We start from the raw sequence: 72,089 nt of genomic DNA on the forward strand, positions 1-72,089 counted from the left end.
GTGCTAATCCACATTTTGTAGATTTGATTCTCTTAACCATAACAAGACTCCTTGTTGGTATGAGTAGCTTAGTCTGTAAAAAGCATGGTAAAAAGCTATACCAGGAATTATACTCCCAAACTAACCATCATTATGCAAAACTGTGCAAAATGATCTATAGGTGTTTCACTGCACAATGTATGTTGTTCATACTTGATCTGCTGTGTGTACACGTGTCCATATACTTAACTACTATGTTTTTTTCCAAAGGAGCAAAACAGCCAGTATTAAGCAGTTTCTATTTATAAACTGACATTTTGATTTTTTAAAAATCAGTCTTTTAGGATTTCATTGTTCTGTTTCATTTCTTTTAGTTCAGTTATCTTTATATGATGCACCTTGTTAATTGTTGTTTTCTTCTTAAGATAAATTACAGCTTTGTGAAATGGTCAGTGATACTCACAAAATGCTCTCAAACTGTGAATTACAGAAGCCTTTGATGAAGATAATAAAGATCAAATAACATGCCTTTCCTTTTCCAGACTGCATTTCTTTCCAAGGTTTCGTTTCAATCAATACCATTATCGCTACCCATGCATTTTTGTCATTCTGACAAAAAATAAAATTCTTCGTCTTTTCCTAACTTGTTAGATAACTGTGTTAGCCATTAGAATCTTTTTCAATTTATACTTTTTAATGGAAAGATATTAATTTTATAACCACTATGCTTTGCCCAACAGAGTCATTGTCCTTGGGCATAAAGATCATGGGTTGTTTGCAGCATTACTGAGATAGGACCAAAACTTTGAAAAAGAATTAGTTATTCTACTTCTTTAGCACATTTTCCCTTGTACACAGCACCTTAGTAGCATAAACAATTTTAGAAACAATCTGTGATAAGCTATAAGCCCTGAGTCATGTCCCTGGGCCAACTGTAGGCAATCCTGGGGAGACCCAGATAATCAGCTCACATTTATTCAGGAAACTTCCATCATGTCTCATCAGGTTGGCTCAGCAGATTCAGAGTCCCAGATATTCAGCTTTTCTCCAGCATGCTACTCTACATCATATCATATCATAGCATAGCATAGCATAGCATATATCATACACACTTACCATTATTTACACGATGTCTGTCTTTCCCTTTAGATTGTAAGCCCCATGAGAGCAATGACTGCAACTTATTCAGGTCTGTCTCCCTAGGACTTAGCAGAGTAGCTGGTGGCTCTACTCGTTGTTTAATTGATATGTGTTGGGTGGATACATGAGCTGAAACAGAGTATGCCTTCCCAGTTTAGGTCACTGTTTTCATTTTTCTCATTCTAGTCTAGAACAAGCCTACTTGGTTACAAACGTCGAGGTGCAGAGGGCATGGAACAAACTGAATTTTCCAAAATGTCCAGATAGGGCTAGATGGAGAGGTCCGTGGTGAGTCCTGACAAGAGTTCTACTCAGTCCAGCCTGTTGTAGCCATGGGGCAATGCCCTATTTTTTTTTTTTTTAAGAAGCCAGATCTTATTTTTTTACATGAAAAAGCATTTTCTGATTTTTTAAAAAATACACATTAGGTCAGAAGACTGTCGGCTCCCCATCTTCAGCATATACAGCAAATTTATAAATCTCTGATCTATGTCTTCTGTTTTTCTCTAGTATATAAATTTGTTAAGAAGTATCTCTTGGTGGTTAAGTAACTCCATTCACTAAGATGTCTAGTATGTATGTTAAAATCAAGGTCATTACCAAATTTTGCTATGTTCCTTTCCAAGCTGTCTGGTTCTTTAGTTCAATTTTAACTTCTGTCTCTCCTTTACCAGTGGAGCAGGGTTCTTCTAATGATAAATGTTGCTACAGTTCAGTCCCAGGGGACTCATAGTTTGAATGTCTTCAATTGTCTTGAGATCAGCCCAAAGTAGCTACTTCCATACTGAAGATGGCCAAAGACAGGCACAAACCTGATTCAACCTTGGGGTCTTCCTCTCCAAGTACATGGTACCGGGCTTCTCCCCATCAGGCACACCAATTTGGCTGGACTTGGGGTCCAGCCCAGCCATTTCTTTGATCATATCCCTGCCCTAGTCAAGGACCCCTGGCCTCATAAGATACTGCCTCACTACTCATAGTTTGAAATTCCCATACCTTACATGCAATTCCTTGCATATCAAGTCTCACCCACATACCCTGGTTATATGAATGCTTCGTGCCTACATCTTAGCTCTTATATTCCTGTCCCTCATAGATTCTGACTCAATCAGCCTACTTGGACCTCACCTGCATCATATACTAACTGTCTAAATTAATGACCCTTTATACTTTTTCTTTCTACACAGTCATGTTAGTCACATGCTTCTCAAACTTCCCCCTCTAGACTGTGAGTTCCTTGAGGACCAATTCCATTACTCACACATCATCTCATCCCCAAAGCCTTCTCTAGGGTCATTGACACACAGTAGTTTGATCAAGACTGTGTGCAGCTAGTGCCTAGCTCTGGTCTGCTGCCAAGATATGCTCCACACCTCTGGATATCTAGACTTTGGACTGTCCTGAACTATGGGGTCCTAGAACCTTTGGTTTATATCTGGTTTTTATGCAGCTGAACCACTGATTTGTTTTTTCAGTCTGCTTCCTATTGACTTGCTCCATATCCCAACCCAATTTTGCTGTCCCTGTTTCTCCACTCTTCCAATCTGAGGGAAGCTCAGATGTGGAAATTAAACTTGTTGTAGATGAAAATAATTGAGGAAGCCAGGTTTGACCTCACATAAAGCCTTACAGCATTGGGATCCCCTGGGAAATGGTTAGAAATGCAGAATCTCAGGCCTCACTCCAGACGTACTGAATCAGCACCTGTATCTTGTTAAGATTCCAGGTAAAATGATTCATATGCAAATTAAAGTGTGAGAGGCACTGACTTAAAGTACATATACAGTGTATAATACAATATATAATGTATAGTAAAGTACCACTGATATGCTTCAAGATTTATACACTATATAAATATTTCATAAAATGAAAATAGTGTATAAAATACTAGCATACCAATTGATTTATTTAATTTTCTTTATGAAACTTATAAATTACACAGAAATTTTTTTAAATGTCTGAAAAGTAGGGGTGACAGGATGGCTCAGTTGGTTGAGCATCTGATCTTTGATCTTGGCTCAGGTCATTACCTCAAGGTCCTGGGATCAAGCCCCATGTGAGGCTTCATTTTCAGTGGGGAGTCTGCTTGAAGATTTTTCTCCCTCTCCCTCTGTCCCTCTGCCTGCTCATGAACACTCTCTCTCTCCCTCTCTCCCCACCTTTTCCTCCCTCTCTCTCAAATAAATAAGTAAATCTTTAAAAAAAAATGTCTGAAAAGTAGAAACAACAAGCTTTAAAGACAGCATGAAGTAGTAAAATATCAGAGAATTCAGTTTTATAAGACCTGGTTTATAGCCTTGCTGTAGGTTAAGTAGTCAACTCTTCTAGGTCTCATTTCTGTGTTAGGAAAAGATATAATGCAAAATTAGGTGAAGCTGAAATTAGGTGAAGCAAAATTAGCTGAAGCTCATCTTAGCAATTTAAACTTTTATCAACCTATTTGTTGGTTCTTGTCTTTCTTCTATAAGTGGATTTACTCTAGTCAGTGTTCTTTGGGTTGCAAGAAATAGAGACTCCAACAGTGACAAACTATCCTAGTTTGCTGGGGATAAAGAGGATTCCTAATAAAACCAGGATGATCACATAAAAATTGGGATGGTTAATCACTCTACTCTGTCCAGATTGTGCCAGAAAAAGGAGTTTATTGGGAGAACATGCTGGCATAGAATGTAGGAAAGCTTAATAAAACCTCAAAGCAACCATCATCACTTAGTTCTATAGCCCAGCTTCCGATCTTCTCTTTGTCTTTCTGTCATGGTGTCTCCTTTTTCCATATATCAACCCCATCCCCCTCTGTCCACTGACTAGCTTCTTTTGTTTAATATTTGTTTCTGTTCCTGCACAACTTTAAACTTTATGAAGATGTAGACTTTGTGATTACATCCTTTCTGTAGAGGTAGGACTCTACAGAAGATTTTTAATTTCAAATGAGCTATAAAAAGGCTGTTTTTGGATTCAAATGGGCCATGGCCAGAGGTGGACAAAGAAGTTAGGTCACGTGTGACTGAATGCTGGGATTTTGGAGAGCAGAGCCAGTGTGTTTGGACTAGCCCTTAGATGGAAACATGAGTAGGGAGTGCTTTAATTCATATCTAGTACACCTAGATATGTCATATCTAGTATTTTCATTACTACTCACTATTGCCTCTATTAGTTCAAGTTTATTCCCTGATGCAAGTTCATGTACAAGTGTGAAATACAAGCATAGCACTTTTGCTCTGTAGCCAAATGCCTTCAAATGATCTCAGCATTTCATAGCACAGCCTATTCTTCTAGTAGTTCATTTTGAAGCCTTCCTTGAACATCCAGCCATCTGGTTCCAAACTTCATGATCTGATCTTAGAGGCTTCCAACTGCCATTTTCAAGGAAAAGCATATCACACACATATCACAATTCTCCAGGTTTTTCTACTTCATTCACAAGGCTTATTCCTTCACCAATAAGGTGACTTGTTTGTAGCATTCCGATTTTATAAAGTACAAAGACTTTTTCTCAAATACTTTGAAAAAAAGTACTGTTTGGAAAAAAAAAGTGTAACATGGCTTTCAACAGTTAAGCTTAAAATCCTACATTACTCAAATTACCTGTAATTACTCAGAAAAAATATATGATTCATAACATAAATTTCTATGGATCAGTGTAAGAAAAATCATCATAACTGAAACTTCTGAGTTGGTAGCTTTTACTGTATTTCAGCTCTACAATAAAACCAAACAACAAGTTCTATTCCTGCCAGAAAACACTCTCTTTTGCTCTTTCTTTGCATAATGTGATTACTGATCCATTTCTGCTTCTCATCTCAGGGCTTTAATTTGCTTTGACTATTATTTAGATTAATAGAGAAGAATCAAATTTTAAGAAATACTATTTCAATAAGGATTCATTTCTATTACATATAGGAAAATAGCCAGAAAAAGGAAAGCTGTAATTATAACTGATGTATTTTATCCTTTATAATTATCAAAACCAATAACATCTGTCTTCCCAAGAAATGTTTCAGATGCATTTTCAATTTCCATTTGTCAAGAAAATCTCCTTTCAAGAATAAGGCATGCATTAAGCATAAGTGATGATTTCTACTGCTATTCTAAAATAGCCATCAATAATAGCCTTAATAAAATGTATGACTTACACTCTGGCATCTAGTTAGAATTTATTAAACTAAAAGAACTGAGGTGACTCATTGATTCACAGAAAATGCCCTCTGAAATACTTATTTTATAATCAGCCAGGTACATTCAACCTTCAGACATACACATCATCAATCACTCAAAAGATATAAATAAATAAGAACTATTCATTTATTGGGTGAATATAAACATTCATCTGTAAGTCTGTGTTGTAGTTTTGTAAGCTCAAGACCACAATTCATGGACAGCTTAGAAATTTTCCTGAACTACTAAATGAAAATCTCCTACTGGTTACATCGACTTTGCCATGTATCAATTTTATTCAGGTAAAAATTGGTTTGCTTTGTAATCAATATATGTTTTTCATTTGTCCTTTGCACAACTACCCTAGATAGGCTTTCATCACTCTCAACTAGACTATTTCCCTCCAAAATACTAAAATTCTCTACAGTTTCTTCCCTCCATAATCCACATAGTATATTCTGCCACACCGGTTTTCTTAAAACCCTGATCTTAAAATGGAACTCCTTTATCAATGGTTCTAATTTTATATCCAAAAAATAATCTTGGAATACTAAAATTATGAAATCATGAACACCTTAGATGGACGTAATCCTCCTTTATTTATAAAGTATTTGCTTTATTTATCCTAGCATATGCTTTCTTTATCCATTCCATAAATATTTATGGGGTATTTACTATGTTTTAGACTTGAGTATAGGCCTAAAGATATAGAGATGAACAGAACAGACTATAGTTGCTTTTTTGGAATTTACATTTGAGAGAGAGAGAAAAAAATCAAGGAAACAGAAAAAAATAATCAAGCAGTAATAAATGCCTTGAAGAAAATAAAATAATGATGGCGAATGCGTGGCTACTTTTTTTTTTTTTAAAGATATTTATTTATTTAATTTATTTTATCTTATTTATTTTAGAGAGAGACTGGGGGGGGAAGGCAGAGGGAGAAAGAGAGAGAGGATCTTCAGCCAGACTCTCCACTGAGTGTGGAGCCTGATGCACAGCTCCATCTCATGATCCTGGTATCAGAACCTGAGTGTAAATCAAGAGTTGGATGCTCGACTGACTGAACCACCTGGGTGTCCCTGCATGGCTACTTTAGATGTTCAGTGAAGATGCATTAGTTTCCTAGGGCTGTCATAATAAATGGCATATATGTGGTGGCTTAAAACAACATAAATTTATTCTCTTATGCTTCTGGAGTCCAGATACCCAAAATCAAGATGTCATCAGGTTTGTGCCCTCTCTGGGGGTTCTAGCAAGGAATTCTTCCTTGCTTCTACCAGGTTCCAAAAATAAGACATTCCTTGACTTTTGATTGCATAACTTCAATCACTCCCTCAGTTTTCACATAGCCTTCTCATCTTTCCATGTCTTTCCTCTGCATGTCTCTTTGAAAACATTTGTCATTTGTTTTAGGTCCACCTGGGTAATATAGTTCATCTTATCTCAAAATCTTTATATACCTCTGCCAAGACCCTTCCTCAAAATAATTCAAATACACACTTTCCAAGAGTATGACATGGACCACCATTCAGTCACTATAGAGGATTTCTCTAAAGAAGTAATATTTCAGTTGAAACCTAGGTCAAGAAGCTATGTGAGGCTTAGGAAAAGAGATCCCAGGAAGCGAGGAGTCAATACAGGGAACCCAAGCGGAGCCAAGTTTGATGTATTTGAGGAAACAAAAGCAAATCAGCATGGTTGAAGCTTCATGGTGGTGAGAAAAAGTCATACAAAATGAGTTCAGAGTTCTAAGCTGATTGTGGATATCATGATAGATATTTAAAGAGTGCCCCTCTTGCCTTGTTGGTGGGAATCCAAACTGGTGCAGCCACTCAGGAGAGCAGTTTGGAGGTTCCTCAAAAAATTAAAAATAGAGGGGCACCTGGGTGGCTCAGTGGGTTAAGCCTCTGCCTTCCGCCCAGGTCATGATCTCAGGGTCCTGGAATTGAGCCCCACATTGGGCTTTCTGCTCAGCAGGGAACCTGCTTCCCTGCCCCCGCCCCCTGCCTGCCTCTTTGCCTACTTGTGCTTTCTCTCTCTGTCAAATAAATAAATAAAATCTTTTTTAAAAAGACATTAAAAAAAGAAATAAAAATAGAACTACCCTATGAACCAGCAATTACATTATGATGTATTTACCCAATGGATACAAAAATACAGATTCAAAGGGGTGCATATACCCTGATATTTATAGCAGCATTACCAACACTAGCCAAAGTAGCCAAACTATGGAAAGAGTCCAAATGTCCATGGACTGATGAATGGATACACACACACACACACACACATACATATAATGTATACACACACACACATACATATTTAATGGAACATTATTGAGCCTTCAAAAAGAATGAAACCTTGCCATTTGCAACAATTTGGGTAGAGCTGGAGTGTATTATTCTAAGTGAAATAAGTTAGTCAGAGAAAGACTAATAAGTTAGTCAGAGAAAGAGTCACTTATGATTTGTTTCCCTCTCACACATATGTGGAATTTAAGAAAGAAAGCAGATGAAATATGGGAAGGGGGAAAAGATAAAAAGGAGAGAAGGAAACAAACCATAAATGACTCTAAATGACAGAGAACGAACTGAGGGGCGATGGAGGGAGGGGGGTGGGGAATGGGCTAGATGGGTGATGGGTATTGTTGTGATGAGCACTGGGTGTTGTATGTAAGTGATGAATCACTGAATTCTACTCCAGAAACCAATATTGCACTATATGTTAATAACAACATTTAAATTAAAAAATTATTTAATTAAAAAAATATAGCTCTACACATAAATAAATAAATAAATAAATAGAGTTCCCCTAAATTGCTGCCCCTATTGGGAATACAACTTTCATGTTTTAGTGAAAAAGAAGTCACTGAAGAATTATATGCAGAACAATGATATGATGGAATTTTAGTTTCAAGAATTATAGTAGTTCCTGTGTGGAGAACAGATTCTAAGGAGCCAGGAGTAAAAGCAAGGAGACAAGTTGGAGAGATGGTTAAGTAAATAATTCAGGTAAGAGACAGATGGGAAAACAGGTAGCTTTAGAAGGGAGAAAAAAATATAGATGCAAGGTATATTTTACAGTTACAGTTCATAGGATTTGCTGGTTGATTGCATACCAGGAGAGTGAGGGTAAGAGACAGATGAAGGATGGCCTGTAGGTTTTTGGTAGATAGTGTTACTATATCATGAAATGAGAAAGACTGAGAGGAGCATGTTTGCAGTGGCAAAATTAGGGGTTTGATTTTGGCCATTATCCACGTGGAAATGTCAAATAGTTGGCTGTAGGAATCTAGCATTAGGCTAAAATGTCAGAGCTGAAAATATAACTCTGGTGGTTATCCTACCTCTCCTTGGACAGTATTGATGATTTCTAAATTTTTAGGAAGTTATATTGTTGACTTGTAATTAGAGCCATTTTATAAACCATACAAGCTCATTGCTCTCTTTAAAGACTACATGCTCTCGGGGCGCCTGGGTGGCTCAGTGGGTTAAGCCTCTGCCTTCGGCTCAGGTCATGATCTCAGGTTCCTGGGATCGAGCCCCGCATGGGGCTCTCTGCTCAGCAGGGAGCCTGCTTCCCCCCCTCTTCCCCCCTCTCTCTCTGCCTGCCTCTCTGCCTACTTGTGATCTCTCTCTCTCTCTCTCTCTCTCTCTGTCAAATAAATAAAAAATAAAAAAAAAATAAAAATAAAAAAAATAAAGACTACATGCTCTCTCTACTGTGCTGTCGCCTGATCAATAAGCACAACAAAAAGAGATTTACCTTTCCTTCGCTTTATCCCCCAAACTCAAGGGCTCTGAAAGAGGATTCCAAAGAAGGAATTGAAAAAATTGAAATTATGGCAATATAGTCATCATGATTTATATGGCTTCCCACAGTATGAAACCACTGTGTAGGAATCTGCACTCATTTAGATATGTAAATTCTGAAGTATTTTTTAAAAGATTCTTTGCATTCAAATCGTACATATATTTATACCTACATATGTGTGTATGCATAAACATATATACATACATATGTAAGACATGACCTAAATATGTGTGTGTGAGTGTTTAAAACAGATAAACAGATACAGGTGGAAGAAAAGAAGAAACACATCACTGCTTTAACTAAGAATGCTATGGTAATTATGTGAAGACCTTATACCCACTGACTTAAAGTTGAGAATAAAATTAAGTTTAGTGATTAAACTGTCCAAGTTATCGGATTTGGTCTAGGACCCCTCAGTTTTACTTCTCTGTTGGCAACCATGAAGCACAGTTGTCTCCATGATAGGGAAACTGACAACATAAAAACGCACAAAAATTTATGAGGCACCAGCGTGGAGAATACTTTGATATAGAAACAAATAAACCTATGTAACTCACCTGTCCCTGGGGCCATCACTGGAGAGTGGCAATTACAATCTCCACAGCTGTTTATCTCTCTGGGAGACCATGTGATATTTGAGCTTTGAAACAAAATACCTGGGTTTGAATCTGGCTCTACCACTTAGGAATGTGTGACTTTATAAAATTCATATAATTTCTCTGAATCTTTTTTTTTTTTTAAAGATTTTATCGAACATTTGACAGAGAGAGGGTGAGAGAGCACAAGCAGGGAGAACAGCAGAGGCAGAGGGAGATGCAGGTTTCCTGCTGAACAGGAGGCTGGATGTGGGGCTTGATCCCAGGACCCCTGAGTTCATGACCTGAGCAGAAGGCAGACTCCCAACTGCTTGAGCTACCCAGGCGCCCCCCTTTTCTCTGAATCTTAATTTTATTTTCATCTGTAAATTTTTCATAATGTCAATTACCTCATAGGGAGATGGCAAAACGATTCGAAATATATCTTTATAATTTTTTGTCAGTTAACATAAAACCCATTTTTGTCAGTTATCAACATAAAACCCAGAAGTGGATTTTCTCCCTTTTGTAAGTTCTCAGAGAATCTGAGTCCACTGACATCAGTTTTAGGAGAATTGGTTAAAATAAAAACTATGGGGAATGACCCAGGGGAAGGTGTTGGATCACAAAAGGAGATTAAAAACCTCTCCACCCCCCACAAGAAAAGATGGGAAGAAAGATATGAATCCTTCGGAAGGGGGGAAAGTACAGACTTTGAAAAGAGAGAGGAAAACTTTAAAATTCCGTGCTGAGGGTGGCTGCTCTCTAGTGAACGGGACACTAAAGATGCAGGGTGTTGCGAAGGGATCAAATACAACCATGGAAGACCGGAGGAAGGTTGTCTGCTTAGAATTCAAAGAACGTCTGTCCACAAAATCAGCTTAGCCTTGGTCTGGTTTGTGTATGGATATGAAAAAGTAAGCTAGTCAAAAAAGAAAGGAAGAAAAAAGTAACATGAATGGTTAACTTGAAAAGTGACAAAATGTGGACTTCTCTAGATTAATACTTTGGACATCGTCCCTCTGTTTGAGGAAGTTGAGATGGATGCTTTACACTTACTTCAAGTATCCCTGATATGTCCCTGGAGATTTTTTCTACTATAAATATAGACTAGTTGTGAATTTTTCACCAGCTAATTGTGTAGCCTATATATTATATATATAATATACCCTATATAATGGGCCAAAGGTACTTCAAGAAAAATAAATAGGAAAATGGTACAAATTAAAAACTTGTTGGAGGAGTCATTGCCCTGAATCAAGGAATGAGCCAAACAAGCAAGAACCTACCTTAGAAGTCTTCTCTTTGGAAGACTACCCAAAGAGGAGTGAGGAAGGTATTTATTCACACAGAGAAAAATAAAGAAAGTGTTTGCAGAGGACATCAAATTTTTTGGCACTCAGAATTTTTATTGGTCCATTGCTCTGTTGTGTAGCATCGCACCATTAGCTAACTTCAGAGCTAAAGGTGGAAAGAGTATCGTGTCTACTTACAATTTTAGTACACCGGCACTCCAAATGCACTAAAGAAGCAGAACCAGTCCTGTCTCAGAGACAGTTCAGTAATCTGAGAAAGGCCGGATGAGGCTCCTAGTGAAACAGTGATCACAGAGGAAGGAGGATGAAACAGACAATAGCCCACAGCTATGTTGGTTTGTGTTTCATATTATCGGTGAATTCACGATGCATCTATATTCAAATTGGGAATCAAGTGCCTCCTTTCCAGCTACTTCCAAACTCTTATAAAAGAAGTAATGGAAGTAATAAGATTGATTCTTCATTCATTGGCCCAAGATCAAATAAATTGTATTGAATGAACATAGGGTAGCAGTCTAATTGTATGAACATTGGGTTATGCCTTTGGTACCAAAAGCTGCAACTTTGATACACCCAAGGCCATGGCTGCTTAAAATGCCTTCATCCTATTCCGTATAAACTTGCCTTCTCTGAGAATGGTTTCTGAAGACTCATTTTCTTCTTCATTCCCTGAATCCCTTTCCTCTGGAGTGAAACAAAGGACACAGATAGTATACATCTCTTTCTGTGGTAGTGTTCAGTGCCCTGACTCATACTTATACTTGGACCCTATATCCCAAAGTAACTTGAAAATCACTGTTCTTCTCATTTTTATTAATTATCATTTACCTTACCTTTGATTATGGGGAAAGAACCTGAGCTATCAAGTAATTTCTAACTGTGCTGGGATACCATTGCTCTCCTCTACTGGCTATGTGGCTTGAGCTGTTTTCCCCTCTCTAGGGTTCAGTGGACCTTTGGTAGGCAGGCTCTATTTCTCTGTTGGTGTGCTCCGTTGTGATTGTTGCTTTTCTGTGTGGGTACCAATGCAGCAAATTAGAAAGAAGATGGACATTGTCTCTGAGGGGAAACAATGAGTTAATGTTTGAACACGCTGGACTTGAATAGATAAGAATGTAAGGACCAGGTGAGCCCATCGTTGTTTTCAGTCTTACCTGAGGCTTAGTTGAAAATCTAAAGCCAAATAGCCCTGGGGAGTTAGGTACATTATCTGAACTTGTTCAGTACAGAGAGCTGTAAAACCTTCCATGGCTCCTAGCTTTCGTCAGGCCCAACCCCAAATACGGCATGGAGTTTAACGCTGTCTGTGCAACCCACCTCCTCTCTCCAGGTATGATACTGTGTATACAGGGTTTGGAATGACTCTGCCTTGCTGGAGATCACAGTGTAAAGCAAATAACATTCACCTGGGTACCGACGCATAGACCAGAGATTAAAGGTCCAAAGGCATCAAGGAAAGCAACCTGAGGGGTGACCCAATCGTTCCTTTTGCAAGGGAGAAAAGTTTCTCGTATTATTCCCTTCAAACAATGAAGTATATCTCCTTTGTGCTCAGTATCTTTGGAGAAGAATCCTCAACATGCTATGTATGTACCTCATTGTTGATAATGCTTCCAGGTAGAATGCTTTTCTGGTGTCTAATTTAAATCTCCGCTCTAGTAGAGACCTCCTCCCTTGCTCTACTCCATGTAATAAGAAGCCCACTTAAACAGCATTTCTCCGTACATGTTTACATTATTTGAAATGGTCTTTTTTAATCTTCTCTTCTGCAAAATCTGCGAACCCCATTCCTTTAGCTGCTCTTAGTAATATAATATTTCTAAAACTTGTCAGTGGAAGTGTTTCTCTTTATCAGAAGTCTCTATCGATAGCCCAGTACTGTTTCATTAAAAGTGGATATCACATATTACAGGTGAACATGCCTCTGTAGAAGTAACAGAATGACCACACTCTGTCAAACAAACAATATTCTGGGAAAGATTTGTCATCCCTATGGAGTCAGTATTTCTCTTCTGCTTAGAACCCTGTGAGGGTTCTCTCTTACAGTCCTGCCTTTCAGTGAAATGCAAAACTTCCATATTTGTCTTTTCTTAACCTAATTTTCACACCTTTCAAGAAAGCATTAGTCAACTTTATCTTCAAATCTTGATCTTTACATCATTCAAATGATACAGATGACTTTTGAGTTCTACAATAATCTCATTACGGTTATTTTTATTATTTAAAACCAAGTTATTTTAAAATCCATTCTGTAATCTTTAAATACAGGCTAAGAAAAGTGATCTTGTCTGAGAGGGATCATTTTGATTTCTTCCACTAATACTGAAAACTTCAGCGATTTGTCTAGGTTACTTAAGTGTGTGTGTGTGTTTCCTAATTCTGCTTGATCTTATAGGAGTCTTTATTTGCTCTCTTAAAATATTGACTCTAAATTTATTTTGAACTGCCTTACATTCATAACACATTCATCAATATTTTTGACCTGCTTCAGTATTTCAGATAAATTCTCTACCCAGACAGACATCAATATTGAGTGAAATGAGGTCTTGTTAAGGCTTCCATTAGGAAGTCTGGTTTTCTTAGGATAACATATTATATGGTAGTAAACATCTTGCTTTTGCTTATGTGGTACTTCTGGGAGCTGAGCAGTCTGCCCTCAGGCAAATGCCTCCCAAGCCAAGGAGGGATGCACCCTCATATTCTGCTAATTGATTGAAAGGGCAAATGATCTATAGGAAAAGTTGCATCATTAACTTAATTGAGGGCAAAGCCTAATTAGAGGGGAAATGAAGTAGACAGTGCCAGAGACCCAGCAGGCCTTCATCTGTGATGTCAACAAACAGACCTTGTAACTAGAACCAGACAGAGACTGCAGGCCTTCATTTACATCTTCAGTTTCAATGTGAAAACATTCACTCAAGTGTATGTGTGTATGTGTGTGTGTCTTTGTGTGTGTTTGGCCAGGAGGAAGGCAAAAATTGACATGTTAGGTAGAAATCAGTTCCTCCCAGGTGGAGCTGCCTAGTGGGGAATCAATATGTTTTAAACAAGTCAGCTGGGTTGTATGTGTTTGAGAGGGTAATCTGAAACACATTTGAACTTTAAATTTGGGGAAGGGGTCGAGCCTATTCTCAAGAATGGCAAATCAGTCAAATATAAAGACTTTTTTTTTCCCCCCCAACTTGAATGTGGGCAGATTACAGTGGGAATTTATTTGGGACCTGATTGTATTACCATAGGAACAGATATGAACTATTTGAACGCATTTTGATTGACACCAATTTATCCTATAATAAATAGCCTTCCTGAAATAGGTACAAAATTATAGTCATTACAGAACTTAAAAGAGACTGATTCCCCTGCAATGTGAGTTGGAAGTGAAGATATCTAGATTCCTTTGTATTCTATAACTGAACTGTTTTCTAGCAGATCCTGGCAACTTGGGAATCTTAGAAGCTGCTGTATCATAAATAGCAATATTAAATTTTAGATGCTTCTTAAGTGTTTTAAATTATGGTTCAAATCTGAACATGGTGGTGGTGGTGATGATCAGAACATGTGCTTTTTATTCTTCCAGAGAACTTTCCATGTCCAATTTGCCATTGAGTGCACTTATCTTTGACTGCAGCAATACACATAAAATCTTTCACAAGGACAGCTACGTAAAAGAAATAAAGAATGCAGGCAGACATATTGTGGCTGCAGCACTGGTTGTTGAAATACATAGGTTATTATTTCTCAATTCAGCTATAGTCCTTGACTATAAAAATTGGACCCCATTTATTATTTCTCATGCATAGACAGATTTCTATATTTAAATATGAAAATTAATAGTGATGTTAATAATTAGAAAGGACGGCTAATAAAAGAGTTCAGCTAAGAACAAGTCACACATTCATTCACTAAAACTTTATTTAGCTGAGCATACCAACCAGATGAGTCATAAAATCAGACCTTTGCATATGTATTAAAAAATCTTAATGACATTGCACAGGACACTAGTAATGATTTGCACCTGTAAGAACTTAAGATTGTATCGATACATTGTCTTAGAAATCTAAATTGATCATGGTATTTTCAGACTTGGTTAGGAAATTCTCTTTTTCTTCAACCATTTATTTTTCTGAGTACTTATACTTTGCTTTTCAAGACTGGTTCATGCACAAACTGCTGAAGATTTTCAAATTGTCAAAAGTGTATCAACAGAAAGAACTAATCACAGACAAGATTTGATCTGATTGCTCATGTGGTCATAAAGAAAGAATCTAGTTATAGCTACTAATCATCAGTAAAAGCATGCATGCTTTATCTTCACAGTCTTTTCCTTATAATGCTAAAATCACAAATTTTATCCAAAAAATAACAAAGGAATCAGTGATCTATGTTTTGATGATTTCTTTCAAACATAGAACTAGACTCAACAATTAAATGTTGCATTTTGTTGAAACACAGAGATAATCTCCTTTTCCTCTCAGATTGCATTTACTGAGATTGTTGTCAGGTAACACAACAGGTAATTTTTGAAATAATAATAACAGCATATTCATTTTCTTAAATTGAAATCCAAGAAGATCTTGGCTTGTTATGTTTAGTAGTAATGTTTTTGCTATAAATTCATAAAAATGATGATAGACTTTTAGCATTTTTCTCGTCATGTCTTTAAGAGAAAATGTAGATCTGGGATAATAATTCAGACCTCTGCCTGAGTACTGGATTAATTAATTTAGGTTCCACATCATACTGCATTTGCTTCTGGAGAAACATTACGAGGGCTTTTGCTACCTAAAGGGCACTGGAGAGGAATGGGAAAGTCTCCTTGTGGCTTAGGTTCTACTGCCCGAGCTAGTAACAAACACTGGCTGGAATTGGGCAATGAAGAATACACAACGTAGACCTTTCAAATCACAGGACTCAAATTCCTTCCTGAGTATTGGATTCCACTATTAGAGAATCCAAATGCCATCACCAACCAGCACTGCATAGAAGACCATAGCTTAAATTTTTTAAAAATTCATGTAATAATCCTAGTAATTTGTCTACATAGTATCAAAATCTATATGATTAATATTTTTATTTTCTTCAAAATGCTTAATATTAAGTCATCATAATGTTCATCCTCATATTGGGTCCCCAATCTTGTATTTCAGGGCAAGAGTTGGCAATTCTTTTTATTAGGAAGACCTGAATTTGAATCTAAATGGTATTTATCACTCACTAGCCATGTGTTCTTGAGATACCTCTGAAACTTTTAAAATTTTCATGTATGAAATTGGAATAATAACATGTACTGTATTATATAATTGTAAAAGTTCATGAAAGTTAAATGAGACCGGGGTGGGGTCAACGTTTTATTCTATTTTTTTCTTTTTTTTAAATTATGTTATGTTAGTCACCATACAGTGCATCATTAGTTTTTGATGTAATGTTCCATGATTCATTGTTTGTGTATAACACCCAGTGTTCCATGCAATCCCTGCCCTCCTTAATACTCATCACCCGGCTCACCCATCCCCCCAACCCCTCCCCTCTAAAACCCTCCGTTTGTTTCCCAGAGTCCATAGTCTCTCATGGCTCATCTCAATGTTTTGTTCTAAGCACCACTAGTCCATCAGGAGGCACAACCTTTGTTTCCACTTCACAATGAAATGACTCCAAGTAAGTAGAACAGGGAATAAACTGATAACAGTAAAGGGAAGATGGAAAGAGGGCGTAGTCAAGAGCAAACAAGAGATTTCAACAAATCCCGGAAAGATAGGAGCAATGGACAGCTGCTGACCAAAGAAAAAAAGGGGAGGAATCCGCATTCCAGAGTGACCTGTGAGGAAGCTTGGTGGGAGCCCGTCTTCTGGGCAGCAGCACCGTGAGCTCAGAGTTGATAGCATGGAGAGCAGGAGGGAGGAATGGAGCTAAAACAGGGGGATTAGAAGAACTTCTGCCTACAGTTTGCGCCACCGTACCAACCCTAGTCCTCAGCCCTCATGCAGGCAGAAAGACTGGAATTTGCAGCCCAGCATTTACTTCCAGGCAGAACAATGAAAGTCTTTATGAGAACAGGGGGAGTTGGGGTGAAGTTCACAAACTTCCCATTTGAAGCTAAGACTTCCCTTATGGATAAGGAAGATCAAACACCCCTCACCCTAGCCTTTGAAGGCCCAGCTGACCTCTGGATTTCTTCCTGCACACAGCACCACACTGTAGTAAGATGAAGTCTGTCACCAGAGCTGGAGAAGCTCATTTTCTTTCTGAGTAGCTTTCCTATTTGGGGGAGAATTGTGGAAACTCACCTATCTATAGCACAGCTACCTAGATCTCCACTGGTCACCTATAATAATCCAGACCTTCATTTTTTCAGTAAAAACAGAAAAACATGGATCACTAGGCCAACATAGAGAATAATTAATACTATGATGTATTAGTATTTATTATATGATAGATACCAGCCCATGTCTTTATATTTTTTACTAATTTAATTCTTTTAGAATTAAAATCTCTGTTAGATGGGTACTATAATTACTATTTTACAGTTGAGGAAACTAAGTCACATTAGAAACATAATCACTGTCCAAAGCCATATAGTTAATAAACAATGGAGCTGAGATTGAAAGCCAGAAGTCTAACTCCCAGAGGCCACATTCTTAAAAGTTGTAATGCACTATCTAGCTTTCTTTTTAAGTTTGTTTTAAAAGTTTTTTTTAAAGAGAAATATAATTTATATATTTCCTTATATTTTATAAGGAAATATAAATCTTTAGAGAATAGAAAAAAGGCTTGTCTTGAATATTATGCTCAGAGATTTGAGTGCTTATTTCATGAACACAGAAATAGCCAGAGAAAAAGAGAGAGTTAAAGAGAGTTCTTAGAAACTAAAAAATATGATTGCCAAACTTTAAACAACAACAACAAAAAAAAAACCAATGAGTGAAAGCTAAAATCAAGAAAATCTTATATAATATAAAGCAACACTGAAATAAATGAAATAAAACATTAAAAGTAAACATGAGCAACATAGAGAACCATTCCAGGAAATTTAAAACTTAGTTAATAGTCATTCCAAAAAGATAAAAAATAGAAAATTGATGGCACAAAATTACATAAGGTATATTAGAACAAATTTCCAGATATTAACTATTTCAACTTTAGGTTGAAAAAGCCCATTGTGTTTCCAGGAAGATTAAAGAAAAAAAAGAAAAGACTTTTATCTGAATACATTTTTGTGAAGTTTTCAGCACATCAAGTTAAAGAGGATTTTTGAAAAATTCTGGACAGAAGGGAAAAACATTTGTTTATAACAGAAGAAGGACCATCACACTACAGACTAAGAGATTTTTCATCACCTATACTGGGTACTAATAATTCTTTGGAGCAAACCCTTTCAGGTGTTAGGGGGAAGTTTTCTTGAGATCAGAATGCAGTATCAACTCTCTATCAGGGATGGGGGCAAAAGGAAGATATTTTCACACTAAAACTGATGAAACAAGATATAGTGGTATAAGCATATTATTTATATCTATGTATGCAACCACCAGAAAAACTAAAAATATCAGTAGTTGAAAGTGAACATTCTGAGAGGTGAGTATGGGGATACATGAGTCAAGAGAGAATTTTATTGCATGCCATTTTGTACTCTAATTTTTTAAAATCATTTTCAACTATTTTATATGCCTTATTGAAATTGAAAATTGTATGAAAATCATCTAGTCAATTCTTAGTATAGAGAGCCATTACCTGTTGGTGACCCATGCTATAAACTAAGGTACCATTTACAAACCCTAGGTCTATCACATATTTGCTGTGTGAACTTGAGTGAATTATTTAATTTTTCTCTACCTCAGTTGTGCCTTTTATAAAATTGGAAAAAAGCAGTGGCCAGTGTACTTATACATGCACTTAGAATGCTTTCACCATTCAGTAAATTTTAACAATTATTAATACCATCTAAATTTCCTATGTACCAAACTGACTCTGTTTTTTATGGTTTTACAGAATTTTTACATTGGCCCATTGCTTCAAAACTGGATTTAGAAAGATGCTTTTTAGTTATGCAGTGGGGTTCTAAACCAAATCAGAGAAATAAGATTTTTAAATGTTAAACATTACCTGCCTGTAATTAAACAAATTAATGCCATTTAATTTAAAATTTGGTTTTATCCTATTTAAAAATTTATATCCATACTAACATTGAGATTTCATATATTTTATATTAATAGAATGTAGTCATTAAACATTTTTTGAGTCTCAAAAATTTTGAATCTTACCATGTTTGCTTTATAATTTTCCTAAAGTTTGTCCTATAGGATATGACTTTCATACATAAGGGTTGGCACACTGTGGTTTTTAAGATGTGTTCATTGGTACTTATCAACCTTGGAAGAAAGTGTCATCATGAGAAACATTTAATTTGTGTCTACAGTATCACTGCTCCAAGGATGATGATTTAAATAATAAGGCAGAAGATGTTCAGGACCTGAAAGAGTTACAAACCATTAGTCTTCATTAAAGTACCGGCAAACTGAAGTTTCCATTTGAAATGTGATTCTAAAAAATTATCAAGATTTTACCAAAAATACATCGTTTTTTAGAAGTGACCACATACAAGCTACAATATCTTAGTGAAATACTGCTCATCGAGTTTGTTTGTATGAGGATTTGCTGTATGTATTAGTTTTCTATTGCTGCTATAACAAATTACCACAAACTTAATGTTTTAAAGTGTTTTAAACAACACTTAGTGTTTTAAAACAACACGAACTTATTATTTCATAGTTCTGGAGGTCAGAAATCTGCAGCGCATTTTGCTGGACCAAAACCAAAGTGTTTGCAGGGCTGCATTCCTCTAGAGAGCGTGGGAGAAAGGGGTCTGTTTCCTTATTTTTCCAGCTTCAAGAGGCCATATACATTCCTTGACATGTGGCCCCTCTCTCTATCTGCAAAGTCCATCACATCTCTTCTCTGACTCTCATCCTCCCATCTCCCTCTTTTAAGGACTTTTTTGACAACATTGGGCCCAAGCAGTAATCCAGGAATCCACCCCCATCTCAAGATTCTGAATTTAATCACATCTGCAAAATCCCTTTCATTAACAGCTTGCAGGGATTAGGATATGGGTATCTTTGGGAGACTGTTATTCTGTCTAGTGCACTGAAGTATGAAATCAATCTCAATAATAGTAATCTAAAGGCAGCAATCATCTTGAAAGAAACCAACAAATGTCATCAAAATGAATAAATAAATGATACACATTAGAACCAACCCTATTCTATGACTAACACCAAGAAGAGAAAACATTACTTGACATATTAACTATTATATTAGATTGGCATGGTGACTCAGGAGTTCATATTTTTAAAAAATACTTTACCTTCATGGATGCAGTGTATTAATGAATATGTGGGTGGTAAGAAGAGGATGGGGAAGTTAGGGAGGGAGGGAGTAAAGCGTGACTCATTTATCATTTTATATCTAGATGACTCATGAAAGTTATCAAGTGGAAAATGTGTTATCCACTAAAATAATTACTCAATGCTATCCAAAGTAAAGTTCAAGAAATTAGATTTTTAATGACATATGGTAGGAAGAAGAGCTTTGGATCTAAGACCTGTCTCTTATACATGACCTTGAACAAATATCCTAACCTCTCTAAGCTTTGTATCCATTTCTATAAAGTGGGGCAGTAATACCTGTCAGGTAGATAGGATTAAGGGTCTAATATAGTCTTCTCAATCTCAGGATGAACAGCGAGTTATTATCTTCTCAGTCTACCAATACATTAATCCCCAATATATTATATAACCATCTAAGTTTATATCATATAAATTATCTGTCTTCAGATAAACTACATCAGACTACTCTCATTTAGGGGTCACTAAGCTGGAGAGCTATCTATTATTTTTGATGGTTTTATTGAGTCTCAGCAGACATTTGTGAAATTAATTCTAACCAGTCATCCAGAATTAATGTAAAAGCCTCCTGTCTGATTCAGACACGTATATAACTTTATTATATTTCTGTTTTGTACTGGTTGCATCAAAATTTAGGGCTTAGTGATTTTAAGTAGCTGAATGACATGATGTTTTCTCTGGTGAGATACTGTCCACCATCATTTCTAGGACTCCCTCCAATTCTCTAACTCACATTAATACTTCAATATAATATAATACATACTCTGTCTAATGTGTGAAGTACACAATCTTGATGTTTTTATCTCTTAAAAGTTTGCAGGCATATGAGCATTATCTTTTCTACATTCTATAATTGAACATTGCTTTCCCTCTACCCTTGGATCTGAACCAGATATTCAGGAAAAATATAGCCACATGAAATGATAGAATCTCAACATTATAAGACCCCTTGGCAGTCATTTAGTACAATCTCTTAACAATGTTTAGATTTTCCAGGGGCTGATGGTACAAATACCCATTTTTTAATGAAACATGTGATAATTAAGTCTTATTGAAGACAAAACCTTCTGACATTGTCATCTAACACATAGAAAGCTGTGTGGTATTTTAGAACTTCTCAAGTCATAACCAACATATGGCATACTACCTACATACATACTTCAGAGCTGATTGTAATTTGAAATAATGAAAAAATAGATTCGCAAGTAAGGTTTGCAAATCTCTCATGAAATCTGAAATGGTTCCCCATTTCATAAACCTGAGTCCTGGAAAGCAGCCGTGAAGTTTAGTAAATCATCCTTAATTAGAAAATTGCTTGCCCAGACCCAAGGAAGACTGACAAATTATCAAGTCTGAAGGATTTTTTTTACCATTGCATCTTGAAATACAGATATAGATAATTTTTGTTTGGATATTATATATTAATATATAAATATAAATATAATATATATTTATTTTTTTTAATCTATTGATAATCACATTCTGTTAGTCCAATGACATTAATATACCTTCTGCTCAGAAGACAATTAATTTAAATATTAAGGTGGATTTTTCAGTATTTGTTTTAAAGATTTTATTTTTAAGTAATCTCTACACCCAATGTGGGGCTTGAACCCACAATCCTGAGATCAAGAGTCACTTGCTTTACTGACTGAGCTAGTCAGACGCCCCATATTTTTCAATATTGAAAAAATAATTAAGACACTGCAATTTTTTTTATCAAGGATTAATTAAAATGTATTTAAGGAGGAAAATAATCTGAGAAGTTTTAAAGAAATTAAGAAACACAGCAGTTTTTCCAAAGAATGGTCTGAGCACTGTCAGGGTCAGGTGGCCAAGTGCTTGTTAAAAATGTACCTGCCAGGGGCACCTGGGTGGCTTAGTGGGTTAGGCCTCTGCCTTCGGCTCAGGTCATGAACTCAGAGTCCTGGGATGGAGCCCCGCATCAGGCTGTCTGCTTGGCAGGGAACTGCTTCCTCCTCTCTCTCTGCCTACTTGTGATCTCTCTTTCTCTGTCAAATAAATAAGTAAAATCTTAAAAAAAAAAAAAAAAGTACCTGCCATACTTGCTAAGTCAGATTGGGGGTGGATATCAGGAACTGCTGCTCTAGTGAGTATGATTCACAAGTGCACTATAGTTTGCAAACTATTCATTCAACCACAAATATTTGTCAAGTACCTACTACGTACCAGGCAACATCCTAGATGGGATTAGCAAACAACCACCTGAAGACCAAATCCAGCCTGCCACCTATTTTATATGGTTTATGAACCAATAATAGATTTTATCTTTTTATTTATTTATTTATTTATTTATTTATTTATTTATTTTTAAGATTTTATTTATTTATTTGACAGAGAGATAGAGAGCACAAGTAAGCAGAGCCATGGGCAGAGGAAGAGAAAGAAGCAGGCTCTCTTCTGAGCAGCGAGCCCGATGCGGGGCTCAATCCAGGACCCTGGAATCATGACCTGAGCCAAAGGCAGCCACTTAACCAACTGAGCTACCCAGATGCCCAGGTTTTATCTTTTTAAAGTGGTTTAAAAAATCAAAAATTTTCGGACATAAAAATTACATGAAAGTGAAATTTTAGGGTCTACAAATGAAGATTTTTTTGGCACGCAGATAGGCTCATTAATTTCTATACTGTGGGGAAGGAGGCACCTGGCTTGCTCAGTCTGCAGAGCGTGTGACTTTATCTCAGGTTGGTCGTTTAAGCCCCACATTGGACATAGAGATAACCTAAGGAAAAAAAAATCTTTTTAAAAAAGGATAAAAAAGTCAATATTGCCTGGGTGTGTTCATGCTACAAAGGCAAAGTGGGTAGTTGTGACAATCTAGGACATACTCTTTCACTTCACACTGTTGCTAAGCGTGGTACACATAGCAGTGACATAGTTATAACTCAACAGCATTGCAAGTATCATACATATCCCAGTACTGAGGCATTTTATTCGATTTTTATTACCAACATAAATCCATCATGTCAAAACAAGAAAACAAAAGAAAAGTGGACTTTGAGTATTGTACATGTAAGGCACAGTTGAGTGTGGATTATTTTGTTATGAAATTAAATGGCAAAGCTCTGTTTTGTTATTCAAAGACAATATAGCTATACTAAAAGATAGTATGCTTCAACATTACTAGGCAAAGTACTAATTATAATATTTTCAGCTTGCAGGAGAGTAGAAGGCAGGAAAATTAGAAAAGTTAAAACAAAATACCCTATCTTAGCAGAAGTTTTTCACAAAATGAAGTGTTACAATGAGTCGCAAGCAAAAACATTGTATCTGTTAGCCATACAAGGAAATGTATTTATTGAGGGTGATGTAATTAAACTGACTTTGATATAACATGTCTGGAGAAAACAAGCTTGCTGAAGAATAGTAACCTATGGGGCGCCTAGGTGGCTCAGTGGGTTAAGCCTCTGCGTTCGGCTCGGGTCACAGTCCCAGGGTCCTGGGATTGAGCCCCGCATCGGGTGCTCTGCTCAGCGGGGAGCCTGCTTCCCCCTCTCTCTCTTTGCCTGCATCTCTGCCTACTTGTGATCTCTGTCTGTCAAATAAATAAATAAAAATCTTAAAAAAAAAAAGAATAGTAACCTATTGGTGAGAATGCTTAGTCAAAAAATCGAGACTATTAAGGGCAGCATCAATAACTGAATAATACACAAAGCAAGTGATTTTGAATAATTTTACTTGGCTTTTGATGAATTGACAGATGTTAAAAATGTCGCTCAGCTGTTTTTTATTTGAGGAGGCAATGCTTAGTTTGAAGTGGCTAAGGAATTAGCCTCTGTGAAGAGTTAGCATATAACAACTATAGGCAAAAATATTTTCCAAGATGTTGAAAAAACACAACTTCAGTACAATCTCAATTGGAATCCGCCGAGATGTGTTAAAAGTCATAGTGGTAAAAATGTGCATGGAGCAGAAAATGATTTAGTTTAAAAATGTGGGAAGTCTGTGAAAATGTAAAATGTTTAAAGCCTATGTTTATTCATTGTATTATTTCATCAGCAGAGCTTTGCAGAAAATTAATCTACCATAAGCTTCTAAACCAGTAGTGTCAACAGCAAACTTCCTTCGCTCTTGTGGGCTAACCATCATCATCAGTTCCGTGAATTTTTGTCATAAATAGGAGAGGAATATTCTGACTTGGCCTGTCACACAGAAATCTGCTGTGGTATAGCTGTGAGAAAGTTTTATTGAGCTTTTTTAAGCTCAGGGTCAAGATTTTTAAAAATTTTTATGAATGAGAATTACCTTCAACCACTATGTTCAAACACTGAATGGCCTTGGAAGTTAGTTTTTGCTGTGGACTGGATGTTGTTTCTTTATGAATTCAACCTACGATTACAAGGTCAAACAATACTGTCTGAGAAACTTGGACTGCAATAAAATCATTTTGATAAAAATGAATCACAAATAATGTCAAGCTGCTCTAGTCACTTCCCTTTCCAGCAAAGGGTAAAGTGAGGAGCAAGATCTCCCTTCCTACACAAATGTGTAGTAGATATATCTTCTGAGCTCCAGTGACATGTTTCAAACGTGATTTAAGTATGAGGAAATTTCCATATTTCAAAAACCCATTGAAATGTATAATGGAGGAGCTCCCAACATGCAAGTGGAAGTTAATAATCAGCAATGTAATCACATGCTAAAATGAAAATATCAAGAGAAGAATCTAATGGAATGCTCCAAAAGCCCTCCAAATGATGAATATGTCAATTAAAGTCAGACACTAATGGTTACCTTCTGTCTGAAAGGACATTTTTAAAGGAGAAATATAGAAAGTCTCATACAGATTTTACAAATCGGCATTAGCAAATAAACATTTGCAATCAATTTTGATGATAGAGAACTAATTTTGAACCCTGTATGAAATGCTATCACCTCCCCCCCAAATTATATTCTTCTTATTAGCAGATCTATATTATAAAAATTATACTTTGTTGTTATTATTATTTAAAATTTTATCAATGTAAAATTTATAGAAAATTTTACTCTCTTACATAATATTCTTGATTTTTCTCTCTTTGCCCACAAAGCCTAAAATATTTACTATCTGACCCTTTACCAAAATTTTTCTAAACTCTTCTCTGAATCCCCTGACTATAATCTCTTTGGGGGAAAGGACTGGGTCCTACAGTTTTGCTGCTTCTTCCTCAGCGACCAAAACAATTGTTGCCACTTAATGGATGATAATGGTATCTGTAACTAGACAGGGCTTTGCAATGTGTTGAAAAAGGACTCTTTTGATTGTTACAATGATGATAATTATTATGATTTTGATGTAATATTAGGTAGGAATTGCTCTCTTTCATATGTTTTTGGGCAGATAAATTCAAGGTAGATAAATCATTAATTAAAGCAATTGCAAGCAGTTTCTAACAAATTAATTCTGTCAACTTCTCCACATAGAATTAGTAGATACAAGGGATATATGGATGATAGGCAGAATCTGACTTAGTTTGTTTTATACAAAGGGAAATGATTTCCATCAAACATAACTTCAATGTTGCATTTTAAAGGAGCTTATTTTATGGTGTATGTTTATATTTCGAGAGGAAAATTCTATTTTAAAAATCAAGTAACCAAATCACAGTGCTAAGAATAATGCTATTCCCATACATTAAATTTACATAATTGAGCATGCACACTGAGAATATTTGCAAATTGTCCCCTTTTTCCCTGCTATCTTAAACATATCAATCTATTTCATAACTGATTCTTTATCCATCCCTACTTCCATTGCCTTTTGTTTTTCTCATTTTTCTCCTGACTTGGTCTCTGAATCACTTGAATGTACTCAATAAATATTTATTAAATGTCCAATGACCAAACCTGAACTGGTCCCTGTTGGTAACCCAGTTATCAGGTTGGTCCCACTCACTCAACTCTTTCCTATCCATCTACCATTCTCAAAATGATCTCTCTCAAATTCAAAACAGATCTTGTCACTCCCTGGCATAGTGATCTTTCTTTCAGTTTAAAACCCTGAATCCTTAACATGATATGTAAGACCTTTCATAACATGACCCATGTCATGTTATGAAATTCCAACCACTTCCTGTATTGATTTCCCTTGTACCTGTTCTCAGTATTCCCAGAGCATCAGGATTTCATTTTTCCTTTAAAATGCAAAAGCAAAAATGCTTTTGCTCGTGGGGTTCACTCTATTTACATTCTGGCCCGCTCTTTTCTCATTCATTTTCTACGTAGTTCTTTATTTTCAAAGGTCTTGTCCTCTGAATATATTTCCCTCACTCCATGCTCCTTGCACCCAAGTTATGCGCTTGCCCATAGCTCCTATCATGCTAATGCATAAATATGTGTTCATTCGTCTGGCTCACCTACCCAGCTTGAGCTCCTTGAATGCTCCAGTCATCCCTTCATCCATCCATTTACGTGTTGTGTTCTCATACCTATTATAATGTCTGGAATATAATCTGCTCTCAAGTATGTATCTTTTGAATTGAAGTCAAGCCATTGTAGGAAGTAAGGCCTGGGCTTAATGGAGCAAAAAAAAGTAACTAATATTTACCAAGTGCCTTTTATAATTAAAAAAAAAAAAATCTTTCGTGTTTTATCCTCACAGCAACACTCTTAGGTGGGTATCTTTTCTCCCTTTTCGCAAATGAAAGAACTGGGATTAAATTATGGACTCAAAGTCATATAGCAAAGAGGGGTTTTAGCCAGGTTCCAAGCCAGGTCTGTCAATTACACTTCCTTGCTCTACAAATCCACCTACTGGGCAATAGACTTTGACAAATATGTTACTTTCCCCTTGGTTTCTAATTTGCTAAATCTAGCTAATCTCATGAACTAACTCCTACCATGATGTTAATGACTTCAAATGCTGGCACTCATTATCACTTCCCAGAGAAAATATTTTAACCTCAAGGAAATATTCTACAGATGCTATTTTCAGCTTAACTGGGGAGATATCTGGGGGCTCATGATCTTTCCAAGTTTCAAGGAATCAGGGAAGAAGTTGCCTGGTTCAATTAGTGGAATTCAGATATGTGACTTTACATGAAAATTAACACTAAGAGCATATATTGGCACTGTTACTTATAAAAAGTAATAAATATAATATACAACACTCAGGTATAGTGTATAATCCACACAGCTGGCCCCAAAGACAGAATAAAGAAATTACCAGATCCTCAGACTTGTTTACTAAAATCCCAGGGAAACTTACATAAATATATTTTTTTAAAAAACTATCAATAGCTGCCATTTGTAGTATTAATACCTACTTTTCATTCTTCGTTCACTGGGGACTATGTGCTAGGTAAGGTGACAGGCATTTATTTTTTACACAAACCTTTAAGGGAGGTACTATTAAACAAATTACCTTAACACTGATATAGGCAGGTTTGCGTGTTAAAATGTCTAAAATTTATCTAAGAATGACTCTCATATAGGGTTATATAAATAAGAAAATGTCAAGTTTCAAAGTCAATGCCCAAGTTCTTTCCACCATTCCATGATCTAGGGTCCTAGACTTCTTGGAAAATAATCCACCATCCAACTCAAAACACGCTCAACACAAGCGTCAGATCAGGGCCTTTGCAGGACTAGAAGAGGAATAGGAACAAAGTGGGGGTGGGGCGGTGAGTGTGAGCGTGGGAGGGTGTGTGGAGAGGTAGAGGGATGCATGCACAAGAAAAGAGCTCCGGAAGTAAGGGAGTGTGATGGGGCACTGAGGGGATACAGTTTTACCTCTGTTTATCCAAACCTCCTTCTGACCCCTATTCTGAGCAGGAAGGAGACACTCACATGCCCTCAGAAGGTCAGAGCTATTGGCTGCTGTGGAATGTAGCCAGGATTCTCAATACCCATCTCCACTTTTTATTAGAGGGAAATAAGGTGTGAAGGAGACACTTGGGCCATAGTAGACCATTTTTCACAGACCATTTCAGAGAGGAGATGTGTCCTCAGAAAACATCCGTTTATGGGTTTCTAATACAACAGAATTAATATATTTTATTGAAGAAATGAAAGATTTGTTGACACCCACCACCAACGCAAATCAAAGATGTGTAGTTCTAGATCACATTTTCTTTTCGTTGTGCTGCTCTGCCTTTAATTATTATTATTATTTTTTAATACTAAATGAACAGTGCCTTTTGAAAAAAAGCAAACACTACCAGGTTATATTAGGCAAATAGTGACAATGGCCTTCTTATGTCCATCTTTTTTGTGTCCTTAGGAATGGCCTGTTCATGAGCTGGTACCTAACTCTCCAGATTTCTTCTGTATATACAAACACTTATACAGGGTTTTGTGTTTTTTTTTTAAATGACATTTTCTATACATATTATTTGCTACTTAACTCTTTTCATTCAAAAGTGATCATGGACATCTTTTTGCACATTATAAACCAATCTCCCCCCATCTTTCTCTTTTCTTTCCTTTTCTTTCCTCTTTTCTTTTCTTTTTTCTTTTCTTTTCTTTTTTCTTTTCTTTCTTTTCCATTTTCTTTCCTCCCTGCCTCCCTCCCTCCCTCTCTTCCTCCCCCCCCTTCTTCTTCTTCTTCTTCTTCTTCTTCTTCTTAATGGCTATGTAGTATACCATAGTTTGGCTATGGTATAATTTATTTAACCTGTGCCTGTTTTTGGTTACCTGTAGTACTTTATAATTAAATAGAAAAATATCTGGACAGAACATATGTCCCTCTGGATAAACTTTTCTAAGATAATTTCAGGGACAAAGGGTATTTGCAATGAAGATAGATTCTTAAAGTGTTTATCATCATCTAAATGAATGTTAGAAAAAGATCTATGAGAAAATATTAAAACCTGGCAAGGAGTACTCCTGTAATTCTTGCAGATATGATTTTGATAACCATTTTTAAAGAGAGTGATTAACAAAGATGTGCATGCAACCATAAAAAACTGAGGGGTAAATGGAGTAAATAACCTGGAAATCAAGCCTTTGTAATCATTCTAAGTTTTCTTTCTCATAGCCTATTTTACTCTTAAAAATCTACAGTCTCCATAAATCTTTAATATTTGATTTCTAAATCTGAGACTAGCTTTTAAATATAGTGGTTAGGGATGCCTGGGTGGCTCAGTGGGTTAAAGCCTCTGCCTTTGGCTCAGGTCATGATCCCAGGGTCCTGGGATGGAGCCCCGCTTTGGGCTCTCTGCTCAGCGCGGAGCCTGCTTCCCCCTCTCTCTCTGCCTGCCTCTCTGCCTACTTGTGATCTCTGCCTGTCAAGTAAGTAAATAAAATCTTTAATAAATAAGTAAACAAATAAATAAATAAAGTGGTTAAATTTGTAGCACCACAAGTCAAGAATACTACATTTGTATCTTGGAGATTTAGAATAGTACAAACTACAAGAAAGAAAAAAAAAAGGACAAGCTATATTTGCGAAAACTTCTTTTAGGTCATTCACAATACTTGTATTAATTTTATCTGAAGGAGAATTTGTATTTAAGGTATAATCAAATTTGCTTATAATCCCCATCACATCAAACATTCTAGAAAATGTTTAGTTGGATTTCTGCTGAAAGTATTTCATTTTTATTCTAACTACTATAATTTTTTGTTTTACTTTAGCTGTGACAGTTTGCACATTACACTTATTTATGAGTATATCCTTGCTAAAATGTAAATTATTTTAATGATTGCTTTATCTTATTTATTTTTACTGCTCCCCATTTCAAGCACCAACCTATACCAAGTCATCAAAAATGGGTTTCGTGTATCTTTTTGGAGTAAGAACTGTAGAAATTGTGTATGATGAAAGGTTTTAACTACTGCTAAAGAGGAAAAGAAATGGCGTGGTTTATTTTTAAAGTGTGCACTCACACACACACACACACACACACACACACACACACACAAAGTAGTAGAGTTGAAAGGAGAGAAAAAAGAGTAAAAGTTCATTGGAACCCTGTGATTTATAGGAAAAGGCTCAGCGAGCTCACATAAAAACCAAAGGGGGGAAGTGGTCGGACATTGGGTCAAATCTCCATTCAATGTTGTGTAATAAAAGGCTGACTGTAGCCTTTCAGCCTTGCTTCTAGTCATAGACAATGGCAATTGCAGAGCAAGACTAATAACAGGATTTAGCATAAATCCACCACAGGAAGTGAACAGTTGTACTGGCAAATAATTAGCCAGGAAACATTTTATAGCAGCATCAGGATGCGTCCGTGAGCTTTCAGACTCTCAATGCGTTTGTGATCATGAAAACATAATTAGTTCTCGGTGATTGTAATTTTTGTGTGTGTTTGTTGAAGGATAGTTCTTTCCCCCCTCCTTTCTTTTCACAAGCAGGCCTTATTTTTCCTGTCCTAATTTAGCAGCCCCAGCGAGGGTTTTGAAGTCTCAAGGGAGGGGTTTAGAATGTTCTCTTTTTTTCTCCTGCTGATGCTTTTTTATTGCAAGGTGGATGGTGTTTATTTTGCACAGCTAACAAGTGAGTTCAAAGCAACACGTTGCTCTTGAACTCCTGCCAGATTTCCAAAGCTGAAAGCCCCCCTGCCTGGTAGAGCCGACCTGTACTATCAAAGCCTGACTAATTTGCAAAGGAATGTCAAAATGACTGGTACCCCGCATTTTCCACCACCCGCTTCTTTTGACACTTAAAGGAAAGCTAAGTGGGAGTGTAAAAGGAAGGAAATTCATTCAAGGCAGCACACCCTATAATGTGAATTAATTTCACAAGAAAAATGGGAGCTCTCTGCTGAGTACTTCCCGTTTTCATCTTCTCTGCTCTTTCTTTTAGCTACTGTTTTTGTAAGGGCTGCTAATAAACATTATGTTTCTGTTCTCACATCATCCATATTAAGAGTAAATGCTGTCATTAGACTTGGCTCTGAAATTCTCTGTGTCAAAGTGCCTACATGAGGCTGCTTCGTCTGATTCAGTCACACCACTTGAACAGCAACCCCGTAAAGACAAATGCTTGATTCAGGCCAATACTTCTCTCCTTTTAAACCTTAAAAAAAAAAAAAAAATCATTTCAATCAGAACCAAGAGATCTGCGTCTATGAACAAATGCAAATTATTGTTGGAGGCGGCAAGACTGATGAAACAAAGTCCTAGACTGAACTTCTGAAGGTATAATTCAGACATGACTGGAAATTCAATTCAGCTCACATATGTATTGACGCTAAAACAAAGGTCAAGTAAATACAGGACTTTGATTTGATTTAGTCAGGTTTTAAAATGTGTCTTGATGGTATTTTATAATCTCAAACTTCATTTCAAACTTGTATTGAAAATATGATATTGGCATATTCTCACCAAGTAAGATCATCTACAAATCATTTCCCTTGGCAAGGACCTTAGAACCTCATGGAAGCCTGGATCTGATTGTTTTCCCCATGCATTTGCATGATCTCTGTAAATTACTATTGTCATCACCCCCGTGAACATACTCTCATCTTTAGATTGTCTCCCTTGCTTGCATTTCAAGCATACATTTCTTTACTGTTACCCTGTGCCTGACGTGGAACTCTCTATCTCACATGCCTTATCTCTTTTATCAGAATATGAGGTAATCTGGAGGGGAATCTTCCGGCAATGCCCCAGTTAGTTGCTTGGGAAGTGAGTTACTGAGGTATGGTTGTGCTGCGGCTGTCTAAAAGTGAGCCCATGTCACACCCAGTGACACGCACTAAAGGATGAAGGCTATAGTCCGACAAACCCAGATTTGGATTACAGCTGAAGTACTTAATAGTTCTGTGGCCAAGACTAATTCAGGAAACTTTCAGAGCCTCAGCTTCCTCATGTGTACATTAAGGCTAATAATAGCCCCTGCCCTGTGGTTTATTGTGCTCAGTACTGTGCATGTCAAATAGGTAGCACTCAATAAATATTAGCTATTGCAAAATCATAGCAGTTTGGAAATTCTATGCTGCAAGAATCAGGAATTTCCTCAAGTGGGCTTTAAAAATAAGAAACCACCTTATCTAATGCGACAGGAATCTAGAAGTAAGCCAGGCTCCAGGTTTGGTGCGATCAAGTCTTCGGTTTTATCTTGGCCATGCTCTTGGCCTTCTTTTTTGGGTTAATTTCATACTCAGGCTGGCTCCCCTCTGGGCTTAGAAATAGCCCCCGGCAACAAGGAGGATAGCTTTCTTTGTTCAGGCTCAGCCGCGGAGATAGGAGATAAAAGTGCTTCCTCAGCCATGAAATAAAACTCCCTGCCGTGTGACTGGGGACACCTTGGGCTCTATGCCCATCCAGTGTGGCATGATGGCAGTCTCCGGCACCCTGATTATTTTAAGGCTGGTCTTCCAAGCTCATTTCTAGTAAGTGGGAAGAGACTTTCATGATAACCTATTCCAATAAGGATCTCACCCTGGAGCTGAAGATGGAGGTCATCTTTTCCTGAGTCACATGAGTTAGAGGCAGAAAGGTGGATACATAAACCGAGTTGGAGTTCTATTGGGAAAACTGAGAGGAATGAGGGGTCTATCAGTCCACGTTCCAGAAGGACAGAACTGGTACACTAAACTGTGTAATGTAATCAAGTTCTAATTATAAAGTGGAGAGCAGGGTGTTTCTTTTAGTTAGCAACAGACAGGAGCTATTCCCATCCCTAAGCCTGAAGGAAGAGAGAGAGAAGTAGTGCTAGAACTACATAATATCTATTTTTTCTACAGTGAATATGTACAATTTTTATAACCAGAGAAGGTGATAACAGTTATTTTGTAAAGGCTATTTTCATTTGTCGAATCATTGTGTTAATTTTCTATGAAATTTATGTGTGTGTGTACATAAACACCAATGTATTCTGTACTGTAGTTGACCCTTTATTTTTTTTAATTAATTGATTTACTTGAGAGAGAGAGAGTCTGAGCAGGGAGAGGGGCACAAGGAGAGGGAGAGAGAGAGAGAGAATCCTGAATCAGACTCCCTGATGAGCAGAGAGCCTGACACTGGCCTGATCCCAGGACCCCGAAATAATGACCTGAGCCAAAATCAAGAGTCAGATGCTTAACTGACTGAGCCACTCCGGTGCCTCTATATTTGATCCTTTCAAAGATAGATGGCCCTGAGGTAATTAGGAAAAACTGTTTTTCTATTTAGTTAATAAGGAATAAAAAGTGCCTAATGTTTTTCTAAGAGATATTTTTTTTTTCTGGAAATGGTTAATATTATTTTAAATCACCAGTTGCAACTTAAGCTTCAATTATGTTTAAAGTTCACGGAAGTGCTGGATGATTTTTATGGGCTAGCAATGGGACAGCAAGATGAAAAAGATAATGCAATTATCTTTAAAGGGCTCACACAAATGTAAACAAATGTGAAAGCAGATGTAGATGTGCACATACACATACATGGCTGAATTGAGAATGAGATGAGCGTTCCAGAGTCAGGGAAAAGGTCAGAACACAGAATGGCATCTGAGTGGAACTTGAAGGCTGAGTCGTAGCTCATGGTACTACTGCATACTCGACATACAAGATGTGTGCAGGAGACGCTGTGAAGTTTGTGAGGACTTGAGCCCATGGGAAGGTATAGAACGAGATGAGCCTGTATTGTCGTGTTACAAAAGCTGGGTTGTAACCTCTGTACCCAATGAAGAGGCATTACCAGTCTTTACTGAACAAATTCGATGATCACAGATTTTTGTTACAGGAAGAAAATTCTAATGGCACGAAGGGAGGAAACTGGGGACAGATAATATTTTCAGGAGGCTCTCTGAGATGGAGATAGCAAAGGGCTTGAATCAGGATCCTGGGCTGGGGTAACGTAATAAAGGAGACCCATTTGAAAGATGGTTCTTGGTGAGCACACTGACTTGATGAATAAGGCACCATAGAAGTTAAGGGTACACTGCTTTCCCACTGAATCAGTGCTTCCCAAGAGCTGTCCTTCACCTGTGGTCAGCTGTCACATATCCATTTATATCCTCTGGAGTTCTGTCTTCAGGATTGACGCACATCATCCGGCACCTACAGTTAATAATCAGCTGGCTGCCCCATAAGCATTTCAAAGTCAACAGATTGGATTAAGGCAGAGATTATAAACTTCCCTTCTAAACACACTCTGTTGTTCAAAAGGAGTCTCCAAGAGTCTTTCATTTGCCTCCACCCTTCCACTTAATCACCAGGTCTGGCTGACATTTACCCTTGAAATACATTTTTTCCAAACCTGCCCTTGCTTTTTTGTCAACACCATTGCTATCTCCGAGTCATCCATTTCCCTAAACATGCTCCTTCCTTTATTCCATCCAATTTGTCCAAACCTCCTTCCAGTTTTGTCTCCTAAAATTCATTTTAATTCCGCCTTAGTTCAGGCCATCACCGTTGCTCACTTTCATTAAAATAATAAAATAATAATTAGAATAATGCTTTCTAATCTCCTCGCCAGTTCAGTTCCTCAGCAAATTTCACCTAGAGTGCTAGGTCATCTATCACCATCTCCTCTGCTTCTCATTCAGGCCATCTTCCATCTTCCACCGCCCTACCTGCCCCCAACCCCTCCCCCACCTCCAGCGGCCTTCTAAAACACAATCTGCCCACACCATACCTCTGCTTACCATTTTTCACTATCTTTTTTTTTTTTTTTAAAGAGTTTATTTGTTTGACAGAGAGAGATCACAAGTGGGCAGAGAGGCAGGCAGAGGCAGAGAGAGAGGAGGGAGCAGGCTCCCCGCAGAGCAGAGAGCCCAATGCGGGACTCGATCCCAGGACCCTGAGATCATGACCTGAGCTGAAGGCAGAGGCTTAAGCACTGAGCCACCCAGGTGCCCCCCATCCTTCACTATCTTGTCACCAACACTAGGCCAGGATCTGTGGCAGGGCTGACAGTGCTCTTGAAGCCTCCGCCTCCTTCTCCCCACCAAGTCCCACTGCTCCTGGTTTCACTAAGTAGTTTCTAATTACATACATTAGCATAACCATAAATACAAGTTTCCAAAATCAGGGCTATTTAGTCATTTCCTGTTCTTTTATGCACAACCTGTGGTTCTTCAATACCTCTAATTATTGAATTAGAATATATTACCACATTCTCTACAGAGCACACAGTAGTCCAGTATTCTGGGATAATGATAATTACAAATGTAGGTCTAGAATTCTGTATTAAGATCCTGAAACTTTAATGGCATTTCCACAGTTGAATTATGGAACAAGTACTATAGATCAAGTTTATCTGGCTTACTTTTCACCCTGGCATATAATAATAGCAATAATAATGATGATGACTATACCCACCATGTATTGAGGACCAGCAGTGCCCCAGCTCTCAGTAAAAACAGTTGACTCAAACAGTGCAGGGGTTGGGGCACCAAGCCCTGCACAGATGAAAACCTCTGTTTAACTTTTGACTTCCTAAAAATTCAACTGCTAGTAGCTTATGGTTGACTGGAAGACTTATCAATAAAATAACGAGTTGACTGGCACATATTTTGTATATTATATGTGTTACATACCTTTCATTTAAGTAAGCTGGAGTGGAAAGAAAATGTTATTAAGAAAATCAGAAACGGGCCACTTGGGTGGCTGAGTCGGTTAAGTGTCTGCATTTGGTTTGGGTCATGATCCTAGAATTCCAGGATGGAGACCCTCAATAAGCTCTCCGCTCAGCGGGGAGTCTGCTTCTCCTCTGACCCTCCCTCCTCTCATCATGCTCTCTCTCTCTCACACTCTCTCAAATAAATCGATAAAATCTTAAAAAAAAAAAAAGAAAGAAAGAAAGAAAGAAAGAAAGAAAATCAGAAAGAAGAAAACAATGCATTTACAGTGCTCTATTATATTTATCCAAAAAAATCTACATGTAAATGGATCCATGCAATTTAACCCATGTTGCCTAAGGACCAACTATACTTTTCCTACATTATCTCAACAGCTCTCAGAGTATGTATCCTTGTCTCCATTTTACAAATGAATAAACTAAGTCTCAAAGAGCCTCAGGTTCTTCCCCCAAACAGTAATGTCAAAGTGAAGATTCAACCCCAAATCTCCGGTTCCAAGATTCATTCTCTTGTTACCATGAGACAATTTTTTTTTTTAAGATTTTATTTATTTATTTGACAGACAGAGATCACAAGTAGACAGAGAGGCAGGCAGAGAGAGAGGGGGAAGCAAGCTCCCTGCTGAGCAGAGAGCCCAATGTCAGGCTCGATCCCAGGACCCCTGGATTATGACATGAGCCGAAGGCAGAGGCTTAACCCACTGAGCCACCCAGGTGCCCCACCATGATACAATTTTTAACAAAAGTTATGAAATGTATCAATAAGTACATTAATTTGAATAACAAAGTATATTAAGTTATTTTTAGGGATTTGTGTGAAACAGTTGGCCAATGCTTAAACACTGACAGTAATGTTTGAAGGATAGCAACTTAGTATCTGTAACTTCACACTTGGCTATAGAATTCCCACTTAAATTAATGTATGTCCAAAAAACAAACCTTAAACATACCTGAATGTCTACCTTCGTCCATCCTCAAGTAAGCTTCTGGCCATTATAAACCTCCTCAGGGAAGACCAGGTCAACTGCTCTCCCCCTGCACATTAGGTCAGACTCCCCTCCTCGTACAATGTTGCAACCCTTGGTCTTCTTCCAACATACAATTTTTAAAAACTATAATCTAGTAAATTTTTCTACAATTATTTCTTCAGGAATATCTCCTGCAGAGAGGAGGGAACTGGTCTGCCTTCTTCTCTTTGTCATCTATCATCTAGCCTTATGCATGGCACAGTACATTTGCTTTGCTTCTATCAGATGAGTGAATGTGTGCACAAAAATGGTGAGGAATAGAGATTCAAGAAAATCCTTTCAATGTTAGGACTCATCAAGCATGGATCACAACAACTGAGGAATGGGAGCTGTTGAGAGAGGTAAATATTCAATTTCAGAGGACCGTGGGTGCCAAGCTAGGTATAAACAATAATTAGCAGGAAGTACCGTGTGTTGCCGATAGCAATCTTATGATGGAAATAGTAAATGAGCAATTTGATTACAATAAGTTCCTAGATATATGAGCTTGTTCTTTAATGGCTTGACCTCACGATTCCGAAAATTCTCCCGATAATTACCACATATTTGTTCACTTACTGCTTTGTGGATACAAACATTAACCACATTTAAGCTTCCTCGAAGACATCATTCGCATTGCTCTCTCGTATAACTTAAATATCTCTGTGCTCGTGACATAAAGGGCCTTTGCAGTCACAACCTTCCAATCGTTACAATTTCTGGTTTGGCTCATGTATAAATTGAAACTAGGGAAGAGACTGTGATCCAAAATTAAACAGGAAGCATTACATTTTCTATCTAAACAGTGTCCTAATTCAATGTCTGGCTGGGAAGAAAGGCACAAGTACAGCTTGCCTCACTTTGTTTCAAAAACCAGCCAGTCAGAAATTGAAAAACATCTCCTGGAATCCAGTAACTTAATTTTTTAACTGGTACCTTTTTGTCATGATATAAAAACCAATGATTATAGGGGAAAAAAAAAAAAAAAACTTGTGAAGAACATGAGCTTCTCATGTAGAAAATTTATTGCCACAGTCAAAAGCCACAAAATTATGTGTATGAGCTACAACAAGGCAGTTGGGCCTCACAGGTGGTTTATCTGTATAATGTCTGATTGCCTGTTGTGGTAGCCAGCCTCCCAGATGACCTCCAGTGATCTTCACCTGTTGGAGTTCACACCCATATTGAGCCCCCTAGTACATCATACCAGGGCAGGTCTGTGACCAACAGCATACAACAGAAGTAATGGTATGTTCCTTCTGAGATTAGATTATTGGATGATGATGCCTCTTCTCCTTAGGAAAGCTGCTTCCGGATTCCAGCTCCTCAGAAATTGTGAGATAATAAATGGTTTAAGCTGCTAAGGTTAAGCATAAGTTCTTACACAGTACCTACATCGAAATCCTTAGGAGGGTAGAGTAAGAGCAAGTGCTTAGAAAAATGATAATAAAAGTGCTATCTGACAGCCAACACATCATCATGGCTAATTCCACTTCCCACTAACTCAAATAGTAGACACAGTGTTTCAGGTGTCTGAAGAGAGATTTCAGTGTAACAAATTCAGCTATGAATATGTTCTCCTCAAATCTCCTAAAATAAAAGAAATATCAAAAGCTGTGTTCATTATTATGGACAAACTAAAATTTACTTTGTTCTGCTTTCACAACGAAAATTAAACTGTAGTAACTTGTTTTTATAAGAAATTTTTCTTGTGTTTACTTTTCCTCAATAAAGTACTAAATCATACTAAATAGTACTCTTTATTTTTTTATTTTTTTAAAGATTTTATTTTTCATTATTTATTTGACAGAGATTAAATAGTACTCTTTAGCACTAAGAAGAGAGTCCTTTTAAAAAAAAAAAAGATTTTATTTATTTATTTATTTGATAGAGAGAGAGAGAGATCACAAGTATGCAGAGGCAGGCAGAGAGAGAGGGGGAAGCAGACTCCCCACTGAGCAGAGAGCCCAATGCGGGGCTCAATCCCGGGACCCTGAGACTATGACCCGAGCCAAAGGCAGAGGCTTTAACCCACTAAGCCACCCAGGTGCCCCAAGAAGAGAGTCCTGATGGAATAAAAAATATACTAACATTCCATTCATAATTTTAGCTTTCACTGTAAAATCAGTCCAGTGTGTGACCATCACAGTTACAGCCAGAGATATCACCCAAGAAATGCTTATCTTTTAAAGAAGCTACCATCTTGGTAGAGGAATAGAGATTCAAGAAAATCCTTGGTTCTTCCAGACCGAAACTGTTGATATCCCTAAGAGCCTGTAGGAAAAAAAAAAAGAGAAACAAACATACCATTATCTAAAGTAACTCTAGGGTGAAAAATTATGATAACAGTTAATGCTTTATAGCTTTAAACTCCAGGATTAATGTATTTCAGAAATGATTTTTAACTCCAGGATTAATACAATTCTGAAAGTAGTTTAAAGAAAACTTTCTGGCAATAGATGGTCTCCAACAATATTATGCTTCATTTATGACTCATTTTCTACGTGAAAAAAAGTTTTAACAAATACATTTAGAAGACACAAATTGTAATAAATAAACCAAAAAAAAAATGAAAGTGCTTTATAAAGCTGTAAAATATCATATAAATAACAGGGATTGTAATATTGGCAGTGTTATTATGAAAACAAACCGCAAAATGGCATTTGGGGAGAACAGGAACAGTGAAAAAATTAAAAGCTACATAAAAGAACAAGGAAGGAAATCTAGACTCAGTCGCGTCAGGAGCAATGTGCTTCTGAATCACTGAAAAAAAGCATTTCCATTAGAAGGACAGATTTAAGTGGTTTAACATTGGAAGACCATAATCTTCTGAAGGACGGAAATCTATGAAAAGATCTGTGAATAATAAAGGAATCGAAAATAGAATAAAGGACAGAAGGAGGACAAGGAGGAGAAAAATGAGTAAAAGGATGCTTCTTAATAATATGATTTGAATTTAAAACTCAGAACATCTGCTTTTATAAAAATCTGAGTGTATTAGCTTATAATAATTAGCATCTTCAATTGCAAGGAAGAAATAAAAGGACTATTGGGGAAAAAAAAAACACACCATCTTGAGGACAATAAAGTTTTCTCTGATTCAAAAGGGAAGCTTCTTACAGACCAGTAACAGCTGTATGTACATCTCTCCAAGGGCATTCTTCTTTAAGAATTTATGTCAGACAATCCATTCATTTTGGTTAATAAAAAATTATATCTGTGAAATGATATTCTCTATTTGACCTTCCTTTCCAATCTTACCATCATTTAAGAATTTGCTCAGTAAAAAGAATGAACTCTTCTGTTTAAAAAAGTTAAATTTTTAATTTCATAAGCTCTTCAAGGCTATCAAAGAAATGTTAGAAATACTCCTTATCTAAAAAAGAAAAATCAGTGTTTTGACTTTCTAGTTTTATTTTTCACTCAAGGAAATACGTTCTTCTTTTGGCAACAATTGCTCATTGAGTATTTCCTTTCTGTAAAGGCAACTTTTAAACTGAATCTTCTGGGAATCATGTGATTTATTTTTATTAATTTCTGGGAATAAAATACATTACTATAATCTTCTTTGGGTTCTGGGAAAAAAATACCTAATAATAATATTTACTTCCTTAGAATATGGTTTTTCCCCTTTTGATGTAACAAAATTCTATTACCCTCAGACTCTTACTGGTTTTCTACATCTGGTTGTATTCATCCTTGATTTTATATGTATTAAAATTATTATTTTCTAGCTTGTTTTTATAAATTACCATGTTTATAATATTCCTGAATCCCCTTCCATATTCCAGATAGTTTAGAAAAACAACAAGCTTTTCTAGGATTTGAATATTTTGTGATCACATTATTTCTCATGTGCATTGGATTAGCATAACCTGGAAAAAGGACCTAATTAGAAGGAAATTGAAAGACAAGAGGGTCCAGACAGAGCAATCTCACCCATCAAGTGCAGATGCATAAAGGTTTTGTAGTTTCTTCACTCTCATCGTTCCAGCCAGGCCTAGATTTCCAGCCAGCCTACTTAATGCAATGGCTTGAATTGTCTATTTCACTGTCCAAATGATTGGCTACTTGCCAAACCCCAACCTTACTTTAGAAAGAACTCCTTAAGTAAAGTGGAGAGTTAAGACAATTATTGAGATAATTTAGTGCAAAAGAAATGCACTGAGAAAAACCTGACCCCCCCCTTTTTTTACAGTAAGTCTCCCAGAGAATATATTAGCCAATCATAGTCTTCATGTAAGTTGTTAGTTCTGTAAAAAAAAAAAAAAAAAAAGTATGAATCATTTTTTAAATTTTAATTCATGTAATAGAGCTTACTCTATGCTTACATGTTAATATAAATCCTCACAATTACCTATGAGGTAAGAACTATTATTATCACCCCACTCCTTCAGCAAATAGTAGTGGTGGCCACAAATGGGCCATCTAATGCTCATCCTTCTTGGCACAAAGTAACTTAGGAACAAATGAATCACTTCTTTAGTCAAAGAAATGTGTGCACAAATAGTCTCTGTTATTTTCATGAAAAAAATTGAAGTGTTCATGTATGTTTCTCAGTGTCCCTTTCACTGCCTTAATAATCATGGAAGCTCTTATCAGGATGGTATTTTCACTCACCTGAATCCCAGAGTGATGACCATGAGTAAAGGCCCCCTGAAGAACAGCTTAAACATGTAGAATAATTATGGGGGGGATGTTTTTTCTGGAGTTACAGGGATTTGGAGACTTGTTTGTTGTTGTACATAACCTAGCTCTTCCTGACTGATACACCAATTATTTCTTGTAACTTCCCACTGTTAGTCTGGAGCACATACAGCTAATTTTGTTTGTTTTAAAAAAAGGTTGGAAGAGAGGTGATGAAGAAGGAAGGAAGGAAGAAAAAGAGGGAGAAATGCCTTTATGCTGCTACTGCTTTTAACCTTTCCTTCTTTCATTTTCCATCTTCCTATGATAAATCTTGAGCCCTAAAATGGAATTTTATTGACTCAGGGGCAGGAGTGAAGAGAGTTTGTTTCCAGATATGGAAAAGAAACATGGAGGCTTCCCATTTAGGACTCAATATAAATATTCTTATTTGCTATGTTAGAAATATGATGGGGAAAAAACAGCTGACTCTAGAATACAAAATATCTTCTCCTTCCTGCTATCAAAAACTCTGAAAAATTTGCTCACACCATGTGCAATTGCATTCATATGGGTCAAGATGATTAAGTAATGATGAAATAACTTTAGTGGCCTGTGAGTCCTTCATATAACATTGAAAAAAGTACTAAACTCACAAGATATACTTACAAATCACCTCAACTGAGAAGCTGAGTAAAGGAGATTCTTTTATTACTATTATTTTCATACACATGTATTATTCCTTTAATATTGATATCTTCATAGAAGCCTTTTACCTTATGTCACTGTTATAAAAACTCTGTGACCTAGGTAAGATAGGGATTAATTTCTCCTATTAATGAGGAAACCGAGGCAGATGATGAGACAAAGATCACACAGTAGAATTCAAGAGAGGTCTCAGGTGATTTGTACTAACACATCATGTAATATCCAAAAATAAAAGTTTACTATGTTTCCTGATAGGACAAATATATTTTAAGTTATGCATAATGTCAAAATAACTATTTAATGTAAACAGTCTATTTAAGATAAGAAGAAAATGCAAGCCAATTATTTACCGAAGTCTAGTTGTTTCAGTGAATTGACTAATTCATACAAATGATATGTTATATAGAAACTATGTCAGTTTTATAAAGTACATAGTCCCTCCTTCCTAAACTGTTCCTGAGACAGCTTCATGACCTGAAATTTCAATTTCGATTTAAAATGCTCAAGATTAAATGTAAATTTATGGGGCATCCTTTATCTGTACCTAATGATGTTATATTTGTTAGTCTCACTGTAGTCTTGCTGATTTCACTTTCATCGCTATTTTCAAGAACCCACACTATCTTCATTCTCCTGAATTGGGGCTGCATTTTCTTAGTTTCTTTTGCTAGTTTATCTTCATCTTTCTAACCCCTAAATGTTAGATGGTCCCGAGGCTCATTCCTAGAATCTCTTTTTATTTCTATCTGCACTCATTCTCTAACTGGTGTGCATTCCCATGACATAAAATACTATGTATAAACCCACAAATGTCAGCTGCAATCTTAACCACTTCACGGAACCTTAGACTCATGTATTCAATTACCTATTCATCTTCATCATTTATAGGTTTAACAGGTATCTCAAAATTAAAATGTCAAAAATCTTATTTCTGATTTCCTGCCAAAATGCTCCTCCTCCATGTTTCCCCATCCCTCCCGTTTCAAGCTAAAGACTTTGGAATGAGCTCTGACTTGTCTTTTCTCATCCCTCATACCCAAACACCAGGGAATCCTCTTAGTTCCATTTTAAAAATAAACCTACCAGCTCATCATTTCTTACAACCCTACTACTTTCCACCTTGACCACTTTAAGCCATATTATCTAACACTTGGATGTCTGTAATGATCTCTTAACTTCCTGCTAAACAACGTTTGGTGTATATACCACAGGGATGGGCATCACTGGAAAGCTTGTTAGAAATGCAGAATCTCAATCCTCGTCCTTGATCTGGTAAAACATAATCTGCATTTTAACAAGATTCCCTGAGATTTATATGCATAATAAATTGTGAGAAACGTTATCCTAACTGGTCTCTCTGTTCCTCCTCCAGAACCACTACAGTCCATTTTCAATACAGCAGCAACCAGAGTAATCCTTTTAAAATTATGAGAGTGATGTTCTATCCCTGCTTTGCTTAAAACCCTTCATATCTTCCTTTCTCACTACAAGTAGTAACCAAAGTTCTCATAGGGGCTGACATAAGCCCCAGCATACCTGGAACCTGCCACCTCTTGGTTCTCAGTGCCTCCAACTCTCATTCATTAAGAATGTGTTGATTGGATGTGGAAAACTTCTAACTCTTCTGGGCAATTCCTTAGCAATCCTCTTACTATATCTTACTTCTACAGACAGGTAACTTTATTCTGAATGTGAGGTTTAAGAGTCCTTAGCTTTTATAGAGATACACTGAAACACAGATGTAAATATACAATAGCTGAGATTTGCATCAACATAATATGAGAGCAGAAGAAGCAGATATGGGTATAGATGAAACAAGATTGACCACAAAGGAAGATGGTTGAAGGTTATAGAAAGATTGCTTATGTCTCCCTATCAATTTTTGTGTATGTTTGAAATTTGTAATAACCAAATACATTATATAAAAATTATACATTATATGCATTATACATTAGACAAAAATACAAAATCATTTGTTAAAATTATTTTCTTCTTTTTCCTGATACCAGAATAAAATTATATGATTTCCAAGTTTAGCTCTGATAATAACAATGAAAAAATATACTAAAGCAATACCCTAATAATTATTGTCCTTTGTGTTTATGATTTTGTCTCTCCCTAGGCTTGTCTAGATTATATATATATATATATATATATATATATATATATATATATATATAACATTTTCTAACAGCACATCATTTTAATGGAAAATTCTATCCCCTGTGGAATTAAGAGAAACAAATAACTATAACTACTTTGGCAGCATTAAACTTGGAGGGAACTACTATATATATTTTCTTCTGGAAGAGTACTGATACCCTATTATTTAATAAGCAGCATTAGACTTTCTTATTTGGGTATTTTCCTGGCACAGAACTTGGCACATAGTAGGCAGTCAAGTATTAGAGGAGCAAATGAATAAGACAATAAATGAATAAGTGAGTAAATCAACGGTGGTGATTCTTAAAAATAAAATCTAATCTAGTTTTTCCAGCTGTCAAAATTGAATTATGGCAAAATTGTCCTTTCTCAAATGATTGTATCAGCAAAGGAATGTGTATTTCTCACCTAGTTAGGATTGTAACTCAATATTTGTTTTAGGCTACATTCTCAAGATAACAGATTTTAAGGTATATATTTACATGTAGGAGGTTTGTTGGAAAGTACATGAAAGAAAAGCACTTGTAAGAGTGAAGAAATCAGGACCCAGCAAAAGGAGAAATGCAACCAGGAGATAACTGTGACAGAGGCCTCAGCCAGTCATACCTGGAGTTTTGGAGTTGGGTGGCCCTTCAGTATCCCAAAACAAGGCAAGGGAGTCAGGAGTTTAAATCTAGGGGTTCTTATGAGATTGTTTGTGGGCTGTTTTAATCTAATTAACCCTCCATGCACTTGTCACCCAATCAGGTTTTGTTGACATGCTCATCTATCAGGTAGTTGTTTACATGGGAAAGGACAGAGGGCTTCTCTCTGGGCAGGATAGAATAACAGCTGGGGGTCTTCTTCCTTTTAAAGGTATTTTCCTCTTAGGATGGGGGCCCCTTGCCCATGCCTGCCTTTTTTCCAACCATCCTCCATTAGTGGGAAATCCTGTTGAGTGTTGTAATTTCTGTATGTATGTGCAAGTGTGTGGGAGGAAGAGTAGAAAAATTATGCTATCTCCTTAATTAGTAACAACATTCAGTGGATTGGCAGATTGGAAGTCGGAAAGGGAAAACCTAAGGAGGAACAAAACTTGAAAATCATTGGAATTTCAGAAATAGGTACAAATTATACATGTTCAGTGACAGCCAACAGGATAGAGAACAGGATTGTAGACTAAAAGGTTTTAGGACAGGTATGTGGAATTAAAGAAACAAAACATAGGATCATAGAGGAAGAGAGGAAAAAATAAAACAAGAGGAAATCAGAGAAGACAAACCATAGGAGACTCTTAATCATAGGAAACAAAATAAGGGTTGCTAGAGGGGAGGGTGTGGGTAATGGGGTAACTGGGTGATGGATATTAAGGAAGGCATGTGATGGAAGGAACACTGGGTATTATATAAGACTGATGAATCATTGACTTCTACCTCTGAAACTAATATTACATTATATGTTAATTGAATTTAAATTAAAAAATAAATAAAATGTATAAATAAAAAAGGTTATAGGAGAGGTATAAAACAGGAACATTACAGTCACAGAAGTAAAACTATTAACAAAACATTTTTAGGAGGAGAAAAGGAATTTTGACAGATCAGCCAACGCTTTCTCATAACCTTCCAGCATTGATCTATAACATGGGGGCCAGAACATAGAAATTGGTTGTAGAAAGTCGTTAATAATGTGGATAGAGGAAGGGAGCATAACAAAAAGTCAAGTAGATGACAGATGTTAGAGTGTCAGTGAAGACATTATTGAAGCTACTAGTGGAGGTAAGAGGATGTTTATATGACTTTCATGGATCAGAACACTGTATTCCTCCGAACTACCTGCCATCTTGGGAATTTACATGAGGAGGGCAACTGGACATGGGGGCAGATGGGCCCTTTCTTTTTTAACTCTGTTAAAGCAGCCATTCCAAAGTTTTAAACTAATTTATTTTATTTTAATTTATTTCTGCCCCCAGGCAAGAATTTTGCTTAGGGGAGATGGCGTGAAGCTAACTAACAAGGAGAAATAAATAAAAGTATTTCATTTTTTTCTATTTTTAAATTTTTTTTCTATTTTGAAATAGAAATGGAAGATGAAAGCATTCATATTAAGAGTTTTATAAGTTGAAAACAGGCTTCCTGTGAATCATGTGCAAAGTGGCTGTAAAGAACAATTCAATATAAATGGAATTGCCAAGTCATAAGAGATTCACAAATTGCTCTCAGTTGGGCTGCTGAATTGATCTGTGGTCTCCACATCCACTGAGAAGGATGTTTGCTGCCCTTGGCACAATGGGACAATCCTATCTAAATCACTATATCCAATCCTCAATGCATTCTTTTAAGGAACATTGACATTCTGTGCATGTGGAGGGCAATAATGGGAGGGTACAGATGAGAAAAGGCAGAGTTTTGCAGCTTCAACAAAACAACTCTTGAAATATTTCAACGGTCATTAGAGAAAAAGAGATTTGACTCGGTTCTGTAGCTGAGGGGTCTATGTATTTCATTTAACTTTAAAAATCATGTTAGGCCTCTTCATTCCTCCCCATTTGACAGACAGCTGCATCTTTTAGTGCAGTGCCAGCTTCATCCCTGTGAAGGCTGGAATAAATGGATTTGACCGTATCGGGCGCCTAGTTACCAGGGCTGTCTTAACTGGCAAAGTTGATATTGTTGCCGTCAATGACCCTTTCATTTACCTCAGCTATATGGTCTACATGTTCCAGTATGATTCCACTCATGGCAAATTCCATGGCACAGTCAAAGCTGAGGACAGGAAACTTGTCATCAATGGAAAGCCCATCTCCATCTTCCAGAAGTGAGATCCCACCAACATCAAATGGGGTGATGCTGGTGCTGAGTATGTTGTGGAATCCACTGGGGTCCTCGCTACTGCGGAGAAGGCTGGGGCTCACTTGAAGTATGGGATCAAGAGGATCATCATTTCTGCTCCTTCTGCTGATGTCCCTATGTTTGTAATGGGCATGAAGCATGAGAAGTATGACAACTCCCTCAAAATTGTCTGCAATGCATCCTGCACCATGAACTGTTTGGCACCTCTGACTAAGGCATCCATGACGACTTCAGCATTGTGGAGGGACTCATGACCACAGTCCATGCCATCGCTGCCACCCAAGAGACCATGGCTGGCCCCTCTGTGAGGTTGTGGCATGATGGTTGAGGGGCTGTCCAGAGCATCATCCTTGTTTCTATGCTGGCATTGCCAAGGCTGTGGGCAAGGTCATCTTGAGCTGAATGAGTGGTTCACTGGCATGGCCTTCCATGTCCCTACCCACAATGTGTCAGTTGTAGATCTGCCCTGCTGCCTGGAGAAAGCTGCCAAATATGATGACATTAAGAAAGTGGTGAAGTAGGCATTGGAGGGCCCCTCAATGGCATCCTGGGCTACACTGAGGACCAGGTTTTCTCCCGTGACTTTAACAGTGACACCCACTCTTCCACCTTCGATGCTATGGATGGCATTGCTCTCAATGAGCACATTGTCAAATGCATTTCCTGGTAGCATGATAAATTTGGCTACAGCAACCAGGTGGTGGACATTATGATCCACATGGCCTCCAAGGAGTAAGAGCAAGAGTAAGAGAGAGGCCCTCAGTTGCTGGACTGTCCTTCCCCCAACTCATCTGCCAACACACTGAGAATCTCCTGACCTCCACAGTTTCCATCTCAATTCCCCTAAAGAAAGGGAGGAGCTTGAGGAGCCCCACCTTGTCATGTACCATCAATAAAGTACACTGTACTCATCACCCCCCTCAATCATGTTAGGTAGCTATTTTAAATATATATATATATACATATATATATGTATATATATGTGCTAAAAGACCATTCAGAACTTCAGGGGAAGTTGGTGGAGTAGGAGGTCCCTAAACTCAACTTGACCCAGGGATGCAACTAGATAACATCTGTATTGTGTAAATAATCCAGATAATGAAAAGAAGACTGGCAGAATAGACTCTCCACAGCTAAATGTAGAGAAGAGAGCAGGAAAGGCAGAGACAGCTGGGAACTAAAAAAAGACTAGTATTACTATCTGTGGAAGAGAGGGACACTGCAGGCACAGAATGGGGAGAGAAAAAGACCCTTGCATCAGGAAACTGGGCACAAGGAATCTCCACAGGGAGGGAAAAATCACCATAACATTTGGCTTTAAAAAGAAGAGGGTCCTAATTTCTTGAATTCTTTTTTTTTTTTTTTAGATTTAATTATTTTAGAAAGAGTGAGCAAGTACAAGCAGGCACAGAGGGACAAGGACAGAGAGAATCCTCAAACTCAGACTCCCTGCTGAGTGTGGAGCCCAATGCAGGGCTTGATCCCAGGACTCTGAGATCATGACCTGAGCTGAAATCAAGAGTCAGTTGCTTAACTGACTGAGCCTCCCAGGCACCCCTCACTTCTGGAATTATTACAATTCGCTGGGCTTAACACCTGGAACTTTAAAAATCAGTGAGATGGCTCCGGGACAGCCAAGAGAGTGAAGTCCCCATGTTTAAAGAGACAGTAAAACAAACGGCCCCACAGAGATACAGCACAGAAGCAACAGTTTGATTTGTAACAGGATGTTTTGTTATATACAGGATGATTTAACTAATCTCAGAGCCAGTGGTAGGTGACCAGGGATCATTGGGAGACTTCTCTAAATACAAAGGAGTTGACAGGGACCATTTCTCTCCCTCTCTCCCAGCCTAGGCACAAGTACATCTGCAGGAACTAGTGCTATGCCTAATTTGCTAACTGTGTACACCACCCACACATTCTCCTATGGTACTACCCCTTCCAATATGTTCGGAGCCCACCCAAAGTGATGTCACAAGCCTGGCAGTGTGTAAGCAGCCCTGACAGAGAACAGCACCACTCTAAAGTGACTCCTGCCCCCAGAAGAGGAGAAGATACTACACATACTACTTTGATTATAGTCCCAGTAGTGGGTGCAGAGCAGACAGCTGGTCTCACTGCAGTTCACACTAAACAATGAAACTTTCTCAGAGCACAACACAGGAAATGCACCTGCAGTTTGGTGTTACTGCATCTCTGGCCAATACCTGGTCTGACTCAACTGAAGCCCAGATTGGCCCACCAACAACACAGAGACATAACTGTGCACACAACAGGCAAAGAAAGACCATTGCAGACAACTGGAGTGAAGGTAAAAACAGCTCAGTCACAACAGAAGGGTGCACAAAACACACATTGGAGATACACCTGAAGCACCAGGTTATGAAGAACACGGAACAATTCACTGCAGGGCACTACCTTCAAAAACAGGAGACAAAGCTGACTTTCCAAACACATAGAAACAGAACACAGAAAGTTAGACAAAATGAAGAGATAGAAGACTATGTCCCAAATGAAAGAACAGGACAAAATCATGGAAAGAGACCTTAACAAAATGGAGATAAATATGTCTAATAGAGAAGTTAAAGTAATGATCATAAACACACTGACCAAACTTGAGAAAAGAGTGGAAAACATTAGTGAGTCCCTTAACAATTAGATAGAAAAGATTAAAATGGAACCAATGAGACATGAAGACCAAAATAACTGAAATTAAAAACACACTAGATAGAATAAATAGTAGACTAGAGGAAGCAGAAGAATGAATCAGTGACCTGGAAGACAGAGTAATAGAAAGCAACCAACTTGAACATAAAAGAGAAAAAATAATAATAATAAATGAAAATAGATTTAGAGAACACAGTAACACCATCAAGTATAATAACATTCACATTACAAGGATCCTAGAAGGAGAAGGGGGGGGGAGCAGAAAATTTATTTGAAGAAATACTACATGAATACTTCCCAAATCTGGGGAAGGAGACAGAAATCCAGATCCAGGAGGCACAGAAAACCGCCAACAAAATCAACCCAAGTCAGTTCCCACCAAGACACACAGTAACTAAAATGGCAAAAAGTAGTGATAAAGAGAGAATTTTAAAAGCAGCAGGAGAAAAGAAAACAGTTACATACAAAGGAAACATTATAAGGCTATTAGCTGACTTTTCAGCAGGAACTTTGAAGACCAGAAGGGAGTGGCATCATATATTTAAAGTGCTGAAAGAAAAACCATACAGCCAAGACTGCTCTATCCAGCAAGACTTTCAATCAGAATAGAAGGAAGGATGAGTTTTCCAGACAAACCAAAGTTAAAAGAATTTATCATCACTAAACCAGTCCTAAAAGAAATGTTAAAGGGGAGTCTTTGAGTGGAAAGGAAAGACCATATAGTAGGAGTAAGAAAAGTAGGAAGCACAAAAGTAGTAAAAATAGATATATCTATAAAAATCAGTAAATCAGGATTCACACTAAATGGGTGTATAGTAGAACACCATATACCTAAAACATGGTGGGGCAGGGGGCGGGGGGAGAAGAGTAAAGTATGGGTTCAAACTTCAGCAACCATTAACCTAATATAGACTATTATACACAAAACATGTTGTATAAAAATGTAATGGTAACCACAAATCAAAGAGTAATAAATATTCAAGAAATAAAGAGAAAGGAATCCAAATATATCACTAAAGAAAACTAGCAAACCATGACAAAAGAGAGCAAGAGAAGAAAAGAACAAAAAAGAAATGCAGAACAACCATAAAACAAGTAACATATCTATCAATAATTATTTTAAATTAAAATGCTCCAATCAAAAGACATAGGGTGACAAGATAGATAAAAAAAAGCAACACCTATCTATATGCTGCTTACAAGAAACTCATTTCAGATCTAAAGACACATGCAGATTGAAACTGAAAAGATGGAAAAACATTTATCATGCAAATGGAAGTGAAAAGAAAGCCAGGTAACAATATTTATAAAGGGAAAAATAGACTTTAAAACAAAAAATGTAACAAGAGACAAAGAAGGACTTTATATAATACCAAAGGGAACAATCCAATAGGAAGATATAACAATTGTAAATATTTATGGGCCCAACATGGGAGCACCCAAATACATCAAGCAGCTAATAACAAACATAAAGGAAATAATCAAGGGGTGCCTGGGTGGCTCAGTCAGTTAGGCATCTAACTTTTGATTTCAGCTGAGATCATGTTCTCAGGGTTGTGAGATTGAGCCCTACATCAGGCTCCATGCTCATTGCAGAATCTGTGTGAGATGCTCTCTCTCCCTCTCCCTTTGCCCCTCCCCCACTGGTGCACATTCTAAATAAATAAAATCTTTTAGAAAAAATAATTGATAGTCAAACAATAATGGTAGGGAACTTTAACACCTCACTTATGTCAAGGGATACATCATGCAAACAGAAAATCAACAAGGAAACAGTGGATTTGAATGACATATTGGACCAGACGGATCTAACAGATATATTCAGAACATTCTATTCTAAAACAGCAAAATAAACATTCTTTTTGAGTGCACATGGAACATTTTCCAGAAAAGATCACATATTAGACCACAAAACAAGTCTCAACAAATTCATACCATACAGCTTTTCTGACCACAATGCTATAAAACTAGAAATCAACTGCAAGAAAAAATCTGGAAAGAACACAAATACATAGATATTAAATAATGTGTTACTAAACAATGAATGGATCAACAAAGAAATCAAAAAGGAAATTAAAAAAAAAACATGGAAAGAAATGAAAATGAAAAGACAGTGGTCCAAAATTTGGGGGATGCAGCAAAAGCAGTTCTAAGAGGGAAGGTTATAGCAATAGAGGCCTATCTCAAGAAGCAAGAAAAATCTCAAATAATCAACATAATCTTAAACCAGAAGGAGCTAGAAAAAGAACAACAAACAAAACCCAAAACTAGAAAGAAGGATGTAATAAAGATAAGAGCATAAATATGCAATAGACCTAAAAAGCAATAGAACAGATTGATGAAACCAGGAGCAGGTTCTTTGAAAAAATCAACAAAATTGATAAACCTTTAGCCAGACTTACCCAAAGAGAGCGAGAGGGAACTCAAACAAAATCAGAAATGAAAGCAGAGAAATAACAACTGACGTCACAGTAATACAAAGGATTATGAGATTATTATGAAAAATTATATGCTAACAAATTGGACAACCTAGAAGAAATGGATAAATTCCTAGAAATATGTAAACTCCCAAAATCGAGTCAAGAAGAAACAGAAAATTGGAACAAACTTATTACCAGCAATAAAATTGAATTGGTAATCAAAAACTTCCAACAATCAAAAGTCCAGGAGAAGATAGCTTCACAGATGAATTCTATAAAACATTTAAAGAGGAGTTAATACCTATTCTTCTCAAACTATTAAAAAAAATAGAAGAAGGAAAGCTTCCAAATTCATTTTTTGAGGCCATTGTGACTCTGATATCAAAACAAGATAAAGACATTCCAGAATAAGAGAACCACAGGCCAATATCTCTGATGAACATAGATGCAAATTCCTCAGCAAAATATCAGCAAACTGAACCCAATAATACATTAAAGAAATCATTCACCATGATCAAGTGGGATTTTTCCTCAGATGCAAGTGTGGCTCAATATTCACAAATCAACAGGATACATCACATCGAGAGAAAAGATAAAAAACACATGATCATTTCAATGGATACAGAGAAATCATCTGACAAAGTATAATGTCTATTCATGATAAAAAAAAAAAAAAACCTCAACAAAGTAGGTTTAGAGGGAACATAATTTAGCATACTGAAGGCCATATATGAAAAACCCACAGCTAACATCATACTCATTGGTGAAAAACTGAGACACTTTCCCCTAAGATCAGGAACAAGACAAGGATATCCACTTTCACCACTTTTATTCAACATAATACTGGAAGTCCTAGCCACAGCATTCAGACAAAAGAAAGAAATAAAAGGCAACCAGACTTCTAAAGAAGAAGTAAAGCTCTTACTATTTACAGATGATATAATACTATATATAGAAAACTCTAAAGACCCCACCAAGAAAATTACAAAACCTGATAAGTGAATTCAGTAAGGTTGCAGGATACAAAATCAATATACATAAATCTGTTGCATTTCTATACATTAATAATGAAGTAGCAGAAGAAAAAATGAAGAAAACAATCCCATTTACAATTGCATCAAAAATAATAAAATACCTAGGAATAAAACAAAAAACAAAAAGCAAAAAAAAACTTAGGAATAGACTCAACCAAAGATGTGAAAGACCCATACTCTGGAAACTATAAAACACTGATGAAAGGAATCGAAAATGACAGAAATGGAAAGATATTTCATTCTCATGGATTGGAAAAACAAATATTGTTAAAATGTCCATTCTACCCAAAGCAATCTACAAATGTAAATAGCATCTTTGACAGAAGTAGAAAAAGCATCCTAAAATTCATATGGAAACACAAAAGACCCTAAATAGCCAAAGCAATCTTGAAAAAGAAGAATGAAACTGGAGGTACCCCAATCCCAAATTTTAAGTTATACTACAAAACTGTAGTAATGAAAACAGTATGGTACTGGCACACAAATAAACACATAGATCAACAGAACAGAATAGAAAGCCCAGAATAAACAATTATATGGTGAATTAATTTTCAACAAAGAAGGCAAGAATATGCAATGGGAAAAAAGTCTTGTTAGCAAATGGTGTTGGGGCAACTGGACAGCTGCATGCCAAAGAATGAAATTGGACCACCTTCTTCACCATACACAAAAATAAACTCAAAATGGATGAAGGACTTCAATGTGAGACCTGGAACTATAAAAGTCCTTGAAGAGAGCACAGACATTGCCCATAGTAACATTTTTCTAATTATGCTAGATTCCTGAGGCAAGGGAAACAAGAGCAAAAATAAACTATTGAGATTACATTAAAAAAAAAAAAAAGTTCCTACATAGCAAAGGAAACAGTCAACAAAACTAAAATACAGCCTATTGAATGGGAGAATATATTTGCAAATGACCTATTCAATAAAGGGTTAGTATCTAAAATATATAAAGAACTTATACAAGTCAATACTGGAAAATAAACAAACAGATAATCTAATTAAAAATGGTCAGAAGACATGAGCAGATATTTCTCCAAAGAAGCATACAGATGGCCAACAGACACATGAAAAGATGCTTAAATCACAACTGTCAGGGAAATGCAAGTCAAAACCACAATGAGATATCACCTCACATCTCTCAGAATAGCTAAAATTAAAAACACAAAAAACAACAAGTGTTGATAAGGATATGGAGAGGAAGGAATGCTAAATGTACTATTGGTAGGAATGCAAACTGGTGCACCTGCTGTGGAAAACAGTATAGAGGATCCTCAAACTCTAAAAATAGGACTATGCTACTATCAGTAATCACATTACTGTATATTTACCCCCAAAATACAAAAACACTAACTTAAAGGGATACATGCACAATTATGTTTTTTGCAACATTATTTACAATAGCCAAACTGTGGAAGCATCCAAAAGTCTATGGATAGATGAATGGATAAAGACAGATGGATAGATAGATAGATAGATAGGATAGATGGAATGCAATATTACTTAGCCATAATAAAGAATGAAATATTGCCATTTGCAACAACAAGGATGAATCTAGAAGGTATAATGGTAAGTGAAGTAATAGAAAGACAAATGCCTTTATATATAATTTCATTTATAAGTGAAGTTTAAGAAACAGATGAACAAAGAAAAAATGAGGCAAACCAGAAAACAAAAACAAAAAACAAAACAAAAGCAAACCAAATACACCTTCTTAACTATAGAGAGCAAACTGATGGTTACCAGAAGGGAAGTGGGTGGAGGGATGGGTGAAACAGGTGAAGGCGCTTAAGAGTAAACTTACCATGATGAGCACTAAGTAATAAATAGAATTGTTCAATCAGTATATTTTACGCCTGAAACTAGTATCACTATATGTTAACTATACTGGAATTAAAATACTGATTCATTCATTCATTCATTAAAATAATATGTGCTAAAAATGCAAACAATGTAAAGTAGTATCTAATAAAATCAATCTCCCCCATTTATCTGAGCCTGATTAGATTTCTGCTTGTGCATTTCTGCTCTGATTATTTGTAATTCTCTGAAAATGCCTGTGCCTCCAATTTTGGGGTGGTAGCCTATCCTGGAAAATCACTTCTCTGAAAGATCTAAGAAGAGCTGCTGATTTTTCAGTTTGTCCAGGTTTTTCACTTGTTAAGGTGGAGTGATGATATCTAAGCTCCTTACATGAGAAACTGGAAACCAGAAGTCCCTGTTTTATTTTCTGTAGTTCTAATGGTAGTTCAAGTTTAATGATAATTTTTTTATCATATAATGTGCATATAATGTGAACTTTTTGTGTAAGATAGTGCATTTTAAGCTAAATTTCCATTTGCTTCTCATTATATCTTTCATTGTTGTCTTCATGATTCTTGTGCTTTCCTTTCTAATCCTTGAGCCACTTTAGTATCATTTGTTAATTCTACTATGTCTGCCATTTGGGGTCTCTTTCTCTTGCCCATTTTTTTTTTCCTGGCTGTAGATCACATTTGTGTACTTCTTTGTAGGCATAGTAATTTTTGTGGTTGATATTGAATTCTGGACATTGTGAATTTTACATGGTAGCTTTTTTATTTCCTTTAAAAAATATTATACTTTGTTCTGATGGGCAAGTTACATAAAGTCGGTTTGCTCCTCTCCAAGTACATTATAATGCATCATTTTTTGTTTGTGTGTGTGTGTGTGTGTGTGTGTGTGTGTGTGTGTTTTCTCCTGTGCCCTCCTTTATTAACATATATTATTTGTTTGAGGGGTACAGTTCTGTGATTCATCAGTCTTATATAATACACAGTGCTCACCACAACACATACCCTCCCCAATGTCCATCCCCATCCCTCCCATACCTCTCCCCTCCAGCAACCCTCAGTTTGTTTCCTGAGATTAAGAGTCTCTTATGGTTTGTCTCCCTCTTTGGTTTTGTCTTATTTCATTTTTTTCCGCTCTTCTTCTATGATCCTCTGCCTTGTTTCTCAAATTCCTCATATCAGTGAGATCATATGATAATTGTCTTTCTCTGATTGACTTATTTCACTTAGCATAATAACCTCTAGTTCCACCCATGTTGTTACAAATGGCAATATTTCATTTTTGATGGCTGCATAATATTCATGTGTGTGTGTGCACGTGTGTGTGTGTGTGTGCGTGTGTGTGTGTGTGTGTGTGTGGTAACACATCTTCTTTATCCATCTGTCAATGGACATCTGGGCTCTTATCATAGTTTGGCTATTGTGGACATTGCTGCTATAAACATTTGGGTGCATGTGTCCCTTCAGATCCCTATATTTGTATCTTTAGGGTAAATACCCAGTAGTGCAATTGCTGGGTCTTAGGGTAGCTCTATTTTCAACTTTATGAGGAACCTCCACGCTGTTTTCCAGAGTGTCTGCACCAGCTTGCCTTCCCACCAACGGTGTAGGAGGTTTCCCTTTCTCCACATCCTTGCCAACATCTGTTGTTTCCTGTCTTGTTAATTTTAGTCATTCTGACTGTTGTGAGGTGGTATCTCATAGTCATTTTCACTGTAATGCTTCTTAAAGAAACTTCTTGCCGTGCATGGTAGCTTTAGTCAGTAGAGCATGTGACTCTTGATTTCGGGGTGGTGAGTTTGAGCCCATTGGGTGTGGAACCTAGTTTTAATAAAAAATCTCTTTTTGAGTGTTTCTCCTTTCTCTCTGGTAAACTTTCTCCTTTTTTAGTGCAACTTTCTTTCATTACTCTGTAGGTTCTGGTGTTTTCGTTATCAATTCACCCCTAAGAAAGAGAACTTGGAAAACAAATTCATTCTTAGAAGTGACCCTAACGCAGAAGAATGATAACCCAAGGTAATAACATCAAAATGATCAAGTTTTGATAATGGGTTAACTTGCTAAATAGGTTTTCAGAGTTGGATGCTCTCCAAACCCCCTTATAAATCATAGCACAAGGGAATATCTACACTTAACCTACATTTAAAGAATTACTAGTTTCTTTTAATCTCTATAAGACCGTCAGTTTCTTTTTTCCCACTCTTTTATTTATTTTATTTTTTAACTTTTAAGTTCCATTATTATTATTAACATAAAATGTATTACTTGTTTCAGGGGTACAGGTCTGTGATTCATCAGTCTTACACAATACACAGTGCTCAGCATAGAACATACCCTCCCCAATGTCCATGGCTATCACCCAGCACACCATCCTTCCCACTCCCCCTCCACTCCAGGAACCTTCAGTTTGTTTCCTGAGATAGAGTCTCTTATGGTTCGTCTCCCTCTGGTTTTGTCTTGTTTCATTTTTCTCTCCCTTCTCCTATGATCCTCTGCCTTATTTCTCAAATTCCTCATATCAGTGAGATCCTATGATAATTGTCTTTCTCTGATTGACTTGTTTCACTTAGCATAATACCCTCCAGTTTCATCCACGTCATTGCAAATTTCAGGGTTTTTTGAAGACTCTCAGTTTCAATGAGCTCCCTTCACTGTTCTGATAGTCCAGATAGCCTTAAGGAGCAGGTAAAATAGGTTTTCCAATCAAGGGTCCTCCATTTTTTCCTAAACACCTACCTGCCTTTGACTTCTACTTGGGAAAATTACACGGATAGTGCCAAATACTGAATTGATAATGTGAAGAATAGTGGACATAGCCAAGAGAGCCAGCAATCATTGCCCATCTTATAAAAGTGGCAAATCAAAGAGAGGAGGTGCCAAAATCAGCAGGTGCTATCTCACTGTGCCCTTCTGAACTCTGCTCTAGACCCTCCAATTCTAGACTAACAAGGTAGCCATAGATTTCCCCTGACATTTCGCCCCTAAAAGGGGAAAATCCATGCAAATCAAATGAGAGTATTTCTTTAGCTGTGTTCCTTAGAGGATATCATCCAGTCTTGATGACTACCTCACTGTTCAAAAGCCACTGCCATTCTCCCCCACTTAATGTTAAAAGTGATTACTTATGAGACATTATGGCATGGTTTCCTCAGAAACTATCAGAAAGTCCCCAAATAACCCAGAGTAATTTAAACTCCTCATGACTTCTGAATAACTATAATCATTATAGTTACTTAGGACTCATAAAAAAAAGAAATTAAATTTAAAGCTCATGTTAATGAAGGCACCATTTCCCTCACAAAATTTAACTATAATTACTCTTCAAATTGTATTTGATTTTTAAATTTTCATTTCCCCTAAAATTCATATGTAAAAGAAGAATAATCATATGAAGTTTTGGCCTTTTAATGCATTTTAAAACTGTACTTAGAAATTGAGAATTATGCATAGAAGTATGCTGCCAAGTGTAGATTCTACTAACCACTCTCTTCCTTATGGCCATCCCCAGGCTATCGGTTTTGGGAGAAACTTTTCAAACTTTAAAGGCAGCTGTCAATAATTTATAAACAGATTATGTCAATGACAAAACTTATTATTTTTATTCAGTAACTCTTGTTATAAAGTTTTCTTCCTCATCTTAGTTCTTTTATTTTAATTGAGGCATTCTTTTCCTCAGGAGACTCCTACAGTTGTATTTTAGGATAATGCGATATTTTTCTAAGTACTTCTTTACAGATTTGATTATTATATGATCCTTGTAAATTAAACAAGTTAGGTTGTTATCCTTATTCTATTAATTAGAAAAGAAAACAAAACTGAAGTACAGAGGACAAATGACTTGTCTGAAGACATGAAGTTGGCAGCATATTGAAAACTTACTCAAAAATGATGAGTAATCTTAAAAGAAAAAGATGACTAATCTCAAAATGTATTAGTGATATAAAATGTTTACTTCTTCCTATTTTCAGAATACATCCGCAAAGAAAGGATGCTATCTTTACTCCACTTCCGAAACATACACTCATCCACTCTCTTTTCAAACTTTGCTGCTAGAAAAATGGGTACCTGAAAGTGAGTCATGAAAAGATGTCATCAAATCACCAAAAATAAGGGAAAACCATAAAGAGCCAGTTTCTATCCATCCCTGCCCCCCCTTCCCCAGTGCCCACCAGGGGTAAAAGAAAAAAAAAAAAACCATGACAGGCTTGTAAGTATCCAGCTATGGCCACAGAGCTGTTTGATTGCTTAAGCCGGGTGGTCAGACAATAGGACCAGAAAGAATGGCTGCTTCCTTCCTTCCTGTTGAGTGTTCTGCCTGAGTGAGCAAATTCAATAGCACTTTGCTTCACAGCAACACTAGGCTCTAGCACGAGGGAAAATCAACAAAGAGCCATTCTAGGGCATTTCCAACCCCACCTAAGCCAAGCCTCTGAGCTATAGTATCATGGGGGAGGGGCTGGCCAGGTTCAGGCACTCCTGGGGGTGTGCTCATGAAAGCCCCTAGACTTGAAGGTTATTGTTTATATTAAGGGCCACTGTTTACACTGCTTCATGCATCTGTAATTGCTCAGATGAATTGTTATCATTTTCCACTTTCTAATACACAATCCTCCAAAATATTTTGAAACATTAGTCATTGTGGCAACAAAGACAAAATTGGACAACTGTGATGACTAACTCTAGAATCATCTTAAAGCCTCCTCCAGTAAACCATCTTTCTTTGCCTCCTGACTTTTATATCTATGTAGATAATAATTATAGCAGTTAAGAATAAGAACCAGAGAAGATGTCAAAGACATTAAATATTTAATACTGTATAGTTCTGTTTTAACTAAACCTAAATTTCTAAGTTAAAATTGAAATAACTTTATATTTATGCAGAATGCGTAATTTCAAATGTCCTCAAAATTACTTATGTTGTACTTATATCCAAAAGAAGTAACTGAAGAAGATTCTCTTCCTATTAATTCAATTTTTTGCTCTTATCATTTATGTATATATACCTACGCTGCCAACATTTCAAGAAACTATGTCTGTTAATTGATCATAAAAAATTTAATATTATCTTACAGAATAATGCATTATATACCCCCCTCCCCCCCATCCCAGTATGTAAACCTTAATCAGAATAAATTCTGTTAGTAAGCTTAATTTCTAGGGATGGTCCTCAAGACTCCACACCCTAGTCACTGGAGCCTGTGAAGGTGAATCACTCCCATGATTGTGTTATGTTGTTTGGCACCATTGGCCTAAAAAATAGATTACGCAGGTGGGCCTGATCTAACCGTACAAGCCCTTTAAGAGGAAAGGATTTTCTCTAGATGTCGCAGAAGAGAAAATAAGAGAGATTCAAAGTATAAAGGACCTGACCCACCAAGGTTGATGGAACTACATGTGGGTGGTCTGGAGGAGCTCAGGGTGACTTGCAGACAATAGCCATCAAGGAAACAGGAACCTTAGTCCTACCTGTGTGCACTAGAACTAGATTTTGCCAACAATCTAAACAAGCTTAGAAGGGACTTTTCCCCCAGAGCTTCTAAGTTTAAGTATCCAGTCCGGGAGAAAACTGTGATTTCAGCCTTGTGAATCCCTGAGCAAAGAATCAAGCCAAACCCATTGAAACAAACCAAAATCTGTATCTACAGTCCTGTGAGATAATAAATGGATTTTATTTTAGGCCAGGTTTGTAGTAGTTTGTCAGGGCAGCAAAACAAAAACAAAAACAAAACCCAAAGACGTCTTTACTCTTCTTCAGTACATTGAATTTCCCAATTGTAGGTGCAAACTTAAAAATATGAAAATTTATTTTGTCATCTATTGATTTGAACACAGTTTCTGCCACTGTGACATCCATAATGCTTTAATATTTCTGACAGTAAAAGTGTGTGCGTATTTATACATGGGTATTTCCATAACTGGAAGTTGGTGGCATCCAACATTGTTATAGAGGCATTTAAAGTACATGAAACTATAATATGGTTAACTATATTATTCATCTGATGGATTCTAACCAAAACATATCTTGGATTCAAGATTGAAGATGAAAGATAAGATTCTTTATTAAGTGACTAAAAAATGTATAATGCTTCACCCTTTAATATGAAAAATTGAATTCTACATGTGTCCTAATTTGTAGTGAATTATACATGAAGTTAAGTCCTTTATTTTATTACATAAAACTAAGTAAGGAAAATAACTTCTAGTGAAGAAAAATAATTTCTAAGAACCAGAAACTATGTGAAGTCCTTTTTCACTGAAATTTTAAGATGACCTTTTTAAAAAGTTACTATTATGATACCCCTTTCCCAGAGGAAGCAGCAACAGTTCAGAGAGTTTACAGGATTTAACTAAGCTCTTACAGCAGAAGCTGAAATACAAAATAAGGCAATTTGACAACAAAGTCCCAGATCTTACTTTTATTAAAGTAAAATATGATTTTATTTTGACATTCAAACATATTTAAGGGTTGCAGGTACAGAACAAAGAATTTTTTTCCGGAATCATTTGAGAACTAGTAGGTGATCTGATATCCCATTATTACAAATGCTGGGTGTATGTTTCCTACAAATAAGACATTTTCTCACCCTAAGCACAATACAGTTATCAAAATTAAGACGTTAACCTTGGTACATTAGCACCATTTAATCCTCAGACACCATTTAATATTTGTCAATTGACCCCATAAATCTCCTTTACAAGAATCGATCCAGTTTGGAATTACACATCTCACTTACATGTCATGTCTCTTTAATCTTCATCCTGGAAGAGTTCCTCAGTCTATGCTTAATTTTCAAGACTTTTGAAAATTCTAGGCCACTTATTTTGCAGAATAGCCCTCAATTTCTGTTTTGCTATTGTTTCTTCTTCATTATATTCAAGTTATGCCTCTTTGGTGGGCATATCGCAAAGTGATTCTTTTTTTTTTTTTTTTAAACATTTTATTTATTTGAGAGAGAGAGAGACAGTGAGAGAGAGCATGAGCGAGGAGAAGGTCAGAGGGAGAAGCAGACTCCCCGTGGAGCTGGGAGCCTGATGCGGGACTCGATCCCGGGACTCCAGGATCATGACCTGAGCTGAAGGCAGTCGCTTAACCAACTGAGCCACCCAGGCGCCCATCACAAAATGATTCTGAGTACTTGTTGCACCTTCTCTAGTGGCAAACAATGATATTCACTTTAGTCTCTTGATCAAGATGGTATCTGACAGATTTTCCTACTATAAAGTTATTTTTGTTCCTTTACACTTAAAAGCATTTTGTGGGGGAGATTATTGAAAGGTAGGAAAGACCCTATTCCTCATTAAATTTTCAGTTTATTCATTATATCAGTATCATCTCACAAATTTCTACTTTATTCAATGATTTATAATCCATTACTATCATTACATATTTTTATCTTTATTTTGGCCAGTGGGAGACCATGAAATCTGGCTTCTGTATCCATTCATTTGACATATTAACATTTTTTTAAATCACTTCCTTACCTGCTGGTACAATCGCTTTCTGAAAAAAGGTCTTAGAATCAGCTATTTCTTCAAGGCTCTCTCATTTCTTTGTGTAGATGTATTCATTGCTAGTGGGGTATTATCCTCAGGCCCTTTCACAGGACTAGGGAATATATGTACGTATGGATATACATACACATTAACATCCATTTTTATTTCTATATATCTCTCTCTACATTGAAATCCATGAGTCCACACCAATACCTCCTTTTCTAATCCAACATCACAGGATTAATTGTAATTTTCCCCTTTCATTATTTGTAACTTCCTTGGCAGAAAGTAAGAACCTATCTCACTTTATCCATATATTTATATATTTGAATAATCCTACAGTATGGAAAAAAAATCGTATCACCACTATAACCCCTCTTATCATGGGTCCTCTGGGTCCTCTGGGACACCCCCACATATAGAAGCCCTCCTCACCTGCTTCAGCTCCAAAACCAACATCAGGCCTTTTGTTCATCCATCACTTTGCCTGGACTCTACACCTTACACCAAGCTGACAATGCTCCCCACTTGTACCCTCCACCCCCACCCAACTACCATCACCATGTAGATGCTATCATCACCCTACTTGGGCTAAACAAGCTGGCTAGCCCAACGTGAAACCCTTCTTGGGCAGTGACACACAATTGAACACCTTGCTCATGCTACTTGGTTTCCCACATTCTCAATAGGCCTTTCTCTTTTGGGAACCCTTCTTCACACTAGAGCCTGGTTCTTAGGCACTCACATGAACAAGAAGAATGAAGCCATGACAATTGTATAATAATATCATTTATAAGTATTTGCACCGGGCATGATGAGTAACAGCTGCTTCTGAATCTACCTGTCCAGGAAAAGACAGAGAAGATTAGTAATTCATTTTCTCCTGATTTCAGAGAAACCCTAATGAAAATAACCAAGTTAAAGAATTCTGTTCCCAGTGATTCCACTCTGTTCAGTCACCTCTCTTTTTCAGGATATAAGACCTTTCTCTTTGAGTAACTTCAATAAGACATCAGGCAAACTTAGGCTTAATGAACAAGACAGATTTCATTTTTATTTTTATTTTTTTCAGAAAATACTGAAGCATTCATCTCTTTTAGTCTCTTGTAAATAACTCAGACTTTACCTGCATAATGAACAGATTCCTTTGGTGTTAAGTTCTGCTTGTACATAAAACGGCACCACTTCTAAGTCAGCCTTCAATACTATCATATTAGCTAATTGTTTCATTTGTGCCACTTTGTGCTCCCAACTAATTTAGAAATTTCAAGGACCATATTGTATTCATCTTTGTATCCCTAATGCCTGAAACACAATAGGCTCTTAATAAATTTTTAATGAATGATTGAATAATTGAGTAAATGAGTGAACAGCAGGAGCTATAAAATGAAACTTCTTTCAATCTTTATCATAGTGCAAACAAATAATAAGGGCTTTATAGCCAAACTATTGGTTTACATGTAAATATATATATCCTATTTTGTCCTCCAACACATGCTGCTATGAGGGATAAGTATTCTCAGATTCTTTATGAAAGAACCAGGGTAATATGTGAGTCATTATAATTTCAAAGTCGCTTCTTTCTCATTTGCTAAAACACCTGAGCCCAATCTTGTTTATGATTATAAGGCAGAGTTTTCCTTCATATCTGCCTCTGCATCTTCCACATCACACATTAAAGCATATAAGATCATCTTCCCAAGGTTTAAGTGCACAATAAGCCAAACATTGGCATATTTTTGCTTTAACACACAAACAGTACTGAATAAAGATTTGCTAACTCTAACTCCCAATCTATCAAAATGTCTTATATGCCTTCAATACACATATACAGTTCTAAACCAAATGAATCTGTTTATAGCTATCTAGAAATTAATAAATCTAGTACTCACTATAAAATTCCCACAGATAGCTGATAAGGTCTGCATAGCTAATGAGTGCTAAATGAAAATCTTTTAGCCTGCATCAGTATGAAGATTGACATGTATTTTAACTACATTAACATTTTGACTGATTCAAACCACAGTATAACGAAACTAAAAAGATGACCAAGCTTATTGTTTCTATTTATGAAGAAAGATTTATAAAAGGAAATATATCTATACTATCCAATTAAATGACCTCTTTCAATAATGGTTAGGCAAATTAATAACACTTAGGGTTTATAAGAAGAATTTATAGTAAATTTTACTAAAACTTACAGATTTGAAGATTCTGAGATGAATTGGTCTATAAAAAGTGTTAAAGTGGTGCCTGGCTGGCTTAGTCAGTAGAACATGTGCCTCTTGATCTTGGGGTTGTGAGTTCTAGCCCCAAGATGGGTGTAGAGGTTACTTAAAAATAATTTTTAAAAATGTGCTAGAAATTTAAAAGGCAAGTTATTTAGGGAAATACACACACAGAAATACATACACAAAAATACACACTGTGTATACCAATTAAATTGATCTACTCACCCTAAGATTATAGTAAAATCCACATTTATGATGCTATAGATTGAGTAATGTCATGAAAAATAGCATACCAGGAAGCCCCAAAAGTTAATCCTTTACCAAAAGAATAATACATTGGACTTGGGAAAAAAAACCCTCAGGATCACTTATTTTAGAACTTGGGAACATGATTAGATACTACAGTAACCAAGGGAGGACTTGATAAGGGGAGAGGCTGTTGAACTCTGGTAGAGAGTGACTTGTATGAACCAGCTATCTACCTCATTCCTCAGCCCCACTCAGACAAGGATATAGCAGCCCATACTAGAGCAACTGACCAGTTCTAAGGTGGGCAGTAAGGACATTATCTTTCCCATATTTAGGACTTATGTTTTGGAAGATCTGGCAGTTCTCTGGGGGACAAATCCAGATACTTATATTTGTTTTCATCCCCCTCATACTGCAGGGAAGTCCCTGGCAACCAATTCTACTGGAAGATCTAGCCACATGTAATATATATATTTCAGGTATTTAAGGAAATAGGTCACAGGCTGACTACAGAGATAATGAAACAAAATGTTGTGTGGTCACATATACGGAATACAAACATTGTAAAAATTAAAGTTATTGTACAAATGGGTAAACATAGCCCTCCACAAGGAACAAAAGTAATCTCTGAGGAGGGAGAGAATCTGATTTCCAGAGTTACTGCATTTTAATACTCAATCTGTCCAATCCTCAACAAAAAATTAGTGTGTACAAAGAAACAAGAAAACATGGCTCATTCACAAGAATAATAATAACATAATTTGAGAGAAACTACCCCTGAGAAAGCTCAGACATTGGAATTACTTGACTAGTCAACTGTCTTAAATACATTTAATTTAAAGGAAATAATGGAAAAAGAACTACATGAAATCAGGAAAACAATAATTAAACAAATGGAGAATGTCAATGAAGAGATGGAAATCATAAGATGAAACCAAATAGATCTTCTGGAGCAGAAAAGTGCAATAGCTCAAATAAAAATCCACTAGAGAGGTTTGACAGTAGATGTGAACAAGCTGAAGAATTAGTAAACTTGAAGATAAGGAAATTGAAATTACCCAGTCCGAGGAGTCAGAAAGAAAAAAGAATAAAGAAAAATGAACAAAACCTGTAGGACACAATCAAATATGCCAACATATGCATTATGGAAGTCTCAGAAGAAGAAAAGGAAGGAAGGGGGGGAAGAAAAAATATTCGAAGAAACAGAAGCTGAAACTTCTCAAATGTGACCCAAGACATTAATTTATGCATTCAAAAACCTGAACAAACTCCGAACAGGATTAAAGTCAAAGAGATCAACATCAAGACATCAGTTATAGCCAAATTGTTTAAAGACAAAACCAAAAAGAGAATTTTGAAAGTGACAAGAGAGAAGCAACTTGTCTTGTACAAAGGATCATAAATAAAATTAGCAGCTATTTTCCATCAGAAATCATGGAGGCCATAAGACAATGGAATAACATTACCTAAACTACTGAAAGAAAATAAACTGTTAACCAAGAATTCTATATCTGGCAATATATCCTTCAAGAATAAAGGAGAAAATGGGCGCCTGAGTGGCTCGGTTAAGCAACTGCCTTTGGCTCAGGTAATCATCCTGGAGGCCTGGGTTGAGTCCCACATCAGGCTCCCTGCTTGGCAGGGAGTTGCTTCTCCCTCTGACACTCCCCCTCCTCATGCTCTCTCTCTCTCTCTCTTTCTCTGAAATAAGTAAATAAAATCTTAAAAAAAAAAGAATAAAGGAGAAATTAAGACATTTTCAGATAAACAAATTAAAGGAGTTTGTTACCACTGGACTGCCCTAAAAGAAATGCTAAAGGGACTTCTTCAGATTGAAATGAAAGGATAGCAGACAATAATTAGAAGCCATGTGACAAAATATAAAACAGTGATAAAGATAGCTGGATGCAGAAATATAGAAGATAAATATAAATATAAAAATAAAAACATTTTATATATTTCTATAAAAATATAAAAGTATATCATTTTACTTTTGTGACTGCTTTTTTTTCTTTTATGACTTAAAAGGCAAATGTATAGAACAAAGATTATAAATGTATGTTAACAGCCACACAACATGGTAACATGTAATCTGTTACAATAATAGAACAGGAGTGGGCAGAGACATGTAAGGTTAGAATGTTTCATACTATTTACACTAAGTTGGTGTTAGTTAAAATAGATTGTTATAAATTTAAGATGTTAATTGTAATTCCCAAGGTAATCACTAAGAAAACAATAACAACAAAACAGAAGACAAAGGAAAGGAATCAAAATGGTACATTACAAAAAACTAGCCACAAAAAAGTCATTAATACAGGAATTGAATAAAAAAATATACGACATACAGAAGATGAATAACTGGTTGAAGTAAGTCCTTCTTTATCAGCAAATTACTTTAGACATACATATTAAACTTTCCAACTAAAAAATAGAAACTGGCAGAATAGATATTTTATTTAAAAAAGATTTCTCTATTTCTAATAGACTCACTTTAGATACAAAGACACATAGAGGTTGAAAGTAAAACAGTGGAGGGGCACCTGACTGACTCACTCAGTGGAGCCTTGATCTCCGGGTCATGAGTTCAAGCCCCACTTTGGGCATAAAGCTTACTTAAAAATTTTTGAAATACAAAAGTAATTTAAAAAAAAAAAAAGAAAAGGATGGGGTGCCTGGGTGGCTCAGTGGGTTAAAGCCTCTGCCTTCGGCTCAGGTCATGGTCCCAGGGTCCAGCAGGGAGCCTGCTTCCTCCTCTCTCTGCCTGACTCTCTGTCTACTTGTGATCTCTGTCTGTCAAATAAATAAATAAAATCTTAAAAAAAAAAAAAGGGATGGAAAAAAATTTCATGCATATAGTAACCAAAGGAGAGTAGAGGTGGCAATAATATTATCAAGCAAAACAGATTTTAAATCAAAAAGATTAAGAGACAATTGAGGCACCTGGCTGCATCAGCTGGCAGAGCATGCAATTCTTGATCTCAGGGCTGTAAACTGGAGCCCCATAGTGTATGTAGAGTTACTTAAAAAAAAGAAAAAGCTTAAGAGACAGAGAATTACATTATATATTGATAAAAGATACAAGCCATCAAGGAGATAAAACAATTATTCTTAAAATTATACACTTACCAGAGCAATAAGGCAAGAAAAATTAATGAAAGTCCCACAAATTGGAAAGGGAGTAAAACTATTTTTGAGCATCGATGACTAAATCTGAAATGTGGTAAACCCAAAAAATCCACAAATAAAAAAAAAAGTGAAAGTTAATAAATTTAGCAAAGTTAAAGGATAAAAAATCAAATGCAAAATCATTTGCATTTCTATACATCAGAAGTGAACAATCCAAAAAGAAAAATTTAAAAGCATTCCATATACAATAGCATCAAAAAAGAATAAAATACTCAGGAGGAATAAATTTAACCAAGAAGGATCAAGATTAGTACACTGAAAACTATAAAACATTACTAAAAGAAATGAAAGTGAATATACATAAGTGGAAAAACATCTCATGTTTAATGGATCAGAAGGCTTAGTATTGTTAAGATGGGAATATTATCCAAGAAGATACACAAATTCAGTACAATACCTATCAAAATCCCCAAACTGTTTTTGCAGAAATGGAAAAATCCATCCTAAAATTCATGTGGAATTTCAACACACTCAGAATAATCAAAACAATCTGGAAAACAAAAGAACAAAATTGGAGAGCTCACACTTCTCAATTTTTTTAAAATTTACTACAAATTATAGTAATCAAAATAGTATGGTAATGGCATAAGAATAAACAGACCAATAGAATAGAATTGAGAGCCCAGAAATTAACCCTCATTTCAATTATCAATTGATTTTCAACAATGATGACAACTTAATGGGGGAAAGAACAATCTTTTCAACAAATGGTGCTGGGAAAACTGGATATCCACCTGAAAAAAAAAATTTAAAAAGAAATTGGATCTTCTTCATACCATATAAAAAATGAATTCAAAATAAATCAGAAACAAATTTAAGGACTAAAACTCTCAGAAGAACACACTGATACAAATCTTTATGGCTTTTGATTTGATAACAGTTTCTTAATCATAACACCAAATGTTCACATGACAAGAAAGTGAAAAGAATACTCATGGAAATGTAGAAAAATTTTGTCAACCACACATCTGATAAAGGTTTCATATCTAGACTCTATAAAGAATTCCCACAATTTAATAACAAAAGACAATCCAATTTAAAAATGGGCAAATAATTTGAATAGGCAATTTCCAAAGAGGATATACAAAAGGCCAAAGAGCACAGGGAAGGATGATCAACATCATTAATCATTAGGGAAATGCAAATCAAAACTACAATGAGATACCTTTTCACACCTACTAGAATGGCTACATTAAAATAACAACAACAACAAATCTTGGCAAGGATGTGGAGCAATTGGAGCCATGCATGTTGGTAGTGGAAATAGTGCAGCTGTTGTGGCAAACAGTGTGGCGGGATCATGGCCCTCTCATAGCATGTCCATGTGTTCACCAAGCAGGAAACTCTACTAAGTTTGGATGTGCAGGGTTTCTACTGAGGTTTCATTAGGTACGATTAATCAAGTCACTGTGATTGAATTCAATCTCCAGTCCTTCCTCTCTCCTTAGAGTCTTGAGATAAGGCTGCAAATTCTAGTCTTTGAATCACTTACTTGATCTTTCTGCTGTGGAGAGTCCCTCCCTTAAAACGAAAGACCCCCCCTTGAGTCACTTCATTAGCATAAACTCAGATATAGTGAAGGGGTCTCCTGAGGGATAACGAAAGTCATTCCTATACTCATAAAATTCTGAGAGTTTTTAAATCTCAGTGCCTGGAACCTGGAAAAAGACTGGGTAATGGTTTTTGTTGTTGTTTTTAATCTCACACATATTAGCAAGCATTGGCTATCCTGTAAATTAATTTTCTGATAGCATCATGTTTGAAGTATGAGGAAAACACAGCTAACTATGGCAAGCGAGTTAGGGGAAGCCTTGGGAGTGATGTCATAGAGGGGAAATGTAGGGAGCTGCATTTTTAGTGAAGAAAAGCACTTGTTCATAGTTGCCAGTCCTGAAAGAAAAGGGATTGTAAGTCATTACAAGACATCACCTTTGAGGGGCGCCTGGGTGGCTCAGTGGGTTAAAGCCTCTGCTTTCAGCTCAGGTCATGATCCCAAGGTCCTGGGATCGAGCCCCGCATCGGGCTCTCTGCTCAGCAGGGATCCTGCTTCCTCCTCTCTCTCTGCCTGCCTCTCTGCCTACTTGTGATCTCTGTCTGTCAAATAAATAAATAAAATCTTTAAAAAAAAAAAAAGACATCACCTTTGAGGAGGTGGCGAGCGAGGGTCAGGAGATGAGGCTGGGGGACAGGTGGGTTGAGGCTTGGAAGGCTCATCAATGCAAAGGGATTAGGGATTGATTTTGCGGAAAGCAGGGATCCTCCTGAAGTTGAAAGAGGGGAGTTTTGCATTTGTTATTTTTTAAAAATTTTTTTAAAAGATTTTATTTATTTATTTGACAGACAGAGATCACAAGTAGGCCGAGAGGCCGGCAGAGAGAGGAAAGGAAGCAGACTCCCTGCTGAGCAGAGAGCCTAATGCAAGGCTTGATCCTAGGACCCACAAGTAGGCAGAGAAGCAGGCAGAGGGAGAGAGAGGAAGAAGCAGGCTCCTTGCCGAGCAGAGAGCCCGATGTGGGGCTCCATCCCAGAACCCTGGGATCATGACCTGAGCCAAAGGCAGAGGCTTTAACCCACTGAGCCACCCAGGCGCCCTGCATTTGTTATTTTTAAAGATAGTGCAGGTAGCAGTGAGAAGGATAGACTGCAGGGGGAAAGAGACAGGAAGTAATATATTTGAAAGAGTGCTACAATTTGTGTGGCAAAGTTAATGTGAGATGGAACCTATAGGGATAGGAAAGTGGGCAAAAAAGCACTGGACATGGTTGTTCTGTTTATTAATATACCTCGAATTATAATTTAAAATATTCACATAAGTGTTTTTTTTCCTCAAATGACAGTGAACTTCAACACACGGTTTAAGGACCCACAACATTTACCATAAACACTCTCTGATAGTCATATTCTCTTGAGGATGAGGCTGTAGAGCTACGCGGGAACAAACTTTGTTGTGTTGGTTCAATGCTGACAAGAGAAGTGTTAGGAAATAGCTCATTTTCATGAAAGCACTTTAAATGAAGCAAACTGTTTCTAAGACAGTCACTTACAAATGTAACAGTTCCTTCAGTGAAAACAGTTATTCTTTATCCTTGCTCGCTTCTTTAATATCTTTATTCCTAGGAGCTTGTATGTTCCCAGGAATCAGAATTTCCATATGGGAATGTCTGGGCCGCTAGCTTCAGAATGTTCTCTAACTTTTTCTGTCACCTCCAGAGTCTTGCTTTGTTTTGTTTTTGCTCTTTCCTTATCTATCCTGTAAACTTCCATAGTTTCTCAGGCACACACCTGCTGGTTTGCTTATTACTTAGTCTGTAATAGTATGACATATGTACGTCTTCCACTTGTTTGCAATACCACGAAAATACAGGTCTTCCTGACATACTATCTGGCAAAAATGTGTTAACAATTATTACTGAGTAAATAAGGGAATAAATAATGAATGAAGAGAGTGATCAGTTTTTAGTTCATTTAGTGGAGGAAAGGACCACATGCTAGATACTTGACTTGATCTGACAGAGAAATTCCATTTTCCAAGTTTTGCCTAAACTCTCATCCCAGGGCCCGCTAGGATGATCAGATAAGAAGTATGTTTCTTTCTTGTGTTTTTGATGACTATGTTTGTCAGCTTAACCAGAGACTTGAGACCTAAGCATTATTTGTTTTCATTTATTGTGAATTCCTGTATTTGTCATGTATAGATCGCTGGAATTGCAAGATGCGTCCATGAAGCAAGTTCCCAGGATGAAAATAAACACAGCATGGAGGGCAAATATTACTATTTAAATTAGTAAAACTACAGAGGAAAAGGGAGTAAATCAACCAGTAACT

General features: G+C 36.7%; 1 pseudogene; it reads left to right on the top strand.

Moving 5' to 3' along the window:
* Positions 1–16,674: 16,674 nt before the first annotated feature.
* Positions 16,675–47,900, top strand: LOC111146924 (annotated as a pseudogene).
* The last annotated feature ends 24,189 nt before the right edge of the window (positions 47,901–72,089 follow it).

The sequence above is a fragment of the Enhydra lutris genome, unplaced genomic scaffold, assembly GCF_002288905.1.
Source record: "Enhydra lutris kenyoni isolate GAN:26980312 unplaced genomic scaffold, ASM228890v2 scaffoldscaffold15, whole genome shotgun sequence".
In the NCBI taxonomy this organism is placed as follows: domain Eukaryota; kingdom Metazoa; phylum Chordata; class Mammalia; order Carnivora; family Mustelidae; genus Enhydra; species Enhydra lutris.